The sequence below is a fragment of the Lactuca virosa genome, chromosome 3, assembly GCF_052849685.1.
Source record: "Lactuca virosa cultivar CGN04683 chromosome 3, Lactuca_virosa_CGN04683_v6, whole genome shotgun sequence".
Taxonomy (NCBI): Eukaryota; Viridiplantae; Streptophyta; class Magnoliopsida; order Asterales; family Asteraceae; genus Lactuca; species Lactuca virosa.
In genome coordinates, this window is record NC_136428.1 from 339,840,090 (window position 1) to 339,912,178 (window position 72,089).

Here is a 72,089-nt window from a genome sequence, read left to right on the forward strand (position 1 = left end):
GTTGACAGGAAATTTTCTCCTTGCAAACTTCTTTGGATTGGTGACCATCATAGCATACTCCTCGCTTGTAAGGTCACACTCAGCCATATCATACTCTTCTTCTTCTTCTGCAATACTTTTTCCTTTAGAGACAAGAGCCAGCGATCCCACACCAGAAACTACTTTCGCTTCTTTGGTTACTACACTTTCATGGGACTTAAGTATTCCCACAAGTTTCGCTAGCGAGTAAGACTTAAACTGTTCATGTGCTTTCACAGTAGAAACCACAGCCATCCATTCCGGTCTCAGCCTGTTCATGAAAGTCACTTTTTGCTCGATCAACTTCCTCTCTATTCCATGCTTGATCATCTTACTTAGGAGATGATTGAACCGATCGAAAGTCTGTATGAGCTTCTCGTCAGGTTTCTGTTCGAAAACTCCAAATTCTGACAGCAGCAAGGTTTGAATGGAGTGCTCTAGATCTTCATCGGTCGAATAGAGTTCTTTCAACCTATCCCAGATTTCTTTGGCCGTTGTACATGAACCAACCAAACGAAAGGTGTCAGATTGCAAGGCGAATCTGATCATCCTCATGGCCTTCACATTACATAGCAGCTTGTCTTTCTCATCCTGTGGCATCTTCTCTACATCCGTCACCAGCTTGTTATAATCCTTTTGGGACTTAACAGTCGTGTTTGTTCCCGAATGTACAAACGGTCCAAGAGTGATAGCTTCCCAGATGAGATAGCCATTATCTTCAGATCCAACCACGTAGTCTTCAAAGTGATGCGCCCATACTTCATAGTCTTGAGTATAGAGAATGGGTATCCTGGTTGTAGATCCAATGATGTTTGAGATGTTGATGGGGTTTGTTTGCGAATCTTCGTGAGACAAGGTGAGCTGCTAGAATCAAACATGTAAACTTGAGATTAGGGTTTTATCTGAAATAGAGTTACCGTCAATACCAAGACGACGGCTTCTATTTATACGATAAAAGCGGAAACCCTAAGTAATTCTGAATACAGAAGGAATGTGTATTGATCACACAGTCTCCTGCTCTGATACCAATTATTGAAACTAAGTTCTCTTAGGATCGTATGATTCTATGCAAGCAAACAATTATGAATGTAACTATGAACACGAGTATGGCACTGAATATGTCGTATGATTAATACTTCAACACCTCAGAAGAACTCGATAAAGAACTTCGACTGTAGAGGTGTTTAGGGTTACAATAATGAACGTAATAATCAGCAGCGTATTATGCATACATGCATGCATATTTATAGTAAAACCCTACTAGCTAATCTAGATAATCACGGATGGACAGGCCCAATCCGGATGCAAAACCTAAGGCCCAAGACTCAACACTAACCCTTACTATGAATTACGAGTTCAGGCGACGTTGTAACTACGTATTCATGCCTTAGGAACGAGCATATAAGGAAATGTGAGGTAGAAAGATGAGAGGTAAATATGATATAGGAGATGACCCTTAAGATAATTCTTTAAGGAATATTAAAGAAGATAACGGGGATGGGTAATCGGGTTGATTATTTGATGTTTAAATATAATAATTATATTATTGTGGGTTGAAAACCCTATGTACTCACCAGGTTTCCCAACCTGACCCACTCCAGCTTATTTGTATCACAGGTGTCGATACGAAGCTACTTTGCACTGAGAGATTTAAAAGAGATGTAGATCACTAGTTTAAATGAATGTAAGTTCTGTTTATGCTTATGTTTCTGTATTGACGATGACATCCCAAATGTTTTAAATGAATAAAAATACATTTCTTCGGAAATGCTTTGATAACGTATTTATCATGTTTTTCTGGGAACAAATTTCGCAACATTTTTATTAAAAGAATTACTCTGATTTTTATAAAGCATAAACAAAAATCGGTCTTTTCTGGCCGTGAAAATGGGAATGTCACAATACACATACAAACCTGTTACTTATTATAGCAACACACTTGTTTATTAATTATAGCAATGAACTTTGTCTCTCATTACAACAACGAACTTTTATTACTGAAAACTTATATACATGTTTTAGCAATGAAATTGTTTGCTCCTTGTAGCAACGAAATTGATTGCCCATTTTAGCAATGAAACTTGTTTACTCGTTTGAGTAACGAACTTTATCTTCCATGAGAATATGAATGTTGCATCTTATTTGGGCAACATACTTTATCTCTCATGATGACAAAGAACTTTGTTTTTTTTTACAAACTTATTTACTCATTTTAACAATATACTTTTATTATTGGAAACTTTTATCAAAACTTTGATTTCAATTCATGGAACCAATATTATTTTGTTTATCTGTGAGTACTCACCAACTATTTTTATAGTTGATGCTCGTTTTACATGCTTTTTCAGGAATCATCGAGTAAGTGGCACTTAGGGACACATCGCTTTTAGGAGCATTCGCATGTGTTGTATTTCAATTTACATTGTAATTTCTTTTAAAAGTTGTTCAAACCCATTGTAAATTTGTAATGATTTTTAATATTATGGTTGGTGTTGTTTTTTAACTTTTGCTATGAAACCCTTTATACTGCCACGCCTCGTGTTTCCGCTTTAGCGGGGTGTGACAGAAATGGTATCAGAGCCGAAGGTTATAGAGAATACCAGTTTTCCTTTGGAGAACCACAACTATAGCCAAAAAAAATTTCAAAATGTTTTTAAAATACTGAACATACTACTGGTATAACTAATTCGAGTACACATTATCGGACTTTAATTAAGTATAGCCTGGCCAACTATGCTTAATTAAGGAAGGTTAATGTGAGGCTGGAAACGGTTATACTAGAATTATGTTCCAAACAATTTTCAACTTAAACTTTTGAAAAACAAAATTTTTCGGTGTGCGTACGGGCATTGCATATTATAGGCATTCATCTAGATACACTTAGAAACTAAGTGCACTTTTATAACAATGCCTTTATTTAGAAATATTCTTACCCCTTATCAAGTGCTAGGTTAACCACTTAGGTTATATCACTAGCCACTCTAGGAGCAATGCACTTAGTACTGAGAATGAGCATTCCTCGGTAGCTGTTGACTTTAGATGTAAGGTTAGTAGTTAGATATACACAAGTAATAATCTTAAGTAGAAACATATTCCAATTATTCTTCAATACCTCTTCATCGTCTTCGTACTAGAGTTACAACTAGGAAAGCTTCCTGATACCCACACAGATGAAAATTGGAGCATCGCGTAAGGAGGTTTAACCCATATGTGAGGCCTTATTTCTACGCTACGATTTAGCTTTAAGTTGTTTCTACCTTGAGCTTAAACTTAACATAGGATATCCCTTTGACCTCTATAAAAGGTCGGAAATTGCATTGACACTTAAAAACGTTTTAAAAACAATTTTTCTTGTCCTTTATTTTGGGGAAAAGACATCGTTACTCGCCTTAGTATTTAGGTACGATCATCTACACTAATCTACCTATCCCTTACTTTTAATCTTCCATCGAAAAGTTATTTTGCTTCATCGGTTTTGTTTATCATCGATAAAATATTTTATAACCACTTCATACAACTTAGTAGACCATTCCAAACAATGTAAGCCATATTCTCGCTAAAATCTTTTGACAACTTGCTTTAACTTAACAATTTTCTTGTAAACTCAATTTAACCAATATTGGTTTTAACATTGCTATTTCAATTTCAATTCAAATCTATTTCAATGGATAGATGTGCTTTTAAGGGTATATAAACCATTTTAAACCATGCTTACCATTTTGACACGTTTTCGAAAAAACTTAGAAACATTTTCTTTTATAAAAGTGTTTAAATTCTATTCTATAAAACTTAGACATATGACATTGAAGTTCATATTACGTGTAAAAGCTTCATCGGATCTTTCAAACCACTTTTGTTTTGACTCTTTTGACCACTTTCTTATTTAGGCATTGTACTTTACTTAAATGTGTTTTCTTGAAACCTAACATGATATTTTTTTTACAACTTTCTACTCCAAGCGTGATTACAAGGCATCACTAATGCGTACATTTCAAAACACACCTTATTTGTATATTTTATTACAAATTATTTAAATAATCTGTAAAACTTCTAAAATATAAAGCATTGCAAAACTTAGTGTTCAATTTTAAATTTCCAGTGACGCACCTTCAACAATGTATAATTATTCTTCTAAATCTATTGAGTCTTTACCTTATATGTTTTAACTATTATTTAACTCCATTCTAAAAAGTCAAATTGTCAGATTTTCAACTACCGTTTGTAGTGCTTCTTCTTTTTCACAAATGGATTTTAACTTAATAAGATAACTCGTGATTTTTAGTAAACATTTTAAGACCCCCACATGTCTATTTAATCATCAACATACATCAAATATTGAAGTTTGAAAAATATCTCGACTTGGCTTTAAATCTACCTATACATATTATTCTTAAAATTTTAACAATAGCAATCATTGTCGTTGGTACCTTCCTTTTCTATCCCCCGCACTTGATTTATTGCTCTCCTTCTAATTTTAGATATTGCACACCCACGATAATAACATAATACATTGACTAACTTTGTTTCTGTCAATTTTGCTTCTCGTGGTATCATGTTCGTACACATACATACTAGAAGTCTACCCTTTCGTTTTTAGCGATTAATACGTGTATAGTCGCGAGACATAATTTTGATTTAGTCAACTTTGATATATTCAATTACGCCTTTTATCATATACATCTTGTTTTTATTTTGAAATATACTATAAACAAGTGATCCTTATTTACATTTGCTCTTTCGTTCTAAATTCGGAAACTTGATTTAAAATGCAAGTTTCATTATATTTTTCCTTATAATTAATACACAAGATGAAGACCCTTATGCTTATAATTTTTCTATATCCGGAAAATATATGTGAAGGATATATTTCCTTATGTTTCTTCTTTTCTTTAAATACATCAAAAGTTTTGAATTTTACGATTATCTATTCTCTAAATTATTGTTTTTGTAGAAACACTAAACTATGAATGCACTATTTTCAAAGATTGATATTTTTACACTTTTCTTAAAATAGTATTTTACTTTGCAATTTTCAGTGAGTTCCTAAACTCTCAAATTTGTCTTCATAAGTATTCTGACTCCTCGTAAACTTGAATTTGTCCTGACTTAGACAATTGGACAATTTCTCAAAAGTTTAATACAAATATTTCTATACAAATTCCTTTAATGACGACTTAAACCTTTAACCTTAATTAATCTTTATATTATTTTACTACTTTGTTGGATCGCCACACATGTATCTTCATTATCTTAGAATTATTACACATTTTGATAATAGTGAGATTAATTATCATTTCTAAGCACACATTTTGATAACAGTGAGATTTTTAATCACTTCTAAACACTTAAAATGCTATATACACAATGTGATTTAATTTATCATAAATTTTCATCGCCTCCATTTGCACCAATGACTCTCTAAATATATTTATTCTTCGAATAAGGTTTTATTATTGTAAGAGTAACCATAGTAGTAATTATAGCCTCGCAGATGCTCAATCATTTCGTAATTTATTTTGTCGACGACACTTAATTAGCCTTTACATTTGAGATGTACCAAAACTTCGTTGCCTACCCTTAGTATGTATTTTTAGGAACTCACCCTCAATCGCTTCTCTTTCATTCGTGCTACCCCTTCTTATTTCAGAATATATCTTTTCCAGATTTAGTAGCCAACCCGGAAGCAAACAAATTGTTCCTAATCTCTTCGTTATTAGGCGGAAAATTTACACGTAGTGTTGATTTAGAACGCAACTTAAGGATCAATGCAGACTTAATGTTGAATGCAGTTGGTGCTTCAGCAAAAATTATAGCGCTCTTTTAAGTCAGATAATATCTAACTAGACGATCTTTTTCTACTAGGTCGCCATGGTTGGATCATGATTTCCATGATCCTAATTTCCCACAATCTAAACTGTAGAACTCAAATTATGGAAATACTAAATTGATTATAGCTAAAGAGTTGGGCTCTTCCCTTGAGGAATTAACCCAAAATAATCAAAGAGCTCTCAAAGTCACCACCTCTCCAGCTATACAGTTGTATTCGGCTGAGTTCTAATAGAATGCGTCACGAATTGAATTTCGGGGCGAAATTCTTTCAACCGGGGGAGACTGTGACAACCGTCAAAATTCGAGTCGGTTCTAGATTTGACTAAACTTAGTTGCACGTATAGGCACGACACATACTAGACTTAGTAACTAGAAGCTAAGTTATAATCTACTAGAAACTTGGAAACAATTAGAAACAATGGATAATGTGCTTGGATTTCACATTTGTATGTGAATTCTACAACTACTTAACTGTAGTGACTATCCACACTCGGGTCATTCCTTGACTTGAACACCATTTCATGAATCATATACACCCATCAGGCACTTGACCTAGTAGTAGAAATTAGGTCAAAGTCTCATAGAAACTTAAGTCAAAGTTGAAGACTAGGACTAGTATACTTGATTCCTCAATTTCGCTTGAATTTCGGAATCACTACATAGAATGCCAGTAAACCGGTAAAAATAAATTACAAACATTATTTCTAATTTGAATAAGAGTTATGAAACTCAAAAATAATTTAAAAGGTCTCAAAATTTAATTAATTTTGATATCCAAATATTTATTAAATCTCAAGACCCTAAAAGCCATAAAAACTCATATTTATAAACTTTAACCTTAAAAATTCTATAAATATAATTATGAAACTTATAATATGATCTTATAATAATTAAAATTATGAAAATGTATTTAAGGAAAATAAAATTTAAGTCATTAACAATTACCCTAAATTTATAAGTCAAAAATCAAGGTTTCATGAGCAAAAACTTGGTTAGGGTGTATATTTTATAAAAAGTTTGATATTTTTATAAAATAATTGAATTTTTTTATAAAAATAAAAGAGAGGGAGGGCATTTTACACTCAAAACCGTCCACCCTCTTCCCAAAACACATAATCACTCCTTCTCTCTCACACTCCATCTCGTTCACTTCTCTCTCTCTCTCTCTCTACACTCTCTCTCACACTCCACCAATTACCACAGTCAAACTCTCTCTTTCTCTCTCTAATACCACGAAATTCTCCAGCCAAGAACATCTCTTAACCTTCAAATCTTCATCTTCTAGGGTTGTTCTTCATGGTAATCACGAAAATACTTCAATATCCTTCACTTTTCTTTCTAGTTTTAAAGGTTTTTCTTGCACTTGTCCTTCTTCTACACCATTCTTTGTGAACATTCATGATAATAGCCATGAATTTCGAGTTTGATGATGATGGTGGTAGGGTTTCACCCAAGAACAACATGCATGTTGTTTGATGGTGAAATCCAAGGACCAAAACCTATGTCAAACCCTAAAATACGGATTTTTATAAGTTTTAGAGGTTCATCTACCTTATGCATTCAAGTTTTTCCTTGAAAAACATCACTATGAACAAAATATATCCATGCATGGTCTTCAAACCATGATGCATGTAATGAACATCAAGTTAAAGAGCTTGATGATCAAAGTACATTGTTAATAGTGCATGTAAATGATTTTATTCATAAAAAAATCTAAAAATCCTTTTCTGTTCAAAACAAAATTTTCTCAGAATCCCAGTAAGATAATAAGAGGATCTGGAAAATACCAAGAGTTTTTATCATTTCCTTGATTTACTAAAATTGTTACAAGAAAACAAGGCCATAAATCATAAAAAAAATACTTTCTGAGGTCTATAAATCCTAGGTAAATTCGTGGATGGCCCCTATGCTAAATAATGACTTCTCATTAAGTTTCATCGATTTTTGTTACTGTTTAGTGTGGTTTTGAATTTTCTTTTAGTTTAGTCCCAATAAATCATAAAACCACTTTAGAAAATGTGAAAATGATAACAATTTTCGCAGTTGCTACCAGAGGTATAAGACTCAGAAAAATATTTTCCGAATTTTTCATAATGCATTCCCATTTTTCCCCGATTTTTGTATTTATAATGGCCTAAAAATAGAAAAAAAATAGCTCTGCTCATCCAAAATTTACCAGAACACCTTTTAGTACATTTGGATGCTACATACAAATTTTGATGATTTTTCTCTCTGTATACTATTTTTCTTTTATTTTCTAAGATTAAATACACTTAAATACACGAAATCGGATTCCAGTAGATAAAAACCACCTTTGAGATTTTTCCCAGATTATTTACACTATAAATGAACTTTACAAAAATTTTGGTAATTTACTTTAACTGTTTAATAATTATTCTCCAATTAATGATTATTTAAGATGATAAAACAAAGAAAAATAGAAAGACTAATTGAAAAATATCTTTTATATTTTTCACAGCTTCTACATGCATAATAACAGTGTTACAAAAATTTTGGCCAATTTTGGAAACTGTTTTCTATTTATTTTAATTTTTATTCGAATAAATGCTCAAAAATCATAAATTTGGGTTAAATAGTTTGGAAATCCATTTTTATATTTTTCGCAGCTTAAGTATGTTTAATAACAGCATTACAAAAAGTTTGGGGTATTTTCTTATCTGATTGCTATTTTTCATGAATTGTTATCTATTTAGAGAATTAAATATAAAAAAATGGTTATACATATCTATAATCCATGAAAATTTATCTGGAAGTCTTTTAATACTGTTGGAACCAAAATCCGAAGTTTTGTAATTTTTACTAACCGTTTAGTATTTATCCATGATTTTATGGTTATTCAAGAAACTAAAATGGTGAAAAATAGTTAGACAAATCAAAAATTCAAGAAAATTTAACTTAAGGTCTTTGACTTCAATTAAAACTGAAATGCAAAGTTTTGGAAATTTTAGAACTAAATTGATTTAGTTTTTGAATATTTAACCATTGGAACGCCTCTTAAAATGTTAAATATTAGCATTTCAATAATGGGAATTTTCCACTTAAATTGTTATATAACAATTGATTCATTGAAATTTAATTTTCATAGAAAAATGTTTGTAACTTATCAATATTAAATTTTGACACATTATTGGCATAATTCTATTGTAGTAGTACGTATACTAGTATTAGATTTCAATTAGAGACTCATTAGTGTGTAACATCGTTGTAGGAAAACGATAGTGGTACGAGTGGAGCGTAGATCAAGGCACCATTTTCATCATCTCAATGCATTGTGAGTATTCACACACTCTCGTCTTTATCGATTTTTATGTTTTGGGGTGGAAAAGCATGTCCGAAAAACCATTTATTGTTCGTTGTATTTAAATTGATTCGTATCAAACTCGATTGCTATATTTTGCTATAATTTGCTATATTCTGCTATGTATGTCTATGCAACACGGAACATGAGAACTTATCGTCTTAAGTCCCTTCCCTTATATTTTACTCCAACCATTAACTCTTTGAGCCAATGGTCATTGTGGATAGCGCTATTAGGAATTGACAACTCCTCACTCGCCCGATTGCTTGAGTGCATGATACCATATAATCTATGGAACGATAAGCATAGATCTTGATAGGGCATCAATCATAGGCTTGGTTGGGAACTCATTGTTTGCTCATACACATACAAACCTGTTACTTATTATAGCAACACACTTGTTTGTTAATTATAGCAATGAACTTTGTCTCTCATTACAACAACGAACTTTTATTACTGAAAACTTATATACATGTTTTAGCAATGAAATTGTTTGCTCCTTGTAGCAACGAAATTGATTGCTCATTTTAGCAATGAAACTTGTTTACTCGTTTGAGTAACGAACTTTATCTTCCATGAGAATATGAATGTTGCATCTTATTTGGGCAACATACTTTATCTCTCATGATGACAAAGAACTTTGTTTTTTTTACAAACTTATTTACTAATTTTAACAATATATACTTTTATTATTGGAAGCTTTTATCAAAACTTTGATTTCAATTCATGGAACCAATATTATTTTGTTTATCTGTGAGTACTCACCAACTATTTTTATAGTTGACGCTCGTTTTAGATGCTTTTTCAGGAATCATCGAGTAAGTGGCTCTTAGGGACACATCACTTTTAGGAGCATTCGTATGTGTTGTATTTCAATTTACATTGTAATTTCTTTTAAAAGTTGTTCAAACCCATTGTAAATTTGTAATGATTTTTAATACTATGGTTGGTGTTGTCTTTTAACTTTTGCTATGAAACCCTTTATACTGCCACGCCTCGTGTTTCCGCTTTAGCAGGGTGTGACAATTTAGGGTTGTATGTGCACCATAGGATGTTGTAGTATACAAAACCCAACAAAAACCACATCCCGTATCAAGGACCCAAGAATACGAATGTGATGAGTTTTAGATAGAATAGTGTAAATACCTACCAAGATTGACTTAATCTTTCCATCCTTTATGTCTTGTAAGTACTTGGGGCAGCTTCATTTCCAATGCCCTTTTTCATGGCATTAAAAGCAAGTAGCCTTTTTAGGATCAAAGGTAGGGTGATCTTCATAACCAGATTTTCCTTTAGGGCCATTGCTTGACGTCCCAACTTGGGACTTTCCCTTCCAGTTCTGCTTGGGAAGACCTTTCGTTTTCTTCCCCTTTCCTTTCCCTATTGACAGGACAGGAGCTGCAGCAGGAGTGGAGCATCACTTTTTCCCCTCAGTCCACTTTCAGCAGTTCTCAACAAGCTTTGAAGTTGACTCAATGTAGTTTCCTCTTTGTTCAGATGATAATTCATGATAAACAGATCATAACAGCTAGGCAATGAGTGCAAGACAATGTCAATTCCCAATTCCTCATCGAAGTTTACAATAAGTTTGAGAAAACGATCTACATAACGTTTCATGCGTTGCAAGTGAGCCGTGATGGACTCCCCATCCCTCATCTTGCTAGTTATGACGGACTTGACTATCTCATATCTCTCTTGACTATTTAATTCGTTTTAAATCTCAGAATCGGTAGTACTTTTCCATTTTTGAGATAGTTTCTTCTCCAGATTCATCCTCGCCTAGAACAGCTGCTAAAACAGGTTTGCTCTGTTACTTCGTATACATCTATACAATTCTGCTTTGTCATCTAAATCATTTGTGTAATCCATTCTATCTCTCTGTGTCCATATCTCTCTGCAAAATGTATTTTGATAGGTTTGTGTGCTTTAAAGATACTGGTATGTAGTAATTTAATGAACTCAATGACTGATAGGTTGAATATGTGATAAAAGCAAACGGTATTTCTAAGATACTGATATGCAGAATTAATGTATATGTATAATGGTAAGTTCATTAAAAAATTGAATTTCACTATGCTGGAATACATACCACTATGCTCTTTTTTCTAGGGGTATATAAGTCTTTTAAATGTACTCATATGTTTACAGTGCATTGGCAGAATGGAGTGAATTACAATTATAACCGCCAAATGTTGAATATCGTTTGGCATATTTATCTTTGAATTTATACGATTTCATCGAATGATGATGATCATGCACGAGTTCTTCTATTTCATCATAAATCCTGTCTAATACCCTTCTACTAGATCCATGGCTATGTTCATGGATATGGTCCATTCTTTTAGTGTAATTTTACTAAATTAATATTCATGTTGTTGTTACTGTTCCATTTGCTATTACTGTGATATTTTCTATTACTGTTTAGGTATAGAGAAAATATTTTAAACACTAATTTAGATGATAATTGTAAAGTCGCCAGAGGACCAAAGACTCGTTATGTATTCTGCTTAGATCAAGAATCGATATTCACATTAAGAGTTTCACCGCCTCCCTCGACTAACACGATTTTGTTTTCTTTTTTATGCCCTTTCTTTACATAAACCTTGTTTTTAATTTAAAATTAATTTTACAAAAATATACATTTTTATCTAAATTTACCTAACTATATATCACAAAAATGCTAATTATTTTATCTATATTTAGAGAATTATTATAAGTAAAAATTAACAATTATGATAATACATATCTGAAATAATAAAAAGATTAAGAACTTAGGAAATATTTAAATAAAAAATATTTGATATAAATATAATTATCATCAATGATAACTTATAAACTAAACTTATAATTGATGGTTTTTAAGCATAAAAACAATTCCTATGTGTACATGAACCCCTAATGCTTTGGATCTAGGTTTTCTCTAATTGAACATGCAAACTTTGAACACAAAAGGAGAAACCGTAGGATGTAACTATAATTTTCGAAATCAGCGTAAAACTAGGGTTAGGTTACATACGTTGATTGTTATATTGTAATAACAATGATTCCCTTGTAGATCTTGAAGCTTGAGAACTTGGTGTCACAAGTGTAACACCTCTAATGGCTCACAAACACACAATGCAAGAGAATGATATGAGAGAGGATGAAGGAAATTTTAGTTTCTTCTTCTTAGAAGGACTGGCCGAAAATCATAGGGTTTAGAACCCTTTATATAGTGCACCAAGGATGCTATGGATAACCTTAATCTGAATAAAATATCATTATTTCAAATATGGTAGTTATCCACCTTCTTTGATTATCCATATATGATAAGATATTCTAGAAATTCTAGAATTATCTTATATATATATCTTAATAATTCGTCAACCCTTCCCCTAAAAAGGTTCTGGACCTGTTTGCCCAACTATTAAACAATTGCACGTTAGTCCATGCACTTCCAATTAATTCCTTTAATCCCAAAATTAATTACAAATTAACTTCTGACTAAATATTAATTAATAATATGACTTCTATTTAATATCTTATTTCCATAACATATTAATAAATCATTTATTTCAATTTATTAATCAAATTAATAAATTCTTCCTCTTCCTCTATTAATCATCTTGTCAAGTTGCTAGTGTGAAGGCAAACTAAAAAGACTATGCTACTATGAATTCAAGTACATACCAAATATAGTTATGGACTTAGAAACCTAATCCAATAATTATGATAGATAATAAGAATACCCTTAAAACCTTCTGCTATTGATATTAGAGGTATATGGCTCAAAATACTCATTATTTGAATTGTTTGCATATGACTATTTAAAATGGTTGGGATTAGAGCAACAAGTAAGGAATTTGGGATTCCATTATTAGATATCAAGTAAATAGTAATCAAATTTACAAATAAAATATAACAAAGGAGATTAAGTTCCTGGTGAATCAGATTATTGAATTTGAGATAAATATGATAGAACCTTTACCTGTTTTCAATTTCTTCAATTGAAACACAGATAACTTGACAATCACTTTTCCCATATTGCCCCTAAATATCACATCCTTTTCTGACATAAAATAAATTTACCGAATTAGCCCTTATTATTCTAACCTTCTACGTTTAAAAGTTAAAACAAACAGAAATCAATTAAGACCTCAAAATACGACGCATTAAAGTTAAAAGTTAAAACAAACATAAATTAAACAAACCAAATTGATTCGTTTTTCCCATTCCTTCAATATCGCCTTCGGTCGATCGTTTTTCATCACTACATTGAAGTTGTTCTTTTTCATGATCAAGATTAAGTGATTAACCTTTGAACTCAGCATATTATATTCGTTATTTTATTCCCTTCGGTAGATCGTTTAACAATTATTTAGAATATGTCATTACTAATTTTTAGTAATTTTGGTTCAAATACGTACTTATGCAATAAAATCTTTGCTTATATGTAAAAGTATTACTTTAATAATTACTTGATATTCAAAATTTGATATTAATTGTATTTAATAAACATGTGTAATACACGGGTCTCACACCTAGCTGTCACACCCTGCTAAAGTGGAAATAAGGGGCGTGACAGTATAAAGGGTTTCATAGCAAAAGATAAAGACAACACTAACCATAATATTAAAAGCATTATAATTTACAATGGGTTTGAACAACTTTTAAAAGAAATTACAATGTAATTGAAAAACAACACATGTGAATGCTCCTACAAGTGATGTGTCCCTAAGTGTCATCTTATAGACAAGATCCTGAAAAAGCATGTAAAATGAGCGGTCAACTACCAAAATAGTTAGTGAGTACTCACAGGTTTATAACATAATATAGTTTGAAGTCATGAAAATCAGAATATTGATAACAGTTTCCATAAACAAATGTTCATTGCTAAAATAATTAAATAAGTTTTCACGAATAGAAGTTCGTTGCTAAAACAAGTAATAAAGTTTCCATAAATAGAAGTTTGTTAATAGTATGAGAAATAAAGTTTGTTGCTCAAATGAGTAAATAGGTTCACTGTTACAAAGAGCAAACAAGTTCATTGCTACAAAGAGCAAACAAGTTCATTGTTAAGACAAGTAAATAAGTTTCTAGTAATAAAAGTCCGTTGTTATAAGTAACAAAGTTTGTATCTGCATAGTAATCAAATCATGACTTCACAACCCAAGGCTAAGACCGAATGCCTTCTTGAATGTTATGTCTATCGCTAACATAGGGAGAAATATGGTAAAATACGCTCAAGTGAATCGTGCGAGTGCGGAGTTGTCTACCTCCTAATAGCGCTATCCATAATGACCATGGGCTCAAATGAGTTAATGAGTTGTGTGAACTGATTCCAGGTACTTAAATGCGATAAGGCCTCATGAATTAACAATAGCATACACATACACAAAAAAATATAGCAACCAAGTTTGATACAAGTCAAATTAAATACAACAAACAATAAACAGTTTTTGGACATGCTTTTCCACCCCAAAATAATTAAAATCGAAAATAGGGGAGTCGTGAATACTCACAATGATACGCGAAGGTATTTGTGATGCCTTGATTTAACTTCACTCACGTCTTACTATCGATTCCCTACGATAAGGTTACACACTAGTAAGTCTCTAGTCGAAAATCTAACACTAGTATACTTAATTTCTACAATAGATTTATGCCAATATTGTGCCAAAATTAGGTTTTGTATAAGTTAAATTTTTTTTTCTATAAATTCAGATTCCCATGGACCAATTTTTTAAATAACAAATTTAAGTGAAAAATCCTATGTTTGGCAATGTTAATTAAAGTGTAACTATAACATTTTGGAAAGTGTTTCAAATGGTCAAATATTCAAAACTAAGTCAAATAAGTTATAAAATTTTCCAAACTTTATATTTGACTTTTAACTGAAGGAAAAGACATTAAAATAAATTTTCTTGAATTTTTTTATTTGTCTAACTATTTTTCCTTTATTTAATTGCTCAAATCAACAAATTTATGAAAAATAGGAACCAGTTAAGAAAACTCTACAAAAAAAATTTATCACTGATATTCATCATATATAATCTGGGAAAAATATAAAACTTGGTTTTTAAACATATTAACGTGATTTTATGATTTTTGTGTATTTATTATAGCAAAAATTGAAATAAATAGGGACCAGTTTATAAAATTCTCCAAAAGCTTTTTCCACTATTATATAACATATATAAGCTGGGAAAAATATCAAAGTTGGTTTTCAAACAGTTTAAATATTTTTCTTTTTTTTTATTCATTTAAATAAGAACTAATTCTTGAAAAATTAATAAACAGTAGGTAAAACTCACTAAACTTTTTATTAACAATTAAGATATAATATACGATATTCTGATGATGTTTCATAATTTTTGGATAAGTGTATCTATTTTTCATCAGTTTAATCCCTTAAATATTCATTAAATCGGGAAAAATAAGAAATTGTCTTGGAAAAATCTAAAACAATTTTCATGGAGTCTTTATGATTTCTAGAAGATGAGAAATTATGAAATATGGCTTTTGACATTCATAAATGTATTTTACTATTTATTTCTCTTCAACAAAAATAAATTAGAAATCAACAAAAAAAAGCCTTATAAATATACACAACTTCACGAAAAGTCTTTACTCAGTGCATAGGTGATATCCGAAATTTAGCATAATTTATTGACCATCAAAAATATTTTATATGAATTATTTCTCTATTTTCTTCTAAAAATTACGATAAATAAAAAAAACGAGTTATTTTCTGAACATTTCCAGATCATCTTATTTTGTTGTTTTCATTATGGGAAAAAATTTATTTGAGCAAAACAGAAGTGTTAGATATTTATTTATGAATAAATCCTTTATAAGCATTCTTAGCAATGTACTTTGATCATCAAGCCTTTAAGTTTGATGTTCATCACATGCATTATGATTTGAAGACCATGAATGAACTTATTTTGTTCAAAATGATGTTTCTAAATGAAAAACTTGAATGCATGTGGTTTTGGATCTTTAAAACTTGTAAAACTCAATTTGATGGATTTGATTTAGGTTTTAATCATTGGATTTCACCTTCTAACAACATGCATGTTGTTTTTGGGTTAAATCCTACCACCATCATCATCAAATTCGACATGAGTGAACATGCATGTGAATAATCTCAAAGAAAAGTGTAGAAGAGGGAGAAAATGCAAGAAAACATGAAATTTTTGAAAGAAAAGTAAAGAAAATATAAGGAAATTAATTTTACCTTGAATATCAACTTCTAATGATGAAAATTTTTGAGTAAAATGAGGGATATTTTCTGGATATTTCGTGGGTTTTGGAGCTAATTCATAGAGGTAAAGTTTGGGGGTTTTAGAGAGAAGAAAAGAGAGAAAAGAGAGATCCTATCTCTTTGGATAACTCATCTCACTCGTAATCTCTTTGGTGTTATGCTCCACCAAAATACAGAGATGCTTACGAACTCATGAAGAATTTAATGCAAAAATCTCTCCCAGTTATTATGCTTCTAAATTCGTCATTTGCAGAGAAAATGAAGAGAATTTTTAGAAAGAGAAAAGTGGGAGGTTGAGCGAATGGGAAGTGAAAATGATTGACTTTGGGAGGAGAAATGAGGGGAGAGAGGGGGAATCCGAAATTTGAAGAGGAGAGAGGATATTTGATTTTATTTTCTTTTCTTTTTTAATTAATTCCTTAATTTTTTTAAAATGTCTTTCAATTTAAATAAAATGTGCATTTTATATAAATTTTGTTCATAACTCTTGGTTTTTTAGCTTATAAATGTAAGGTTAATATTAATGAATTAAATTGAATTCCTTGATTATATTTCCACATTTTAAATATATTAATTTTATATTATAGTGTTTATAAAAACTTTTATGAGATTTTAATATAAAACTTCATAAATTTAAGTTTGTAGGACTTTTAGGGTTTTAATGAATTTTGTAAATCCTTGGATATCAAAATTAATTGAATTTTGAGACATCAAACTATTTTAGTGTTTCATAACTCTTCTTCAAGTTACAAAAACTGTTTGTAATTTATTTTTATCGGTTTATTGACATTTCTATGTAGTGATTTTGAGATTCAAGTGAATTTGATGAATGAAGTATACTAGTCCTAGTTTCAACTTTGATTTAAGTTTCTATGAGACTTTGACCTAATTTCTACTTCTAGGTCAAATGCATGATGTGTCTACATGATTCATGCAAAGATGTTCAATTCAAGGAATGGCCCGAATATGGATAGTCATTACAGTTAACTGTTGTAGAATTCACATACCAATGTGAAATCTAAGTACACTATTCTTCGATTCTACTTGTCTCCAAGTTTCTACTTGGTTATAACATAGCTCCTAGTTACAAAGTCTAGTATGTGTCATGCCTATACGTGCAACTAAGTTTATTCAAATCTAGAACTGTCTCAAATTTTGGCGGTTGTCACACTAGCAGACATTGAAGTTCTCCCATTTGTTTGATTAATTTTTTTTGCGACATTTGTAAATATTTCACACATATTACCTCCTGTTTTTCTATTGTTTGTCAATTCAACTTAGGGATAATGACTTGAAAGGGTAATGAACTTTCGACTTTGTTCACATTTAGTCGTAAACTAATTTTCATTATCTATTTGTCACTGAACTATTGAAATTGTTCACATTTTAGCCTTATGACCGGTAACAGCCGGTCATAAGGGTAAAATGTGAATAGTTTCAATAGTTCAGTGGAAAATAGATAATGAAAAAAAGTTTAGTAACTAAATGTGAACAAAGTTGAAAGTTTGTTTCCCTCTCAAATTATCCTACTATTATACCCCGAAAAAAGGTATAAAAAACCGAATTATTTCATTACGCTCCTTAAGTTGTTACTAACTATTTCTAGTTATTAAGGGCTACCCAAAAAGTATTTTGTTTTTAGTTCATAAAGTTATATCAATTTAGTTTTGACCTTAGACACCTAATCTAACATTATTTGTAACATCCCATTTTTCCAGTAGTTTCAAATTCATCCCTCGGATTTTAATTAGGTCATTTTGGCCCTTGATTTAGAAGGAAGTGGAAAAAGGAGGCCGTAGTAGACTGAAGTAGGAGACACCCAGCTAGCAAGAGGGCAAACGCCAAACAATGCCTTAACGGGACCGGAAATCATACGCGAGACGACCGAGAAGATAATTCAGATCAGGGCCCGACTACAATCATCACGAGACAGACAAAAGAGCTACGCCAATAAACGACGGAAGCCCTTGGAATTCGGAGTCGGAGATAGGGTGTTACTAAAAGTCTCTCCTTGGAAAGGAGTGATTCGTTTTGGGAAGCGGGGCAAACTGAACCCTCGATACATTGGACCTTTCGAGATTCTTGCCCGAATCGGTCCAGTGGCATATAGACTGCAGCTACCCGCTGAACTCAGCAGTGTACACCCTGTATTCCACGTTTCCAATTTAAAAAAGTGCTTATCTGACGAGACTCTCGTCATTACATTAGAAGAAATCGAAATCAACGAGAATCTTCTGTTCATCGAAGAACCAGTCGAAATCATGGACAAAGAGGTGAAGCGTACTAAGCAGAGCCGCATTCCGATTGTGAAGGTTCGATGGAACGCACGACGCGGACCAGAATTCACATGGGAACGTGAAGATCAAATGAAGCAAAAGTACCCTCACCTATTCTCGCATTCCCAAATCAAGCTTTCAAAAAAATTTCGGGACGAAATTCCCTCTAACGGGGGGATGATGTCACAACTAGGAATTTTGATGCTTTGTAACTACAACAATTATATCAATTATGAACCAACAATGTGAAAGCATGTATGATGCTTATTCAATAACAACAAAACTTTCATCTAATACTTCATTCAAGCACTACAAATAGTCAACAAAGAATTGGAAACCCTTGAAATCCCGGTTTAAGTCCATTTTGGACTAGGATTTCCTTATTGGGCCTAATGGACCAATAAACTTCAAATTTAACTATTTTGAACATAGAACTCTCAAATGGGCCCTAATTGGACCCATATACATGAAACTTAATATTTTGGGCCTTATAAGCCTAAAATAAACTAAGTTAACTTTAATGAGCCTTATTGAGTCACAACAAATTTATATAGCCCTAATGAGCCATAAAAATCATACTTTGATTTAGTTGGGCCGAAAATCATCTAAGTAAATCACGAGATGGGCCTAAGGGCAACAAGCCCAATTTTCTTCCTTTCCCCTCTCCTTTCTCGGCCCAACAACCCAAATGAGGGAGAGTTGACTTTAGTGTTGCCACCTCACATTTAACCATAGGTCCTCCATGCATATAACTCATATCTCCATGCAACCATCACTTCATCTACTCTCTCTTCTCCTCTCTCTTTTTCTCTCGGCCGAAACAACACAAACACACACACACATTTTACCTAAACTCTCTCAAAGAAACTCTCTTCATTCTTCATCAAAAATTTCGAGATTTAGAGCTTGATAAGGAGTTTCTTCCACAAATTCATCATCTAAGGTAAGTTCATGCTTGGATCTATGATCTAGACTCTTTGTTTTATCAAAAACCTCTTCCTAATATATTAAAAATCATGATCACCCTCTTAGAAACATCTAAGTTCGAGATTCCCCAAGAGGACTTGCTAGGATCGAATCTTCTTCATTTCTCTCTTCAAAAACCGAACCCACAACTCAAGGTGAGCTTCATACCCCTCTCTTTTTGGTTTTTGTATGTTTTATGGGGGAGAATACAAGAAATTGTGTAGATCTATGTGTATGTGTATGCTATGTGTGATTTTATGCATGTATGTATGATTTTATGTGTTTTTGTGATGAACATGTAACCAAAAAGGGGTAAATTGTCGAGATCTATGACATGAGAAAGCAAACAAACATGATCTAAGTTATTTCACATCAAACAAGTCAAGAATAATAACTTATAAGATTGTGTTAAACATACTTCAACATAAAACCCATTTTTGGGGCTTAAATTGTCAAATATACAAAACTTGGGTTAAAAAATGCCAAGTCACGGTTTCTTAAGGGTTAAAAGAGTCAAAACAGTTTAAATAATTGTTTTTCTGAATATTAAAAATTTCAAAGGACTTGAAATGTAAATTTTTAGGTTAATGGGCTACCTTTGAATTTTTCGGCCCAATAAGCCTAAAATTGCGAAAAATGACAAGTCAAGGGGATGAAATGAAAATTTCTTTAAAACAGGGGATAAAAAGTGTAACAAAACTATTTCAGGGGTCAAAAATGCCTTTCATTTCGAAAAATGATCAAAAATTTAAAGTTTTTGGATTTTGGGCCAAAACTGTAAAAATGGCAAATAATTGGATTTTAACCGGAAATTACTATTCTGAAAGGGGCTGAACTGTTTACAAAATAAATTTTGAGTTAAAACCATCATTTCAACAAATTTAGGATACAAAAGTGTCAAGAAAATGTTTTAAAGGCTAAAAACGTCTTTTCTTTTATATAAAGGACTAAAACTGTTATTTTGCACAAAAGAAAGGTGTTGAAAAGGTCAAACCACCATTTTTCTTAAGCAAACTATTTCCTTGAGTCAAAATACAAATCCACGACTTACGAAAAATCGAAAGATGAATACACATTTAACTCCAAATATCGTTATAAACGAATCGATCGGTCTCGAATCGATACAAAAACAATAACCGTTCAATCAAACCCTCCAACAGATATGCGATACCTAAGACGAGTAATTATTTAAACTTTAGGCTTGAAAGTATCAAATCATGCTTGTTGGACCTTGCAAGTCCATTAACATGATCTTTGGGCCCAAAGGGATAACGCTTATATGTTATTGGGCCTCCTATGGCCCAATTCCATGTAAAAGGACTTTCAATGGCTTTTATGTGCTATTGGGCCCTAGCGGTCCATTAGTATTGCTAGTAAGGTCAAGTAATCAAATGCGGGTTGGGCCAACGTGTCCTTCGCATCCTCGACAGCCTAAGGTACTTACGATAAGTAGCAGGACTTCGTACTCCTCTTCTCTTCGTTCGCTAAGGCTTATGAGTAATCAAAGTAGACGGAATTTAGGACGTTATTCAACAGTAATCAAGGTGGTTTGGATTAAGTGAGTAACAACGAACGACACCTCTATGGGACGTTCACAGTTGGCTGTTATAACTTGTCTTCACCGGACATCGTTACAACGACTCACTAGGTTTATCCAACACCATCCGAGTATTCAAGGATGAGTAATCAAAAGCCATTCGTGGTGGCGGTATAACAATTTGTAATCACGTATACCTTTCGACATCGGAAAACATCGGGTTTTCCGGGGAAATCAATACTACTCGCTCGGATTTTTCTATAACTATAATACAAAACACCTTTATATATATATATATATATATATATATATATATATATATATATATATATATATATATATATGTTTTGAAATCATTCATGCATCAACTTATGGATCTTCACACTTTGATAAACTATTGTCTTTTCAGAAAATATCAAATTTTCTGGGTTTTACAAACTACACAAATCATTTTATTCACAACTTTGCTTATGAACTCACCAACATTTCATATGTTGACGTTTTCCAAAATAACATGTATTCTCAGGTAACAGGTAAGCGGAAGGGTAATACCAAGTATGTTAGAATGTTTTGTTTTGAAAACTCTGAAACAATTTGTGTCATGAATATGTAATATTTAATTCAATGTACTGGATGTAAACAATATCAGTTGTAATGTATTGATGCATGGTGATGTTTATGTTATGATTCATGTATATTCATTGTGATGGTATTCAATTTAAGTCACGCGAACCCCTGGACGTTTCCGCCGTCTGGTTTCGGTGGTGTGACAGGTTGGTATCAAAGCTCTGTTTATAGTGAACTGGCATATCTAACCACACATTGATATGCAACTATAAACCAAAGAGGGACTAAAATAACTCTGAACAAAACAAATAAAACACAACGATAAAACATCCTTACTTGTGTGATATAGGAAAAAAAAGAGAACATAATACCAAATCAAACAAAATAACACTGACATCTCGGTTAAGTCGGGACTGTGCATGGTTGTAGTAAAGGGTGAATGTAGCCTGATCAACTACATTTCCTACGAAGTGCAACTATCACATGCTCCGGGAAAACCCGATGGTCAGTAAACCTAAAAACATACCCTTGATTACCAAGAAAGGAACATTAACTCAAATTACATAGTAAGTAAAACATCTTAGAAATAATGAATAGTACATTTATATACTCTCGCAGACAGTATGGCCGGCTTCCATTACCCCGGAGATCCGTATTTCCCTAACCAGGGAAATAACGGATGGCTGGAAGAGGAACCCGAAGAAGACCCCGAGGAAGGGTCTGAAGAGGAACCTGAGGAGGAAGTCGAGGGTGGACCTGCCGAGCCAGTGGAGGTCCTGGAAGAAGAAGAAGTCGGAGAGGACTCCGAGGAAGAACCTGGCGATGATGATGATTCGGACACAGAGTCCGAAGTCATCAACCCCCTTACCCGACTAGGGTGCCCGCTGACCGGATGGGCCCGACCGGCCCTATACCCCCCTGGGGTATCAACCTTTCGAGATGGAGCAGACAGCAGGGACAGCGACCTCCATTCGGCATGTCACGCGAATTCTACGACTTGAGGGAGGGAGGACCAGCTGATCGCGCACTTCCGGTCATGGTGAGACGACAGCGGAACACTGGAGACCTGGCGCAGAGCACCGCTGATCAGATACACCAGATGCGGACTAGGGTTGAGCGTGCAGAACAGGAGACGCGAGAGGTTATTCGAGAGTTCCACATGAGGCAGGTGAGATGGGAGACTCGCCTCCGAGATGCGGAACGACAGGTAGCTCACCTTCAGGGAGCGTCCACTTCTTCAGCACCACCCCCTGGCGCATCCCACCATGACTAGGACTAGTCATATCTATCTTTAATATTAGGCTTATGTGATCTATACTATGTACCATCGACTCTATGTTTAAGTGATTACACTACTCATAGAGCCGTTACACTGCCGAACTAGCACCACTTATGTATGCTCTTCTGAGCAAAATTTTCATGTATCAAAAATGCGGATAATATTAATGAAAAACTTTATGTCTTCTATTGTGATGTTGTGATCTGCTATGTGTTATATATACTTGATTATATGCTAAATTGCGAAACCACTTAAGTTCATGCGAAACACCTAGTCTATATGACCAAAATCTCACAAAAACTATAGGCACTCAACGTCTTTCCGTTCCATGACAGAAAGATGCCTCGACGACCAACTCGTGGAAACCCTGGACCTACCCCACCCGAAGTCAACTCAGTTGCATTCCAGGCAGCTGTATCTGCTGCAGTTATTGCAGCCATGGAGCAAATCCAGCAAGGAAACAACGGTGGAGTCAATGGACAAGGGGCTGGGAGTTCGAACAATGGAACCAATCACAGACCTACCAGAACATGTTCCTACAAGGACTTCACTAACGCCAAACCCCGAACCTTCAATGGCACGGGTGGAATGATAACCCTGAAGAGATGGGTGGAAAAGGTGGAATCAGTGTTCGAAATATGTGAATGCCCCGAGGAGGTGAAAGTGAAGTTTTCCGCGTGCACATTCGTCGACCAGGCTCTCACCTGGTGGAATGGACATATAGAGGCCATGACTCTCCCCGTCGCCAACGCTATGCCATGGGCGGAGCTGAAGGAAATGCTGATGGCTGAATACTGCCCACGTGGCGAAATTCAGAAGATGGAGCAAGAGCTGTGGAATCTCACCGTCCGAAACTCTGATATAGATGCATACATATCAAGGTTTAGCGAGCTGTCATTGTTGTGCCCTGGCATGATTACGTCAGAAGGAAAGAAAATCGAACGATTCATCTGGGGATTGACCTCCCCAATTCAAGGAAATGTAATCGCTGCAAATCCTGAAACCTTCGACAGTGCCAAGAGATTGGCCAAGAGGTTGTATGACCACAACAACAAGAAGGGCGAGAAGCCAGCGGAAATTGAAGGAAAGAAAGAGAGTGACAACAAGAAAGGAAAGAACAACAAGAGAAAGGGGCGACAAGGCTCGGAATCGGCAAAGAAACAACAAACAGTGACAGTCAATGATGCAACCACCCAAGTACCCTTCACCCCACATGCTCCAGCCTCAGCTAATCCAAGCACTCCCAAGCAGTATTCTGGGAATCTCCCGAAGTGCAACAAGTGCAATTACCATCACAATGGCGAATGCAAGGAAATGCAATGCACCAGTTGCAATCGGAAGGGTCACACGGCAAGGTATTGTAGGACCTATCCACCCCAGAATCAACCACAAGGTAACAACAACAACAATAACTGCATCAACAACAACAACAACAACAACACCAACAATAGCGGCAATAACACAGGATCAAGCCCCACCTGCTATGGATGTGGAAAGACTGGACATATCCATCGAAACTGCCCCAACACCAACAACCCTTGGAATGGAGGAACAGGGAGGGTGCTAGCTATGGGTCAGTGAGAAGCGGTTCAGGATCCCGCTGTGGTTACTGGTACGTTTCTCCTAAACCACACTTATGCATGCATCCTATTTGATACCGAGGCAGAACGAAGTTTTGTGAGCAATAAATTCAAACACTTATTAAAAAAACAACCCCAGAAGCTTAATGAAACCTTCACAGTGGAAATGGCTAATGGGAAAACAGAATCCACTGGGGAAATCTACATTCGATGTACCCTGACTTTAAATCATCACGTCTTTCCAATAAACTTAATGCCTGTTTCCATTAGGAGTTTTGATGTGATTATCGGCATGGATTGGTTAAGCCCCCACCATGCTGAAATTATGTGTCACGAGAAGGCCGTTCGCCTTCATCTCCCAAATCACGAAACCCTAGTTATTTACGGAGACAAACCCAACACGAATCTTCGTCTTATTTCGTGCATTAAGGCGCAAAAGTACCTACGAAAGAAGGACTTGACGTTCCTATCTCATATAGTGGATAAGTCCAAAGAAGAGATCAATATTCGAAACATCCCTGTGGCTTGTGATTTCCCGGATGTGTTTCCGGATGATCTTCCGGGGATACCCCCAGAAAGACAAGTCGAGTTCCGAATAGATCTAGTGCCAGGAGCTACTCCCATCGCCAAATTGCCCTACAGATTGGCTCCTGCGGAGATGCAAGAGTTGTCCAGTCAACTCAGCGAGCTTTTGGACAAAGGATTCATCCGACCCAGCTTCTCACCTTGGGGAGCTACGGTTCTCTTTGTCAAAAAGAACGACGGTACCTTCAGGATGTGTATCGACTACAGAGAACTTAATAAGTTTACCATCAAAAACCGCTATCCACTTCCGCGAATCGACGATCTATTTGACCAGCTCCAAGGAGCTAGTTACTTTTCAAAGATAGATCTGCGATCTGGATATCACCAACTCAAGGTCCGGGAGGAGGATATTCCTAAAACCGCCTTCCGAACTCGTTACGGACATTATGAATTTCTCGTAATGCCCTTCGGTTTAACGAATGCTCCTGCTGCATTCATGGACTTAATGAATCGAATCTGCCGACCATTCCTTGATAACTTTGTCATCGTTTTCATCGACGACATCCTCGTCTATTCTCGAAGCGAGGAAGAACACGGACGACATCTCCGAAAAATCCTGGAAACCCTGCGAACCGAAAAGTTATACGCAAAACTCTCTAAGTGCGAGTTTTGGCTTCGAAGTGTGAACTTTTTGGGACATGTTGTTAGTCAAGAAGGAATTCATGTGGATCCTTCTAAAATCCAAGCCATCGAAGGATGGGCAATCCCAACAACACCTACCGAAATTCGCCAATTTTTAGGCCTCGCAGGCTACTACAGGAGATTCATTCAAAACTTCTCCAAAACAGCAAAGCCACTTACCTCGCTTACACAAAAGGGCGTACCCTTCGAATGGACGGATAAGCAAGAAGCTGCATTCCGGACTCTGAAGCAAGCACTCTGCAGTGCGCCAGTGCTATCGCTACCCGAAGGAACAAAAGACTTTATAGTTTACTGCGATGCGTCAAATCAGGGTTTACGTTGTGTACTCATGCAGCGTGGAAAGGTGATAGCTTACGCGTCCCGGCAACTAAAGACGCACAAGGTGAATTACACCACTCACGATCTGGAACTAGGAGCAGTGGTCTTCGCCCTGAAGATTTGGAGGCACTACCTTTATGGTACCAAGTGCACCATCTTCACCGACCACAAGAGTCTCCAGCACATTTGGAACCAAAAGGAGTTGAACATGAGGCAACGAAGATGGGTCGAACTGTTGAACGACTACGAGTGCGAAATCAAGTACCACCCAGACAAGGCTAACGTGGTAGCTGATGCCTTGAGTCGGAAGGAATACTCGAATCGTCGTTTGAAGACTCTTTCCATAACCATTCGATCCCACCTAACCTCTCAAATCAGGGCAGCCCAGTTCGATGCCATGAAGACAGAAAACAAAACAAGCGAAGCGTTGCGTGGAATGGAGAAGAACTTTGAAGTGAAGGAAGACGGAACGAATTACTTCATGAACCGCATTTAGGTCCCTAAATTTGGGGGATTCAGAGAAGTAGTCATGAACGAAGCCCACAAGACGCGATACTCCATCCATCCGGGTTCAGACAAAATGTACTTGGATGTTAAGCAACATTATTGGTGGCCTAACATGAAGGCAGAGATTGCCACTTACGTTAGCAAGTGCCTCACATGTGCTAAAGTAAAGGTGGAATACCAGAAGCCCTCCGGATTACTACAGCAACCAGTAATTCCCGAGTGGAAATGGTAAGGGATTACCATGGATTTTGTGACCAAACTACCCAAGTCGACGGATGGTTTGGATACCATCTGGGTAATAGTTGATAGATTAACGAAATCCGCCCATTTCCTACCAATAAAAGAATCATACAAGATGGAGCGCCTGACAAGAATCTACATCAAAGAAATCGTGAGACTCCACGGAGTGTCCGTATCTATCATCTCTGATAGAGATAGTAGATTTACTTCACGCTTTTGGCAATCGCTTCAAAAAGCCATGGGAACACAACTTGACATGAGCACCGCCTACCACCCACAAACGGATGGTCAAAGCGAGCGAACCATTCAAACGCTAGAAGATATGCTTCGCGCGTGTGTGATAGACTTTGGAAAATCGTGGGATACCCACTTGCCTTTGATCGAGTTCTCATATAACAACATTTATCACTCGAGTATCAAAGTTGCTCCTTTCGAAGCATTATACGGGCGTAAATGTAGATCACCGTTGTGCTGGACTGAAGTAGGAGACACCCAGCTAGCAAGAGGGCAAACGCCAAACAATGCCTTAACGGGACCGGAAATCATACGTGAGACGACCGAGAAGATAATTCAGATGAGGGCCCGACTGCAATCATCACGAGACAGACAAAAGAGCTACGCCGATAAACGACGGAAGCCCTTGGAATTCGGAGTCGGAGATAGGGTGTTACTAAAAGTCTCTCCTTGGAAAGGAGTGATTCGTTTTGGGAAGCGGGGCAAACTGAACCCTCGATACATTGGACCTTTCGAGATTCTTGCCCGAATCGGTCTAGTGGCATATAGACTGCAGCTACCCGCTGAACTCAGCAGTGTACACCCTGTGTTCCACGTTTCCAATTTGAAAAAGTGCTTATCTGACGAGACTCTCGTCATTACATTAGAAGAAATCGAAATCAACGAGAATCTTCTGTTCATCGAAGAACCAGTCGAAATCATGGACAAAGAGGTGAAGCGTACTAAGCAGAGCCGCATTCCGATTGTGAAGGTTCGATGGAACGCGCGACGCGGACCAGAATTCACATGGGAACGCGAAAATCAAATGAAGCAAAAGTACCCTCACCTATTCTCGCATTCCCAAATCTAGCTTTCAAAAGAATTTCGGGATGAAATTCCCTCTAACGGGGGGATGATGTCACAACTAGGAATTTTGATGCTTTGTAACTACAACAATTATATCAATTATGAACCAACAATGTGAAAGCATGTATGATGCTTATTCAATAACAACAAAACTTTCATCTAATACTTCATTCAAGCACTACAAATAGTCAACAAAGAATTGGAAACCCTTGAAATCCCGGTTTAAGTCCATTTTGGACTAGGATTTCCTTATTGGGCCTAATGGACCAATAAGCTTCAAATTTAACTATTTTGAACATAAAACTCTCAAATGGGCCCTAATTGGACCCATATACATGAAACTTAATATTTTGGGCCTTATAAGCCTAAAATAAACTAAGTTAACTTTAATGAGCCTTATTGAGTCACAAAAAATTTATATAGCCCTAATGAGCCATAAAAATCATACTTTGATTTAGTTGGGCCGAAAATCATCTAAGTAAATCACGAGATGGGCCTAAGGGCAACAAGCCCAATTTTCTTCCTTTCCCCTCTCCTTTCTCGGCCCAACAACCCAAATGAGGGAGAGTTGACTTTAGTGTTGCCACCTCACATTTAACCATAGGTCCTCCATGCATATAACTCATATCTCCATGCAACCATCACTTCATCTACTCTCTCTTCTCCTCTCTCTTTTTCTCTCGGCCGAAACAACACAAACACACACACACATTTTACCTAAACTCTCTCAAAGAAACTCTCTTCATTCTTCATCAAAAATTTCGAGATTTAGAGCTTGATAAGGAGTTTCTTCCACAAATTCATCATCTAAGGTAAGTTCATGCTTGGATCTATGATCTAGACTCTTTGTTTTATCAAAAACCTCTTCCTAATATATTAAAAATCATGATCACCCTCTTAGAAACATCTAAGTTCGAGATTCCCCAAGAGGACTTGCTAGGATCGAATCTTCTTCATTTCTCTCTTCAAAAACCGAACCCACAACTCAAGGTGAGCTTCATACCCCTCTCTTTTTGGTTTTTGTATGTTTTATGGGGGAGAATACAAGAAATTGTGTAGATCTATGTGTATGTGTATGCTATGTGTGATTTTATGCATGTATGTATGATTTTATGTGTTTTTGTGATGAACATGTAACCAAAAAGGGGTAAATTGTCGAGCTCTATGACATGAGAAAGCAAACAAACATGATCTAAGTTATTTCACATCAAACAAGTCAAGAATAATAACTTATAAGATTGTGTTAAACATACTTCAACATAAAACCCATTTTTGGGGCTTAAATTGTCAAATATACAAAACTTGGGTTAAAAAATGCCAAGTCACGGTTTCTTAAGGGTTAAAAGAGTCAAAACAGTTTAAATAATTGTTTTTCTGAATATTAAAAATTTCAAAGGACTTGAAATGTAAATTTTTAGGTTAATGGGCTACCTTTGAATTTTTCGGCCCAATAAGCCTAAAATTGCGAAAAATGACAAGTCAAGGGGATGAAATGAAAATTTCTTTAAAACAGGGGATAAAAAGTGTAACAAAACTATTTCAGGGGTCAAAAATGCCTTTCATTTCGAAAAATGATCAAAAATTTAAAGTTTTTGGATTTTGGGCCAAAACTGTAAAAATGGCAAATAATTGGATTTTAACCGGAAATTACTATTCTGAAAGGGGCTGAACTGTTTACAAAATAAATTTTGAGTTAAAACCATCATTTCAACAAATTTAGGATACAAAAGTGTCAAGAAAATGTTTTAAAGGCTAAAAACGTCTTTTCTTTTATATAAAGGACTAAAACTGTTATTTTGCACAAAAGAAAGGTGTTGAAAAGGTCAAACCACCATTTTTCTTAAGCAAACTATTTCCTTGAGTCAAAATACAAATCCACGACTTACGAAAAATCGAAAGATGAATACACATTTAACTCCAAATATCGTTATAAACGAATCGATCGGTCTCGAATCGATACAAAAACAATAACCGTTCAATCAAACCCTCCAACAGATATGCGATACCTAAGACGAGTAATTATTTAAACTTTAGGCTTGAAAGTATCAAATCATGCTTGTTGGACCTTGCAAGTCCATTAACATGATCTTTGGGCTCAAAGGGATAACGCTTATATGTTATTGGGCCTCCTATGGCCCAATTCCATGTAAAAGGACTTTCAATGGCTTTTATATGCTATTGGGCCCTAGCGGTCCATTAGTATTGCTAGTAAGGTCAAGTAATCAAATGCGGGTTGGGCCAATGTGTCCTTCGCATCCTCGACAGCCTAAGGTACTTACGATAAGTAGCAGGACTTCGTACTCCTCTTCTCTTCGTTCGCTAAGGCTTATGAGTAATCAAAGTAGACAGAATTTAGGACGTTATTCAACAGTAATCAAGGTGGTTTTGATTAAGTGAGTAACAACGAACGACACCTCTATGGGACATTCACAGTTGGCTGTTATAACTTGTATTCACCGGACATCGTTACAACGACTCACTAGGTTTATCCAACACCATCCGAGTATTCAAGGATGAGTGATCAAAAGCCATTCGTGGTGGCGGTATAACAATTTGTAATCACGTATACCTTTCGACATCGGAAAACATCGGGTTTTCCGGGGAAATCAATACTACTCGCTCAGAATTTCTATAACTATAATACAAAACACCTTATATATATATATATATATATATATATATATATATATATATATATATATATATGTTTTGAAATCATTCATGCATCAACTTATGGATCTTCACACTTTGATAAACTATTGTCTTTTCAGAAAATATCGGATTTTCTGGGTTTTACAAACTACACAAATCATTTTATTCACAACTTTGCTTATGAACTCACCAACATTTCATATGTTGACGTTTTCCAAAATAACTTGTATTCTCAGGTAACAGGTAAGCGGAAGGGTAATACCAAGTATGTTAAAATGTTTTGTTTTGAAAACTCTGAAACAATTTGTGTCATGAATGTGTAATATTTAATTCAATGTACTGGATGTAAACAATATCAGTTGTAATGTATTGATGCATGGTGATGTTTATGTTATGATTCATGTATATTCATTGTGATGGTATTCAATTTAAGTCACGCGAGCCCCCGGACGTTTCCGCCGTCTGGTTTCGGGGGTGTGACAGTTATATGTGCACATGTTTGTTTGGCAGTTGAGGCTTATCTTCTTTGTGCGAAAGCCAAGAGACCTGGGCATTCCAACCTGTTGGTTGTGGGTCATGAGTATTCCATCCTGAGGATGATTGGACTCATAGTATGTGGGCATTCCAACCTGTTGTTGTGGGCCTGGGGTATTCCATCCCGAGGATGATTGGACCCGTAGTATGTCGGCATTCCAACCGGATGGTTGAGGGCCTTGGGTATTCCAACCCGATGGTTGACTGGACCCATAGTATGTTGTTTGTTATTGTGTGTGTATTGTTGTGTGTATGTGTATTTTGAGGGTAACTCACTAAGCTTTCGGGCTTACAGTTTCCGTTTATTGTTTCAGTTCAGCGGATGGTCGCGGGAAGGCGAAGGTGTGACCGTACACTTCCTCGATTGATGAATATGATTTCTGGGAACTCTGATGTTTAAACTATTTTGAAATTTTTTTTTAATAACTGAGTGGTTTTAAATGATTTCAACGTTTTAAATTGGCTCGAATTTTATGGGTGTTACAAGTTGGTATCAGAGCCTTGGTTTGAGCGAATTGGAAGAACATTCGTGTGAATCCAGTCTCAAACTAAGGAAAAAGATTTTCAAAATGATTTTTAAATGGTTTTCAAATTAAGTAAAAGAGGACGTAGAGTGTACGATCAGTCGGAGCCAGTAAGTAGACCCCAAAATACCATACAGTTATCTGATATTGTGATATGTTAGAACAGCATGCTAGTACTAGGCTAGGGATCTTTAGGAATTGCATGATAGAATTGCCTGATTACATGATGCATGCTAGCGTAGGGTTTTCCATATATGAGATTGACATCATTACTGTAGTTGCTTGTGTATGTATCACGGTTGTACATAATTAAGATCTTATAGCCTGAGAATGTTTGATTTGGCCTTATGTTTTGTTCTTGTTGATTAGGGGTTAGGGTAGGATCAGATATTCGAAAGTCTATAGGGTCCACGTTATGTATGGCTAGCATACACTAGTGCTGCAGGGTTGGTGGAAGTTTCATGGATGGGTGGGTTGTGTGAGGCCGGGAGGCCAGTTACAAGATATTTAGCATTCCTCTAGGAGTGAGGATTGAGCGCTCGCTATGATTATGTATATTTTTAGGGCGTTGTGATGATACTTGAGACAAATATGGGTAGGTGTGGAAGGTAGTATGGGCCCGTACTACTGAAAGCACAGGACCCATACGCGTAGCAAGGAAGTCACAACCCCTAGGGTTGGGTTGGGAATTGGTCCCCTGTCATTATATGGATTATCCGAGATCTTTCTGGTGTCTTACCAGAATGGTGGTAACGAGACGTCTTGAGACCGGATCCAGGTTACGATCGGAAGCTGGCAGCCAGGATAAGCCATCATTTTCAGAGGACCGTGTCAGTGAGATCATCCGGGAGGAGGTGATCGGGGTTGTCCGGGGACAGTTTCCAGAGATGTTTGGGTCTATTAAGACCGCCATGGTTGAGTATTTCGACGAGCGCTATGCAGCCATTGCCGATACGGTTGCCGCGGAAGCTATAGCAGCTGTAACGACGGCAAGGGGAGGAGCTGGTCGAGCTTTCCAGTACTAGGACATATTCTGATGAGCGGAGGGCTGCAGTTACTTGAGATCAGCGAGATATTATGTACTTATTATATTTCGCGGGCTGAGCGGGAGTGGCTATCACAGGAGTGTATGCATTTGAGGCTTCGGGGGTTTTGCTCGAGGCCGGAATGTGAGTCGCGGGGACTCCGGAAAGGAGTGATTATTATGTTCATCTGGAGTTTTGCAACTAGAAGTAGAATGGTTAATTGGAGGATCGGACTGTCGTTTTATTGGGCAAGGATTGTGCCCTTTCAGTTTTCGAGCTCAAAGGAGTGAGCAGGCTTGTGACCCCAGGATCAAGTTGTATTTCAGCGCGGGGTCAGTTGGTTGTAGGGATTGGCGACATTATTTCAGCGCCGGTGAGCGCAAGTGGGTCAAGGTGGCATAAGTATTTTGTGAGGTCCGGTTTGCCTTGGATCTCTTGTATCAGGCGGTAAGGATTGATTATGCGACCTATTGTAATGTTGGGATTGTAGACTATGTCTTGGGAATAGTTTGTAGCCCGGTTTAGGGCAGAGGTTGCTTCAGCTACAGCATTTCAGCTGTGAACGTTTGAGCGAGTGAGTGAGTCAGGGTGCGAACCCTGAATGAAATTATTTCTAGAACCCGAGAGCGGGGGACTTGTTTGGAACACCTTTTTGAAAAGGGGTATTATGTGGGAGGTCTGCGGATTGGGTCCCACAGAAGGGTTATTCAGCATTGTTAGGAATCAGTGGTTTTAGCAACCGTTCGTGATTGACGGACGAAAGCACCAAGGGAAGTAGCTCATCGCCGAGGTATTAGTTGGAGCATCTATCTTTTTGTCTTCAGGACTTGAGTGTGGGGTCATTCAAGCATTAGTGACTGTCGGTTTCAATGGGATTCAGAAAGTGTTCATCTGGTTCTTAGAAGTGTGTGATCAATTGGGATTGGCTAGTAATGGAGCGCTAGTGAGAAAGAGTTGGTTGTCATCGGATCGATCGTTTGGAAGTGAGAAGGATTGGAAATCCTCCAATTTTCATGTATTGTGAAGGCTTAGTCGAATCTAAGTGGGGGAGAGTTACCGCCGGGATGCAGAAGCGAGAGAGGTTTTGAACGGGGATAAGTTACACAACCCGACAGGGAGAATGGAAGCCCCAGTGGCTGCTTGGTTTGAGGGTTGTGATGGTTGGGGGTTCGGTAAAACTCCTCAGTGTAAGAAACACTTCTTCTTGGTGCTTGATAGCAGAAGTTGGGAAACCAGGTTGGAGTTCTAGTCATGAATTGAGTTAAGTTCGAGTATTTGGTCGAGGGTGTGCTCGACTCTGAGGGTTTTTGGATTGATAGATTGAGGGTTTTGTTAGCTTCCAGGGCTCGACAGTACATTTCAGCACGGGTTTACGGGTTATTTAGCGTATGTGATAGGCACGCGAGTCAGGGATCAGACCACGGATTTACGAGAGGGTGGACGATCGACATGAGGCCTAGGGTTAGGCCGGGGTTAGAGTCCACGGAATGGATCAAAAGTTCGGAACCCCAAGTGGGTGAGAACAGTCTGCATAGGAAAGATCACTAGGAGGGGTGGTCCAGGGAGATGCTCAACAGTTTAGAGCGGTCCGGATAGACTGAGGGCCTGGTGAGGCGGTCCAGTCATGCTGAAGACTCTGTATGTGTTTGTAGATCTATGTGCGGGTATTGAGTATGTTGTTATGCTATAGAAATCAGTAGGTCTTTTCCCAAGTATTGAACATGCTTATGGAGTATGCTGGAGACTTTGTATGGTTTTTGTTAGTTATATGATCAGGTTCTGAGTATATATGTGTTATGGGGTAGCAACTTGTTCTGCAAGTGGATAGTGTAGGGTGAGGTTTCAGCACTGTGATACTTGTTGGTGTTGTGAAGGACATTGATTAGGCCTTCTTGGGCAATGGAGGAGGTGAGTACCTCCAGGAAGGAGTGCTGTACATCTGAAGTGGCAACAACGGTGTCGATAGGTTATCGGGAGCATTCTAGTCATAGGTTGTGGGCATAGAGTTTGTGTTGTTTATGTCTCTGGTAGGATCTCATTCAGATTGGATGTATTGTTGAGATTCGGGGAGAGTTGCACTCGGTTGTTACGAATCAGAGAGGATGGTGGATGAGACGCAAGGATAGATCCTTGGGTCTCAAGTTATGAGTAGACCCGAGTTATGTCCATAGAGGTATTCCAATCTAGGGTATTCCATCATGAGGATGACCGGACCCTATGATTGATTGGACCTGATATGTTTGGTATTCCAACCTGAGGGTTGATTGGGCCAAACATGTGTGGGGATACGAGGGTATTCCATCCTAGGGATGACTGGACCCGTCGTAGGCATGCCTGGTATTCCAGCCCGAGGCTGATTGGGCCAGGCATGAGTGTTCGTGTTTATTAGTGGATTGATTTTTGTATGATATTTTGGGAGGTAAAGGATGCATTATCCTGTCAGCACAAGGGTTCGCTTCAGGAAGAGGGAAAGTTGGGTTTCCAATACTTTGGATCATCAGGATTTTGTCTGGTTGGTCGGTAGTGGTAGGTATGTTGTTGTTGGTAATCGCTTGCGGGACTGTATTCTATGGATGTGGTGGACGACAAGGAGCGACATGGTAGATTATCGTCGGTATTATGTGGACATCTTATCCGGATGGTCTATTAGGTGGCATGTTGTGCTTGATCGGGATGAGGCGGTCCTGCTCTATGCAGTAGGCCAAGATACCCGGTTCGGGCCGACGGTAAGTCGTAGGCTGAGGGGTTCCGCAGAATATGATCCATGGTTCTATTTTCGAGTAGGAACCTCAGGATCCCAAGGTTGAATAGTCAGTTAGTAGTGTTGGGAAGAGAACTAGCGATGGTTAGTATGAGTGGTCTGTCAGGGAGCCAGACCGAATTCAGGTTTCCAAATTGCAGGTTTACGTAGAGTAAGGGTGTGTGTTGCATGGGTTTATGGATTCGTCTTCTCTGGAACGAAAAAGATTCCCATTGGATTTAGTCTCCTTCGGAAGTCGCCGGCTGTCATAGGTATGAGGTGCCCCTCAGGATGTCGGGTTACCGGGGATGGTAAGGAATGATTTCGAGGACGAAATCGAATTTAAGTGGGGGAGAGTTGTAACATCCCATTTTTCCAGTAGTTTCAAATTCAACCCTCATATTTTAATTAGGTCATTTTGGCCCTTGATTTAAAAGGAAGTGGCAAAAGGAGGCCCCAGTGGCAAAATGGTAAGTTTGGAAACTTAAGTAGTAGGTCGGGCGTACATGTGGTACGCTAAGCGTACTAGGCCGCACCCGAGTACGTTGGGCGTACGCATGTGTACGCTGGGCGTACGTGTGCTAGGATGGAACCCTAACTTTTAGGGTTTGTGGAGTATTTAAGCACCTTATGGACCATACCCTCCCATCTCTTTCAGCATCCACACCTCCCCCAGCCACCTTGAGAGAACCTTAGCCTCCTAGTGATCCTTCTTGAGCTTATAAGTGTGTTTTTGGTGCTTTCAAAAAGTAGCTTGTGCATCAAGGAGCTAAGGAGGGAAGATTGGCTTGTAGATATTGGTTCATCATCTGTTTTGGGAGCTCCAAAAGGTAAAAAATCTTGGAACTTTATACTTATATGAGATAGATCTAGTCATTTTAGCTTTATGGAAGCATTCTAGTCTCAAAAGTCCCAATGGTGCATGTTATGATTTGAACGAAATGAGTTGTCCTTTCAGACCTTAGAAGAGGTCCTAAGTGATAAAAATGATGTCCAATAGCTAGATTTGTCTCATGCATGACGTAGGAAGGTCTTAATAGATTAAGACCATGTGTTAAGAACTTTCTGGACGTCCAAAGTGATAAAGTTCGAGACGTACTGGGTTGATCACCATCTGGTTATGGCATGATATGTTTATTAGTTAGCATCATGGTAGTTAGGATGAGGTTATGATTATGCTTAGTGACTTGGTTAGGTCAGTTTCCTGGTAGATGGGATGTTATATGCTGTTATGATATGTTAGATCGGTATCCTGGTAGATGGGATGTTATATGTTGTTATGATCCGTTAGATCAGTATCCTGGTAGATGGGATGTTATATGTTGTTATGATCCGTTAGATCAGCATCCTGGTAGATGGGATGTTATATGTTGTTATGATCCGTTAGATCAGTATCCTGGTAGATAGGATGTTATATGTTGCTATGACCCGTTAGATCAGTATCCTGGTAAATAGAATGTTGACATGTTGTTATGATCTGTTAGATCGGTTTGTCTGTCTAGAGACTGTTATGTAATTATTTGTTATATGTGCACATGTTTGTTTGGCGGTTGAGGCTTATCTGCTTTGTGTGAAAGCCAGGAAACCTGGGCATTCCAACCTGTTGGTTGTGGGCCGTGAGTATTCCATCCTGAGGATGATTGGACTCATAATATGTGGGCATTCCAACCTGTTGGTTGTGGGCCTGGGGTATTCCATCCCGAGGATGATTGGACCCGTAGTATGTCGGCATTCCAACCGGATGGTTGAGGGCCTCGGATATTCCAACCCGATGGTTGACTGGACCCATAGTATGATGTTTGTTATTGTATGTGTATTGTTGTGTGTATGGGTATTTTGGGGGTAACTCACTAATCTTTCGGGATTACACTTTCCGTTTATTGTTTCAGGTTCAACGGATGGCCGCGGGAATGCGAAGGCGTGACCGTACACTTACTCGATTGATGAATATGATTTTTGGGAACTCTGATGTTTAAACTATTTTGAAAAACAAATTGTAATAACTGAGTGGTTTTAAATGATTTCAACGTTTTAAATTGGCTCGAATTTTATGGGTGTTACATTATTGGCTACCAATAGGGTGTTTTGATTCTATCTGAATATCGATGCTTAACTACATGTTTGAGCTGATGCAAGTTAGCTTGAAATCTTTATGAACACGAAAAACGAATCCAATATTATATGTATAAGTTTTATTATACCCCGAAAAAGGTATAAAAAACAAAATACAAAACCAATATTATTTGTATAAGTTTTATGTTATAAAACTATGCAATATTATATGTATAAAAATTATCCTAATATTATATATATGAATTTTCTGTTATAAAATTATGCAGCATATAAATTGACATACATTAAATCATATACGTTGTTTATAAAAGAATACATACGTACATTAATACATTATATATGTTGTTATACTCATTGTATTGACATACATCATATTAGTATATTTATTATTAAAAAGGATATCGAAATATTCATATTACACACAACATACATTTAGAAGTATTTTTAATATTATTATTCTTTATAATTTTTCTTATGTAACTTGTGTTAAAATATACATGCATATAGTTGAAAACATACATAAATGGTCTATATTATATTACAGTTTCAAAACTAGCCCCGTATGTAAAAAGTTATTATAGGAATTCTTCCTCGTTAGTTAGAAATTTTTTATTTTAATTTTTTTCACTTTTAACGATTGTATTTTAAAAATAAAATGGTATAGTATAAATTTATCTGTGAGTTTAAAACATCTTATTTTCATTAAAGATGAAAAAACGATAAATAACAATATGGTATTTTTACTGTAACATACACAAAATAGCTTTTCTTGACCAGTTTTGTACAGGAAACACACATGAGTCAAATATAAACTGAAACTGTCCAAGAACTAACCAACAACATCCGAGAGAGGAAAAGAAGTTGATTTTGTAATGAAACTAGACAGCAACATCAATTTTAAATTTGTCATCAATAACTATTGGATTTACATTAAGGATGTCGTCTTCATAAAGATTTCAAGCTAACTTGTATCAGCTGAAACATGAAGTTGAGCATCGATATTCAGATAGAATCAAAACACCCTATTGGTAGCCAATAATGTTAGATTAGGTGTCTAAAGTCAAAACTAAATTGATATAACTTTATGAACTAAAAACAAAATACTTTTCGGGTAGCCCTTAATAACTAAAATAGTTAGGAACAAAAATAATTCGTTTTTTTATACCTTTTTCAGGGTATAATATTAGGATAATTTGAGAGGGAAACGAACTTTCAACTTTGTTCACATTTAGTCACTAAACTTTTTTTCATTATCTATTTGCCACTGAACTATTGAAATTATTCAAATTTTACCCTTATGACCGGTAACAATCGGTCATAAGGGTAAAATGTGAACAGTTTCAATAGTTCAGTGGCAAATAGATAATGAAAAAAAGTTTAGTGACTAAATGTGAACAAAATCAAAAGTTCATTACCCTTTCAATTCATTAGCCCTTCAACTTATCATATCACTTCAATTCATTATATGTTTATGGTATACACATTTTTTGCTTCATCAAATCAATAATGGAGCACACTTCGGGCAATAAAAGTAATGTTGCACAAGATCACCCATCCATCGTACGTTACTTATTTCTACTTACTTCATTAGTATTGTTATACAAATGTTTTTGATGAATATGTTATATGTTTTATTTTATATAAAATCTATTTAATTTAAAATTGTATAATTATTTTATTATTTTGTTTGTTTTACAGTTATCATCATTGGACTCTAAGATGATTAATGAAATGCTTTCAAGAACATCATTACATACATTTTATAGTTTACGTTGTATAAGTAAATATTTTGAAAAACTAATGTAAAACAAGTATGTTCGTGATATGTACAAGCGTAGAAATAATGTGGTTTTTGGAGATATTGTTTAGCAAAAAAAACCATGGGGAACTGTAGAGCGTCAGTTTGTTCCGTCATGTGGTGGAAAGAATTTTGACATTGTTTGTATACCAAATTCGTGTACAATTTTAGCATCTTCCTTGCGCGGACTCATTGTTGTTGAATGTGATAATGGAGATGAATATCCAAAAAAAGTTTTTATTTGTTTGTAAACCAACGACTTTAGATTGCAAATCATTATCATTTCCAATCTCTAAATTTGGTAAATTTTCTATGGTAGTTACGAGTTCAAAGCCTTTGCATTTCAAGATCATTCGATTATCATACGCATTGTCATCGTCAGACTTTATCTATAATATATTTTGAGTATATTATTTTAGTTTATTTAATTATTGTTATGTTATTTTCTTTGTAGTGATATGTTTAAGGATAAGGTGGACTATGATTACTTCCACCTAGAATTGTTTGCCTCTGTTACATGGGAATGGAGGAAGCTTCATAATATCTAGTTACCATCTTCTGTTTATCCTGTATTGGGTGATGCAATTATAAGTGGAAGTGGGGCTTACTTCTTATTGTCTAACTATGGCATTTTGGCGATTCGATGTATATTCAAAAGAATATTTAGTGATATCCACACCTTCTATTATTAATGATTTCAACTCGTATGCATTAAGGCTTATCAAGTTTGAAGGAAAATTAGAATATCTTTCTATAAGTGGAGATCATTTGTGGGATATTTGGGTTTTCATTCAGAATCGGTGGGTTAAAGTAGATGTTAGTAATTACAATGCCGGTGCAAATGAATGGTGAGCTTATCGAAACAATCTCCTTTATTTCTTTAAAGGAAATATGATTGAGTTTGTCATTCCGACACATCGTTCTCATGAAGTATTTCATTTTGTTCAGAATTTGAGATTGTGACCTTGTCAAATAGAAATGTTTGATTGTATATATTTTAAATTGCATTCGAAAATCTTTTTTTATAATGAAGATATTTACTATTTTATATTAGTTTATGATTGAATACTTTGTTTTTTTTTAATTTATAGTTTTAATCGTCAACTCATGTTTTTTTTTGTTTTATGATACTAATTTTTTTTATGTTACTTTATCTTATTTTCTTATTGTGTCGGCTTTTTATAACTTTATATGTATTTTTTTATATGTTCCCCCGCATTTACCACGAGTCATAATCTAGTTAGCAGATGATTAGAGAAAGTTGGAATTCGATTGCCTAAAAGTTGTGCATCTGGAGATGTAATTAGAAACATTTTTCGATAAATTTATAAATAAGCCAAATAAGTAACATGCCCATAAATGTTTTCCATAAGAAGGTCGATATTAATTTTACTATATAACAATGTAGCCTAACATTCTTCACAACATTCTAATATTTGTAATTTTTTAAGTATATTGAAGGACCATGGATCAATGAGATGCATGTGGCTCCTTCCCACATGCTTTGTGTTATGTGATAATATACACCATTCAGTGTATCTGTTGAAATATATGAAATGTTCTTGGTTTCAAACTGGTCATTGATAATATCCTTTTAATGTATCCTTTTTTTGTTTATTATTTATTGTTCAATGTTTAGTTTGTAAATCATTTGGATTGTATTTGTAGAGCTTATTTGCAGGAGGGGCCTGAGTGAATATATGGTAATTCTTGTTGATCGCGGCTCATGTTGACTGATTCTTAATATGCACACGGATCTTTTGTGGGTCAGATCATAATGAATTAAGATGGATTTGGTATCTATTTTATGCATACTTTACCTGAAGTATATATATTGTTGTCTCTATGTAAGTGTAACTGAGTCATTTGTTCATTCTTCAGTCTATATTACTCTCATTTTTCTCGCTATTCCATTAGGATTTTCTCTTAGACTAGGGTTTTCTTCTTTATTTGTTCTTACGAATTCATCTAATGAGTGTTAGATTAGATGAGTGATTTGTAATGAGGATTTTATGTAAGAGTGTTGAGAGATTTTGTGTAGAGGTTCTTATGTATATTTGTGTAAAAAACCAACTTGTTCTTATTAAATGAGAGTTGTTGATGTTGTGAAATATTGATTTGTTTTCATTTTTATGTTTGTTAAGAGGGTATCAGAGCCATGCTTGGCTATTGTTTTGATCGTGTTAGGGTTTCAGGTCTAGATTTTAGGGTTAGGTCTTCGGTCTAGATATGGTCATGTTCTTTTGATCTGTTGTTAGATCGTTTTGTGGATCGTTATTTGTTTACTTGGTTTGTTTTTTTTTATCGAACCTTGTTCTATTGGTTCAAGATCTATTATCAGATCTTTTGCTTGGTGGTGTTCATCAACTTGGTAGTATTCTTGTCACACTTTTGAGAGTAAATGATTGTGGTAGCATTAAACATTTAGGGTTAACATTGTGTTAAACGTAATGGTCAACACTATCCACAACGGTCAACGTCAAGAGTGTGTAAACAAGGTGCTATAAACAGTGTTGGTTTTGGCATTTGAATGTCTGTCTTCTTCAGCGGTAGATCTGAATATCAGATTTATCGGAACTACTTTGTTGCTTGCTATGCAATATTTTTTTGGATCGTTGTAAGACCGGCAAACCTTCTCTTGTTTGTTCATTTTTTGTCTATTTTTTGTTGGTGATCCTGATTTATCAGCTATCTGCTGATTGCGATTGTTCACATCTCTTTTTTGTGATTGTTATTAATCATGACTGGAACACCAGCTGAATCTTCTAACAAAAATGATATAGTTTATTTTGATGATCCTATATATTTGCATCCATTTGATAATTCTGTTACCACAATTATTAGTTTTAAACTGCTTGGTACTAAGAATTTTAGAGTATGGAAAAGATCTATGACTAGAGCCTTGAAGGCTAGAAATAAAATTGGATTTGTTGAAGGTACATAAATTAAAGATATAAAGGATGTTGTTAGATTAGATCTCTTAAATGGTATAGAGTAAATGCTATTTTATGTTCTTGGATTCTTAATTCTCTATCTGAATCCATTTATATGGGCCATGTTTGTTCTGATTTTGCTCTTGATATTTGGAATGATTTGTGTGAAACTTATTATAAAGTTGATAGGTCTGTGGTGTTTAATCTACATCAACATATAAATTCTTTAACTCAAAGTGGCTTGTCTATGTATGACTATTTTAATAAACTAGATGGTCTTTGGAAATAATTTGATGCTTTTACTAAATATAATGAGTGTTTCTGTGAAGCTGCTACTCCACAAAATAATCATTCAAAGGTAACGAAATTAATGTTGTTTCTGAGCGGTCTTGATGATTCATTTAGTCAAGTGAAGAGTTACATTTTAATCATGGAACAATCACCTGATGTTAAGTCTGCTTTTTCTATTGTTTTTAGGGAAGAGTCTAGTCCGAAAAATGGTTCTGTTTCTGTTATAACAAATAAGAGTCAATCTTTTGCTTTTTCTGGTAAAATAAATGATTCTAAAAAATTCAAGAGTAAGAATCAGAGTCTTCAGTGTAAAAGTTGTGGAATGAAGGTTCATACTATTGAAAAATGCTATAAATTGATTGGTTATCCTAAGGACTATAAACTAAGAACTGAATTTAACAAATCTAATTCTATTTCTGGAAGTGCTTCTTTTTCTAATGATTATTGTAGTTCTTTGGATGGTCCTTTTGATAAGGCAGATCATCATGTTTTGACTAATGATCAGTACACTAAACTAATGGCCCTTCTTAATGAAAAAGAATTCCAGAAGTTGTTTCTGCAAATGCCAATATGGCAGGTATTATTTGAAACAATGTTTTTTCTAAAGATAAAAAATGGGTTGTTGATTCAGGATCCAGTCAACATTTGACTGCTTCTGAATCACAACTTGTTGATGTTGTTGATGTTTCTAAATTCAATCTTAAGGTTGATCATCCTAATGGGTCAACTGCTAAGATTAATAAAATTGGAAACATGAATTTTTCTAATTCTGTATCTTTAACTGATGTTTTTGTTATACCTAAATTTCATGTTAATCTTCTTTTTGTTCATAAACTTGGCAAGGAAAACAAATGTAAAGTCATTTTTTGATGAAAATCATTATACTGTTCAGGATCCACTGTCCATGGAGACTAGTAATGAATCGGGAGATCTATACTATCTTGAAATTTAGTCTTTAGGTAGGTCTAAATTTGTTAATCATAATTCTAAATGCTTTATTTCTAAATTCACATGACACATTAGACTTGGACATCTTGCCGATCAAGCTTTGAATGTTCGGAAAATTGTTCTTAATTTTGATAATGAATATGTTATGCCATGTAAAGTTTTTCATAAAGCTAAACAAACAAGAGAACCTTTTCCTTTAAGTGGACATAAGTCTAGTGTTCTTGGTGATTAAATTCATCTGTATGTGTGGGGCCCTTATAAAGTTTTTACTTCAGGAGGTTTTAGATTTTTCCTTACTATGGTAGATGATTTTACTAGAGCTACTTGGGTTTATTGTTAAAGTCTAAAGAAGAAGTTGTTTCTTGTTTTCATGTATTTATCTGTTTTTTGGAAAATTAGTTTAATGTAAGTATTAAAAATGTTAGATTAGATAGTAGGACTGAGTTTGTGAATATTAGAATGAAAAGTTTTTTTGAAAAAAAAAAGGTATTATTCATCTGACCTCTTATGTAGAACAGAATGGTGTTGTGGAGAGAAAACACAAACATCTTATTAATGTTTCTGGATCTTTATTGTTTCGATTTGGTCTACCAAAGAACTTTTAGGGCAAAGCTATTTTAACTGCTGTTTTTTTTTTTTTGATAAATAGAATTCCTTCTTCTGTTCTAAATGGAAAAACTCCCAATGAAATGATATATATAAATGTCTTCCAATTTATGATAATATAAGAGTGTTTGGATGTTTATGTTTTGCAACAATATTAAATAATCATGACAAGTTTTGTGAAAGATCTGAAAAATGTGTTTTCGTTGGTTATTCCAATGTTAAAAAGGCTATAAATTGTTCAGTCTTGATAATAATGTTTTATACCTTTCCAGGGATGTGAAGTTTTACGAGACTATGTCTCCTTTCAAAATGTCTTCTCTTTCTGATGAAACTCATGAGTTTCATAAGTCTTCTTTTTCTAATAATAATAACTCATGGGACCCTTTTTCCAATGATGAAATACTTCTTTCTAAAAATATGATTGATAATCAATTTAGTAGAGTCACAAATAGTAGCAATCTGGATGCTGAGTTCAATGTTGAACAGTCCCACAGTGCAATCGGAACTAGTCAGGATGGTAGTCATAACATGGATGCAACTGAATCTGGTCGAGATGGTATGATGATTGTAATGTGCATAATTTGCAACCTTATATGGCTACTTCAGAGACTCTCAGAAGTTCTGAGGAATATTCTATTTCTACTAGAAGGTCTAATCGTGAGTCTAGATTTCCTCAAAAAATTAGTGACTATAGTATAAAAGGAAAATACAAATATGGAATTGAAAAATCTATGACTTATTCATGTTTAAGTATTGAGAATAAATGCTTTATTACTAATCTTAATAAAACGGCTGAACCTCAATCTTACCTTGAAGCTACTTCGGATCTAAATTGGATTTGAGTAATAAATGAGGAAATGGAAGCTTTGTATATGAATCAAACTTGGATTGTTTGTAATTTTCATTCTGATAGAAAACCTATTGGTTGTAAGTGGGTTTATAGGATTAAATACAAATCTAATTGTGAGGTTGAGAGATATAAAGCTAGATTCGTAGCTAAAGGATATAATCAGAGAGAGGGGATTGACTATAAAGAAACTTTTTCACCACTTGCTAAAATGGTAACAATTAGAACTATAATTACTCTTGCTATTAATTCTGGATGGAAATTGTTTTAGCTAGATATTAATAATGCTTTTTATATGGTGAAATAGATGAAGATTTATATATGTATTTGCCTCCTGGTTTTTATAATAAAGAAGATAAACATGTTTGTAAATTGTTAAAGTCATTATATGGGCTTAGGCGGGCCCCTAGGAAATGGAATTAAAAATTATGTACTTCTCTTTCTGAGTTTGGTTTCGTTCAAAGTGTTGATGATTTTTCTTTATTTGTTAAGTGTAAAAATGATTGTTTTGTTTTTTTGCTTGTTTATGTGGATGATATCATTTTTACTGGTAATAGTGTTAATGAAATAAATTATGTAAAGGAAATATTGTTTGGAATTACTGCATGAGTTTGGAATGTCAGGTTGTAAACTAGTTAAAACTCCTCTAGGAAGCAATGTTGTTATTACGAGTGATGATATTGATAATAATGATATTCCTTTTACAGAATATTACTCTATTTTAGAAATTAATTGGAAAATTGATTTATTTGACTATTACTCGACCTGATATTTCATATGCAGTTCATGTTCTAAGTCAATTTATGCATGGTCCTAGAAAGTCACAATTGAATATTGCTCTAAGGTTGCTTAGATTTTTGAAATCTAATCCTAGGAAGGGTATTTGTGTCCTAAATTTTGAAAGTTTAAAACGGAAGGGTTTTGTGGATGCAGATTGGGCCAAGTGTTTGGCATCTCGTCGTTCAATTGGGCCAAGTGTTTGGCATCTCGTCGTTCAATAGGAAACTATTTCTCATTCTTCAACGGAATCAGAGCATCGTTCTCTTTGTATTATAGGTTGTGAGGTTATGAGGGTATTATTTTTTTTTATTTTGCTATTAAGGAATTAATTATTGTTCAAATATTTTGTGATAATGAATCTGCTATCAAACTGGTTCTCAATCCAATCTTTCATGAAAAGACTAAGCACGTTGATGTAAAAAATCATTTCATAAGAGAGCATGGTTCAAAAGTTGTTGTTGAAATTTTTAAAGTGGAATATGTTCATAATATAACAGACATTTTTACTAAGTCTTTAGGAGTATTGCAACATAATGTGTTAAGTGAATGAATGGGTCTTATAGATCCATTTCAAGGAAAGTGTTAAAGTTGTTTTGTATCACTGATTCAGTTTGGGGGTGTTGAAATATATGAAATATTCTTGGTTTTAAACTGATCATTGATAATATCCTTTTAATGTGTATGTTAGGAAGTAAAGCGGATAACTAGCAAAAACTATAAGCACACAACACACAGTATTTACGTGGTTCGGTCAAAGTGACCTACGTCCACGGGAAGGAGGGGAGTATTCTTTTATTTATGAGCTCTCAAACAGAGGTTACTAGTACAATTACACAGCGATTTGCCTATCACTCTAGAATTCAGGATACAAAATGACCTAGCATGCATCCCTATTTATACTTGAGGGATCAGACTTAAAACCCTAATAGGCCAAACCTATTGACCTACAGGCCCATGAATGGAGGCAACCAATCACATTCCGCCATGCAACATCTTCTGGAACATTTTTGAGCATCATAGAGGACTTCATAGCATACTTGGCTCATCAAGGACCAAGATGGCCCAACTTGAACCATGATGGCGCAACAAGTGTATGGATGGCGCAATAGGCTTCAAGTGTGGCACAAGAACATCAAGATTAGAGCAACACCACCACCTTGGCACAACAAGAACATGCATGGAACAACAAGGTACCTACCTCCTACGAACATCAACCAAGTCCAAGAAAAGCTTGAACTTCTCCGTAGGCAACGTCTTTGTAAACATATATGTTGGGTTGACCTTGGTATCATTCTTTAGTATTGAAAACTTGCCTCCTTCCGGAATATCCCGACTAAAATTTAGCCTGACATCAATGTACTATGTCTTCTCGTGATATACAGGGTTCTTTGCAAGACTCGAAGCACTTTGACTGTCACAATACAAGATAGGCTTCTCCAACTTCAGAACAAGACTATGAATAAGCCCTTGCAACCATATATCCTCCTTTATTCCTTCCATCATGGACATGTACTCGGATTCAGTTCAGGACAAAGAAACGATATCTTGTAACGTTGACTTCCAACTGATGGCACATCCGAATAAACTGAATATGTTGCACCTCTGTGACTTGCGCTTCAACAAGTCACCAGCATAATCAAAGTCAACATATCCCAAAAGGTCACTCTTCCTATTTGCTCCATACACCAAGCAAACATCCGTCGTTCCCTTCAAGTATCGCAAGATGTACTTTATAGCTTCTAAATGAGTCTTCCATGTTAACCATACTAACTGCATGAGCCAAATCAGGTCTGGTGCAGACCATAGCATACATGAGACTTCCAACAACACTTTAGTATGGAACCTTGCTCATGTACTTCCTTTCTTTATTAGCAGTGGGTATAGTGTTTGGACAAAGTTTAAATTGAGCTGCCAAAGGAGTTCCAACTTGCTTGGACTGGTCACAACTGAAGGATTGCAGAACTTTCGCAATGTACTTCTGTTGAGAAATACACAACCGCCCTTCTTTTCTATCCCTTAGTATCTCCATTACATGTATCTTCTTTGTAGCTCCCAAATCCTTCATTTGAAACTCATTCTTCAGGGTCACCTTCAATTCATTTATTCCAGCCATGTCCTTTGTTGGAATGAGCATATCATAAACATATAGCAACATATATATGTAGGAATCTGGTGACAATTCCTTTGAGTAAACACAATTGTCAAACTGGTTCCGAGTGTAGCCATTCGATATCATGAAGGAATCAAATCTCTTGTACCATTGTCTTGGAGACTGCTTCAAACCATATAGGGATTTCTTCAACAAACATACATGATCCTTCTTTGAATAAAGGAACCCTTCTGGTTGGGACATATAAATCTTTTCTTCTAAGTTTCCATGAAGAAATGTAGTTTTCACATCAAGTTGTTCAAGCTCCAGATCAAATACACTCACCATGGCCAAAAGAACCTGAATTTTCTTGTGCTTCATGACCGGTGAGAATACCTCGTGATAATAAATTCCTTCTTTATGAGAAAACCCTTTTCCACAAACCTTGCCTTGAACCTAGCTAGTTCAACTCCTGGTATCCCTTCCTTCTTCTTAAAGATCCATTTGCATCCTACTGGCTTTACTCCCTTTGTTAATGATCCCATGTTTCATTCTTCTCTAAAGATTGCATTTCTTCATTCATTGCCATCAACTGGTCATTTGCTTCTTTAATCGCCACAACCTCTTTATACGATTGAGGCTTCTAAGTGTCAATGTCTCCTCCAGTTGATAAAGCAAAAGCAATGGAGTCAATTTCACCTGAATTCACACATCCTACATATATATTAGGTTGTCGAATGACCTTCTTCGATCTTATCTTTGATATAGATTCAGACCCATCATCCTCCACGACATCAGCACCACTGGACGAAGATCCCGTGGGTTGCTCTAGGGTTTCATCTTGTCCAAGTTGTTCACTACCACCTTGCTCTTTGAATCTTATCACAACTCTGTCTCAAGTTTGAGTTGCAAACTCCACCTTCTGGCTAGTACCCAGATCTCTGTTTCTTGCTTGACTTGTATCACCTCCTCCCTGGTTACCCATGGCAGATTCATCAAAGGTCACATCTTTGCTCATGATACATTTAGGAGTTCTTCCTTCTTCTGTACACCACATCCGATACACTTTTACTCCTATCGCATATCCTAGAAATAAGCACTTCATTGACTTTGGCTTAAGTTTACCATCGTTCACATGAGAATATGCGGGGCATCCAAATATACATAAACCATAATAGTCAGAGGGTTTCCCGGACCATACCTCTTGAGGAGTCTTCTAGTATGTTGTAGTTGATGGTGATCGGTTCACCAGATAACAAGCAGTGTTAACTGATTCGGCCCAGAATTGCTTGAATAAGTTAGCAAATATCTGCATGCACCTTGCACGCTGCATGAAAGTTTGGTTCATCCATTCTACAACTCCATTTTGCGGTGGTGTGTGTTGTACAGTGTCGTGCCCCACTATACCTTTTGTCTTGCGGAAATTGTCAAATGGAGCATTGCAGAACTCCAACCCATTAACAGTCCTTAGATTCTTGACCTGTTTTCAGGCCCTTCTCTCAACAATGGTATTCCACTTCTTAAACTTCCCAAACACCTCATCTTTGCTCTACAGAAAGTACAACCAAACCTTTCTTGAATAGTCATCAATGAACGCCACAAAGTATGAGCCTCCTCCTTGAGACTTCACTGGTGCAGGACCCCACATATCTGAGTGAACATTATTGGATTAGGTGTCTAAGCCCATAACTATAATTAGTATGTACTTGAATTGATAGTAGCACGGTCCTTTTGGGTTTCCTTCATACTAGCAACTTGACGAGATGATTAATTGAGAAAGAGGAATAATTTATTAACTTGATTAATAAATTAAGATAAATGATTTATTAATATATTATGAAAATAAAATATTAATTAGAAGTCATATTATTAATTATATTTAATCAGAACTTAATTTGGAATTAATTTTGGGATTAAATGAGTTAATTAAAAGTACAGGGACTGTTTTGTAATTTATTGATAGTTATGGAATTGGTCTTTTGGACCATCCTATGAGGGTTGGACGAAAACCTCTAGGGAAGGCCCTATAATTTTCATCCAAGGCCTTAAGGATGATGATCCTTGGGATGCTTAGGCCTTAAGCTAAGGAATTAAGGTTTCCTCCTTAAAACATTAACTTTGGCTCTAAGCTACCTCAACTATATAAGGAGCCCCAACCCCTTGAGATTTCGGCCATCATTCCAAAGAGAAGAATCCAAAAATTATCTCCTCTCTCCTCCTATCTCCTCTCATCCTCTTACTTGGTGTGTTTGTGAGCCATTAGAGGTGTTCACTTGTGACACTTGCTCTCAAAGTTCAACATCTTCAAAGATTTGAATGTTATTACAATATAACAATCAAGGTATGTAACCTAACCCTGGTTTTTTGTTGATTTTGAAAATTGTAATTACCTCCTAGGGTTTCTAGTTTTTATGTTTAGTGCTTGTATGTCTAATAGAGAAAACATATATCCAACAATTCGGGTTGCATGCACACATAGGGATTGTTTACTATGCTCAAAACCCATCAGTGGTATCAGAGCTATTGGTTTTTGTTTTCAATTAGATTTGGTGCAATTGATTGAACTTGAAAAAAATTAGGGTTTATGGCAATTAAACCATAGGCCTTGTATTTTTCGCAAATTAGGGTTTATAACCCTTATTTTCGAAAATTTGATTAGGGTTTTTAAACCCTTTCCTTTGGCATCCTAAAATTCGAAATCTAGGGTTTCTAACCCTAGGGTTTTTAGAAATTAAGGCAATGTTGAAAGCCTTGCCTTCCACCCTAAGAAAAGGATAATTTCGAAAATATGGGGATTCGATAGGGTTGTTATATTTGATAATTATCTTATTAATTGTTAACTAGATAATTATAGGATTTTATAATTATCCCTCCTATTTTTTTTCGAAATCTAGGGGATAAGGGATTAGGTTAAATTAATTTGTTTAATTTAAAGGATAATCCTTAATTGATTTAATAAATTAATTAAAGGTTTAATTGATGAATAGTTATTAAATCAAAGTGTTTAGATTTTAAAATTTAAATAAAATTAGTTTTAATTTCAAAATTTTAATAAATTTAAAAACCCTAGTATTTTAAAAAGTTTAAAATACACCCTTATTCTATATGTAAAATTAAAAGTTTAATTACTATATATGTATAAGAAAAGTCAGTCTTACTGTTAGTAGGTCTCATTCACGAAGCTGGTATATAAGGGGGGTATAAGGAAATTGCCTATAATATAGCGATTGAATGGGTGTCCACTCTCACCCACCGCTTCCTTGACTAGTGGAGGGTCGTTAGTTGAATGAGTTTGACTAGTCGAGAGTACCAAGCTAATTTTCATGGTTATTCACACCTTGTTTGTGATCCTCGGTATCCCAGTCACTAAAATAAAGGTCATAATCGAGATTAAACATGTCATTGAATAGTTCAATGAATCTCAAATGATCTAGGAATTTCATTTAAAACCTAATTCGTTCAAATTTCATTTTTTTTCGAGGTGTAATTGGTAAATCGTCATTTACCTACCTTTAAGTAATTTATAATTAGATTACAAAATCCCTTTTCTGAGTTATGAATTATTTAGTTGGATCCTAGCCTTAATATTTAATTTGGTTGTTATATTAAGGATTTTCTTATCTAATCAAAACTTGTCCTTCTTCTTTTTCAGATGTCAACTTCCAACAATGCTTCTGGTTCCTCCAACAACTTCTCGCTCTTGAGCATATGCTCAAAAGTCGCTTTTGATGGAACCAATTATAATGATTAGATGCACAATATGAAGATGGCTTTGCACTTCAAGGACAAGGAATATGTACTCGAAAAAGAGCTGAACGAGATTGTTGAAACAAAAGCTACTCCTGAAGAACTAACAGAGTATAGGAAGCACTACAATAATGCTACCAAAGTGTCTTGCATCATGGTGGCTACTATGACTCCTGAGCAACAAAGGTTCTATGAGAATTACTGGTCGTATGAGATGAACAAGGACTTGATGGAAAAGTACCATCAACAAGCTCGTCAAGAGATATACGAGATAGTAAAGTCCCTCATAACCAACAAGATGAAGGATGGAGAGTCCGTTACAAGCCATTTGCAACGCATGCAACGTCATATGGATCGTTTTTTTAAAATCAATGTGAACCTCGATGAGGAATTGGCTATTGACATAGTCTTGCACTCATTGCCTAGCTGTTATGATTAGTTCATCATGACTTATCATTTGAGCATGGAGGAAACCACATTGATTCAACTTCAAATCTTGCTGAGGACTGCAGAAAATGGACTGAAGGGAAAGAGTGTTGCCTCTACTCCGTTTGCTGCTCCTATCTTGGCTATTGGGCAAGGGAAGGGGAAGAAGAGGAAAGCTCCCTCAAAACAGAATTGGAAGGGAAAGTACCAAGCTCGGTCCTCAAGCAACGGACCCAAAGGAAAATCCAGTTCTGATGCTCCTCCTGCCTCTGATCCTATGGATGCTACTTGGTTTTACTGCCATGACAATGGGCCTTGGAAACGAAGTTGCCCTAAATACTTGGAAGACATAAAGGATGGCAAGGTCAAACCAACCTCGGCATGTATTTACACTATCCTATCTAAAAACTCATCACATTCTAATTCATGGGTCCTTGATAAAGGATGTGGTTTTCACATTTGTTCTGATTTGCAAGGGCCAAAAAGAAGTGAGAATGTGGAGCAAGGGAAGACGAACCTGATTATGGTCAATAGGAGATCTTCACCTATTACCAAGATTGGCGTTTATTCTTTAGTGCTTAGTAGTGGGTTATGCTTAGATTGGGACAATTATTGTTATTCGTCACAAATGACAAGAAATATTTTTTCATTTCATGGTTTATACAGAAAAGGTTTTAGATATTCTTTTGATAATGAGAATGGTTCTATTTATGCTTATAAAAATGGTGTATTTTATTTTGAAGCATTACCTTGTGATGGCGTGTATGAAATTGTGATGGTTGTAGACAATTTAAGTAATAGTGTGTTGCAAATTGATTCGTCTAATGGTTTAGACAAAGCATGCTTGTGGCATTGGCGTCTTGGACATGTCAACAAGAAGCGCATTGCTCAAATCCAAAAGGATGGAGTGTTGGAATAATTTGACCTTAGGTCAGATGATACATGAAAATCTTATTTACTTGGAAAGATGACTAAATCACCTTTCACTGGTTCTTGTGAAAGAGGTGAAGGATTATTGGATCTCATACACACGGATGTGTGTGGACCATTCAGATCCGCCAGAAGGGATGGAAATCGACTTTATGTGACTTTTACTGATGATTATAGTTGATATGGTTATATCTACTTAATCAAGCACAAGTCAGAACCCTTTGAAAAGTTGAAAGAGTTGAAACATCAAGTCAAAAATCAATTGGCCAGGAAGATCAAGATGTTCAGATCTGATAGAGGTGGTGAGTATCTTAGTATCGAGTTCCATGACTATCTCAAGGAATGTGGAATTTTTTCACAATTGAATCCTCTTAGGACACCACAAGTTAATGGTGTGGCTGGGAGGCGTAATCTAACCTTATTGGACATGGTTCCTTCCATGTTGAGTTGAGCTTCACTTCCAATCTCATTCTGGGGGTATGCTTTAAAGACTGCCACCTACATTCTTAATCTTGTCCCAACAAAGAAGGTTGCCAAAACACCTCACGAGATGTGGACATGGAAGGTTCCATCGTTGGCACATATCAAGGTTTAGGGTTGTGAGGCTTTCGTTAGACGAGAGACTCATGACAAGCTTGAACCTCGAAGTGAGCGAAGTATTTTCATCGGCTACCCACAAAAGTCTTTCGGATACTTGTTCTACAGACCTTATGAAAACATGGTTTTTGTAGCACGAAGGGGAGTCTTTCGTGAGAGAGATCTCATATTCAAAGAGGACAGTGGGAGTACAATTGATCTTGAAGAAATTCAAGAGTCAAGAGATGAAGGAACCTCTAAAACTAGTACTAAATCTGAGGAAGAAATTCCTGTTGAACCGGTTGACGAGTCCTTACCTCTTAGACGTTCCACTCGAGTTAGAATGACACCTGAGTTTTATGGTTTCTATATAACTACATATGGTGATACGTTTATCGGTGATATTACACTGGTAAATTTGGATGAGCCTTCTAACTACAAGGAAGCCCTGGCGTTCCCTGAGTCTGCTAAGTGGAAAGAGATAGTGGACAGCGAGATCAAGTCCATGTATGACAACCAAGTTTGGAATTTGGCTGACAATGTACCAGGTCATAAGACAGTTGCGTGCAAATGGATCTTCAAGAAGAATATTGACATGGATGGAAAGGTACACACTTTCAAGGCTAGACTGGATACGAAGGTCTTTACTCAAACCCCAGGGGTTGACTATGATGATACCTTTTCACCAATGGCTAAGATTAAATCAATTAAATTATGTTAGCTATATCTGCGTTTCATGACTATAAAATTTGGCAGATCGATGTCAAAATCGTTTTCCTTAATGGGAAGTTCGCTGAGGATGTTTACATAAGGCAGCCAGAGGGTTTTGTGGATGCTAAGTACCCCAATAGAGTGTGTAAGCTTGAGAAATCAATCTATGGATTGAAACAAGCTTCTCGCAGATGGAATCTTTGCTTTGTCAAGAAAGTTAAAGTGTTTGGCTTCTATAGAAGTGAAGATAAATCTTGTGTGTATTTCATATCTAGTGGGAGTATAATCGCTTTTTTGGAATTATATGTTGATGACATACGACTTATAGGAAACGACATTCCAACCTTGCTGGAAGTTAAGTCCTGGCTTGGAAAGTGTTTCACTATGAAGGATCTAGGAGAGGCTGCTTATATTTTGGGAATAAGGATTTTAAGAAATAGGAGTAAGAGACTAATTGGACTTAGTTAAAGTACATATTTGGATAACATGCTGAAGCGTTTTAGCATGGATAATTCCAAGAAAGGAGAGTTACCTATCCAGAGCAACACCAATCTAAGTAAGACTCAAAGTCCTATTACTGATGCAGAGATGGCAGAAATGAGTTGAGTTCCATATGTTTCTGCCGTTGGATCAATCATGTATGCTATGACATGTACTCACCCTAACATAGCTTTTGCTTTGAGCATGGTTAATCGATATCAGGGAAATCCGGGAAAGGCTCATTGGATAGCGGTCAAGAATACTCATAAGTATCTGCGAAGGAAAAAGGACTGGGTCCTTGTGCTTGGTGGCAGTGATGACTTAAGAGTTACTGGGTATAATGATGTCAGTTTTTAGACAGATAGAGACAACTTTCGTTCTCAGTCTGGTTGGGTGTTTACCCTTAATAGAGGAGTTGTGACTTGGAAAAGTTCCAAGCAGGAGACGGTGGCTGATTCTACCTGTGAATTAGAGTACATTGCGGCGAACGAGAATCAAAGGAGGCTATATGGTTGAATAAATTCATTGGAGACCTTAGAGTAGTACCAGCCATAAAGGAGCCTATGGAGATTTTTGCCGATAATGAAGGAGCGGTTGCCTTAACCAAGGAACCGAGAGATCATGGTAGATCGAGACATATAGACAGAAAATACCACTTTATCAGACATCGAGTAGAAGAATGACACCTCGTCGTGAAGAGGGTATCATCATAAGAAAATCCTACCAATCCCCACACAAAGGGTCTGAGTAGCGTTAAGCACGTTCAGCATGCAAAGAGCATTGGTCTGAAGGATGATATTAGTTTTGGTGATTAGATATATATTTAGAAACTTGTAACAAATAAATATAATTGACGTTTGATGATTAAATAAATGGAGATTTGTTTATGAGTATTGTTTACTGTCTTTTATCAATTGTTTATCATTGTGTTTCATTTTTCCATGTTTTGCTTCCCGGATAATTAGATTATTCAAAATATACAAAGTCGATCATACTTTGGAAGTAAGTAATGAATTAAGATTGTCATGAATCAGACTGTAGATTATATAAGGACTTAGACATAGCAATGGTTTGCTGTAGTGTTCATGAGTACTTCTGAAATGGAGATTTAAGTATTGGATTAACCCACGCTCAGTGTATTACTTCATGGAATTTATCACGAGTAATTTTGAGACAAGAATATCGTATAATCTTTAAACCGAGATATATGAGTTGTTGTTTAGAGTTGGCTGTGCATTTATAATGTGTAAACGCATCAGTAATTTGATGTTATAAAATGTATTGTTTTGCATGATTTGATGAGAAAATAGTGCAAGCATATAAGTCAAAGTTTATTTGTTGACTTATGTGTCGGGCCCGGTCAGGACTGAATTGTTGTGTTCAATTAAGTTCTTTGTCATTACAAATCAGAAATCAGGAAACTAACATTTAGACGATCAGAATGATTCTGTTCCATGTCATTTTTCCACATGATATCTTGCAGAACGGAGGATTATATGATCCATTATCTTAGGACACATAACTGACTAGGTCAGAGTTCGACAGCGGCTTTGAGAACTACAATTTGCTAGTCAATTTTTGAAGTTATACTTGCAATTATAGTTATTAGACTAATACAAGTGGGAGACTGTTGGATTAGGTGTCCAAGCCCATAACTATAATTGGTATGTACTTGAATTTATAATAGCATAGTCCTTTTGGGCTGCCTTCATACTAGCAACTTGACAAGATGATTAATTGAGAAAGAGGAAGAATTTATTAATTTGATTAATAAATTGAGAGAAATGATTTATTAATATATTATGGAAATAATATATTAATTAGAAGTCATAATATTAATTAATATTTAATCAGAAATTAATTTGGAATTAGTTTTAGGATTAAAGGAATTAATTAAAAGTACGTGGGCTATTTTGCAATTTATTGATAGTTGTGGAATTGGGCTCTTGGACCATCCTAGGAGGGATGGACGAAAACCTCTAGGGAAGGCCCAAAAATTTTCGTCCAAGGCCTTAAGGATGAGGATCCTTGGGCTGCTTAGGCCTTAAGCTAAGGAATTAGGGTTTCCTCCTTAAAACCCTGGCTTTGGCTCTAAGCTACCTCAACTATATAAGGGGCCCCAACCCCTTGAGATTTTGGCCGTCATTACTAAGAGAAGAATCCAAAAATTATCTCCTCTTTCCTCTCATCCTCTTACTTGGTGTGTTTGTGAGCCATTAGAGGTGTTACACTTGTGACACTTGCTCTCAAAGTTCAAGATCTTCAAAGATTTCAATGTTATTACAATATAACAATCAAGGTATGTAACCTAACCCTAGTTTTTTGTTGATTTTGAAAATTGTAATTACCTCCTAGGGTTTCTAGTTTTTATGTTTAGTGGTTGTATGTCTAATAGAGAAAACATAGATCCAACAATTCGGGTTGCATGCACACATAGGGATTGTTTACTATGCTCAAAACCCATCAGTGGTATCAGAGTTATTGTTTTTTTTTTCAATTAGATTTGGTACAATTGATTGAACTTGACAAAATTAGGGTTTATGGAAATTAAACCCCGGGCCTTGTATTTTTCGCAAATTAGGATTTATAACCCTTATTTTCGAAAAAAATTTAAGGGTTTTTAAACCCTTTCCTTTGGCCTCCTAAAATTTGAAATCTAGGGTTTCCTAACCCTAAGGTTTTTCAAAATTAAGGCAATATTGAAAGCCTTGCCTTCCACCCCAAGAAAAGGATAATTTCGAAAATATGGGGATTCGATAGGGTTGTTATATTTGATAATTATCTTATTAATTGTTAACTAGGTAATTATAGGATTTTATAATTATCCCTCCTATTTTTTTTCGAAATCTAGGGGATAAGGGATTAGGTTAAATTAATTTATTTAATTTAATGGATATTCCTTAATTGATTTAATAAATTAATTAAAGGTTTAATTGATGAATAGTTATTAAATCAAAGTTTTTAGATTTTAAAATTTAAATAAAATTACCTTTAATTTTCGAAATTTTAATAAATTTAAAACCCTAGTATTTTTGAAAAATTAAAATACACCCTTATACTATGTGTAAAATTAAAAGTTTAATTACTATATATGTATAAGAAAAGTCAGTCTTACCGTTAGTAGGCCTCATTTACGAAGCTGGTCTATAAGGGGGTATGAGGAAATTGTCTATAAAATGGCAATTAAATGGATGTCCATTCTCACTCACCGCTTCCTTGACTAGTAGAGGGTCGTTAGCCGAAAGGGTTTAATTGGACACTTAATTCTCATTAATAAGTATAATGAAATTAATAAAGTAACTAAATGTTTTTATTAAATTCCTAATCTTAGTTACTTTAGGAAAATGTGAATTTGATTCTAATCCATGAAATTGCATATTGCACTTTATAAAAGTCGTTAGTTGAGCGTGGATGGTTAACCGGCACACTAATATGGACTAATAAAGGGTGGCAATGGGTATCTCGTAAATTATCATTGATTAATGGAGCGTGTGTGGCTAACCGACACATTAATTAGGTGATAAATGACATCGAGAGTACCAAACTAATTTGCATGGTTATTCACACCTTGTTTGTGATCCTCGGTATCCCAGTCACAAATGGAAAGGGCATAATCGAGATTAAACATGTCATTGACTAGTTCAATGAATCTCAAAAGATCCAGGAATTTCATTTAAAACCTAATTTGTTCAAATTTCATTTTTTTTTCATGGTGAAATTGGTAAATCGTCATTTACCTACCTTTAAATAACTTATAATTGGATTACGGCATCCCTTTTCCGATTTATAAATTATTTAGTTGGATCTTAGCCTTAATATTTCATTTGGGTGTTATATTAAGGACTTTCTTAACTAATCAAAACTTGTCCTTCTTCTTTTTCAGATGTCAACTTCCAAAAATGCTTTTGGTTCCTCCAACAACTTCTCACTCTTGAGCATCTCCTCAAAAATCAATTTTGATGGCACCAATTATAATGATTGGATGCGCAATATAATGATGGATTTGCGCTTCGAGGACAAGGAATATGTACTCGAAAAAGAGTTAAACGAGATTGATGAGACAAAAGCTACTCCTGAAGAACTAGCTGAGTATAGGAAGCACTGTAATGATGCTACCAAAGTGTCTTGCATCATGGTTGCTACTATGACTCCTGAGCTACAAAGGTTCCATGAGGATTACTGGTCGTATGAGATGAACAAGGACTTGATGGAAAAGTACCATCTACGAGCTCGTCAAGAGATATACGAGTTAGTAATCTCCCTCATAACCAGCCAGATGAAGGATGGAGAGTCTGTCATGAGCCACTTGCAATGCATGCAACGTTATGTGGACCGTTTGTTGAAATTCAATGTGAACTTTGATGAGGAATTGGCTATTGGCATAGTATTGCACTCATTGCCTAGCTGTTATGATAAGTTCATCATGAATTATCATTTGAACAAATAGGAAACCACATTGAGTCAACTTCAAAGCTTGTTGAGGACTGCAGAAAGTGGAGTGAAGGGAAAGAGTGTTGCCTCCACACCTGCTGCTTCTCCTATCTTGGCTATTGGGAAAGGGAAAGGGAAGAAAAGGAAAGATCCCTCAAAATAGAATTGGAAAGGAAAGTCCCAAGTTGGGTCCTCAAGCAATGGACCCAAAGGAAAAGCCAGTTCTGATGCTCCTCCTGCCTCTGATCCTAATGAGGCTACTTGTGTTTACTGCCATCACAAAGGGCATTGGAAATGAAGCTGCCCTAAATACTTTCAAGACATAAAGGATCGCAAGGTCAAGCCAACCTCGGCAAGTATTTACACTATCCTATCTAAAAACTCATCACTTCTAATTCTTGGGTCCTTGATACAGGATGTGGTTTACACATCTGTTCTGATTTGTAGGGGCTAAAAAAAGTGAGGATATGGAGCATGGGAAGATGAACATGATTATGGGAAATAGGAGATCGTGACCTGTTACCAAGATTGGCGTTTATTCTTTAGTGCTTAGTAGTGGGTCATGTTTAGATTTGAACAATTATTGTTATTCGTCAGAAATGAGAAGAAGTATTATTTCATTTCATGGTTTATACAGACAAGGTTTTAGATATTCTTTTGATAATGAGAATGGTGCTATTTATGCTTAAAAATGGTGTATTTTATTTTGAAGCATTACCTTGTGATGGCGTGTATGAAACTTTGATGGTTGTAGACAATTTAGGTAATAGTGTGTTGCAATTTGATTCATTTAATGGTTTATACAAAGCATGCTTGTGGCATTGTCATCTTCGACATGTCAACAAGAAGCGCATTGCCTAACTCTAAAAGGATGGAGTGTTGGAATCATTTGACCTTAGGTCAAATGATACATCCGAATTTTGTTTACTTGGAAAGATGACTAAATCACCTTTCACTGGTTCTTGTGAAAGAAGTAGGATTATTGGATCTCATATACACAGATGTGTGTGGACCCTTTAGATCCACCACAAGGGATGGAAATCGATTTTATGTGACTATTACTGATGATTATAGCAGATATGGTTATATCTACTTAATCAAGCACAAGTCAGAAACCTTTGAAAAGTTCAAATAGTTCAAACATGAAGTGGGAAATCAATTAGGCAGGAAGATCAAGATGCTCAGATATGATAAAGGTGGTGAGTATCTTAGTATCGAGTTCCACGACTATCTCAAGGAATGTGGAATTGTTTCACAATTGACTCCTCCTAGGACACCACAACTTAATGGTGTGGCTGAGAGGCGTAATCGAACCTTGTTGGACATGGTTCGTTCCATGAGTCGAGCTTCACTTCCAATCTCATTCTGGGGGTATGCCTTAGGAAACCACAAGTCGGAAACCTTTAAAAAGTTCAAAGAGTTCAAACATGAAGTCGAAAATCAATTGGGCGGGAAGATCAAGATGCTCAGATCTGATAGAGGTGGTGAGTATCTTAGTATCGAGTTCCACGAATATCTCAAGGAATGTGAAATTGTTTCACAGTTGACTCCTCCTAGGACACCACAACTTAATGGTGTGGATGAGAGGCGTAATCGAACCTTGTTGGACATGGTTCGTTCCATGATGAGTCGAGCTTCACTTCCAATTTTATTCCATAATTACTTGAACATGGTTCGATCCACGATGAGAACCTTGTTGTACGATCCGTTCCTTTGGCACTTGATCCGTTCCTTTGTCAGAAGATCCATTCCTTCAGATGATACGTTCCCTTGTCACATGCTCCATGAAACCCAAGTGCTCCATTTAGTTCCAAGTGCTCTAAATGCTCCATGAACATGATCCAAATGCTCAAGTCACATTTAACCGTATCATTTTTTGTTTACCAATAATTGTTCAAGGTTTAGTTTGTAAATTATTTATTTTGTATTTGTAGAGCTTATTTTGCAGGAGGGACCTGAGTGAATATATGGTAATTCTTGTGGAATGCGACTCGTGTTGGCTGATTCTTAATATACACGTGGATCTTTTGTTGCTCGGATCATACTGAATGAAGATGGATTTGGTATCTATTTTATCTACACTTTAACCAAAGTATATATATGGTTGTGTCTATGTATTTTGAGTGTACTTGAGTCATTTTTTTATTCTTCAGTCTGTATTACTGCCGTCTTACTCTCTAGTCGATTAGGGTTTTCTCTTAGACAAGGGTTTTCTTCTTCATCTGTTCTTACAAATTCTTCTATTGAGTTTTAGGTTAGATGAGTGATTTGTAGTGAGGATTTTATCTAAGAGTGTTGAGAGATTTTGTAGAGAGGTTCTTCTGTAAGTTTGTGTTAAAAACAATTGGTTCTATTTAATGAGAGTTGTTGATGTTGTGCAATCTTGATTTGTTGTCATTTTTATGTTTTCTAAGATGGCCTCAGAGCCATGTTTGTCTATTAGGTAATAATTTGTTTTAATCTCTCTTTGTGTGGTATACATTGCACAAATTGGTAGACAGAGTAATGTACATTTCTAATTTTTTCAATTTTCTTACTTTATTTGTACATGTTATTATGTAAGCATATTGGTATTATGAAGAGGTAAGTACTTACTTTAAGTTTATAAATTAAAAGTACTTACAAAAATCAAATTATGTTGGTTAAAATAAAAAGGTAATTTTTTTTAGGTTTTCACATTTGGTTGTAGTAAAATTCTCTAATAAAAATAGAAGTAGAAATGAAAGTAGATGGTATAATAAGAACAATTGACAGTAAGATGGTAGCTTTATGCTTGTGAATTCATTGTTATTTGTGATTAATTATAGAAATCGGTCCTTAGATGTACGCTATGATGGTCATTATGAGCATTATTTATTGAAAAAATAGAATAAAGGAGTGTACATCTATAGCTTATAAGAAGTTCAGGGTAGTTTCATCTTTTGACCATTACAAAATGGGTGATATTTGAACCAAATTTGATAAAAGTTAAGATTCGCTAATATTGAAACTTGAAAGTAATTAAGCAGTTTTAGCTCAATCACTAGAGCATATTGTTTACATTGTTTCTTAGCTCTATGGTTCGAGTTTGTTCAAAATTCAATCTCACTAAAGCTAAATGTATTATAGGTTGGTATATAATTCAGGTAGATGAGGTTGTCAATGAAGCGTTAAAAGAATCTCAAGGTTTGTAATTTCTCTATCTGACTTTTATTCAAGTGATCCCGTTACCCACGCTAAATTGTGAAGAATAGGATCCAAAATCAGAGGTTCCTAAAATTTTGGAATCGAAACTAGACCAGTTACATCGATTCTTGAAATTTTGTAATTGTTTACAGAACTAGTATTGGATCAAGCGGTCCGGTTCTAGTTTTTTTTTCCTAATATTTTACTACAAAATAAATACATCCATGACTTTTTGACATTTATCTATAATGAATTTAGATAAAAAAAAAATAATTGTTGAGCACCTACTCATATTATTTCAACCATTTCATCTATGAAATTATTTTATAATGTGAACAAGAATGAAATCAAAATACATCTTTGATTGTATTAGGAAAATAAAACTCAAAACCTAATTACAGTTGTTCTCTATACCATAACTCGGTAATACAATTGATTATATATAATTCTAACACCGACTTGTGAAATAGAATATGGAAACTAGGAACTGACTTGTTAAAATAGTTTCCTAAAACTCAGTTGCCTAAATTGGATTCCTTGATCCTCAAACTTAGGATTCAAACAATCACCCCGAATCTCTAAGTCCTTCTAGAGACGTCTTCAATCCTGATCAAGCTCCATATTTCCTTGAACTTGGTTCGAGCTAATGGTTTGGTAAGAATGTCTACCTTTTGTTCCTCACCAGGAATGTACTCCACCTCCACTTGTTCGTTTTCAACACAATTACGAATTAAGTGAAACCTCGTGTGAATGTGTTTACTCCTTCCATGAAAAATGGGATTCTTCGTTAGTTTAATAGCCGACTTGTTATGAACTCTAAGAACCACTTTCTCTTGCGCTTTGTTCGTGATTTCTCCAAGCAAATCTTGAATCCATATTGCTTGACATGCGGTCGCCATGGCCGCCATGAACTCCGCCTCGCAAGATGACAAAGCAACAATATCTTGCTTTTGCGAACACCATGTAATTAGAGATGACCCGTAGTAGAAAATGTGACCGGTTGTGCTTTTTCCGTCATCCAGGTCAACATTGAGACTACTATCACTATAACCACTGAGTCGACTTTGTCTCATCCTCTCATACTTGATTCCGTATCCCGTTGTTCCTCGTAAGTACCTTAGAATGTGTTTGATTGCAACACTATGTTATTCTCTTGGACTTTGCATGTATCGGCTAACAACTCCAACTGCATATGTCATATCAGGTCTTGTTTCCAAGAGATATCTAAGGCATCCTACCACCTTTCGATATTGTGTTGGGTCGATTTCGGGTTCATCTTAATCCTTTGACAATTTATTTCCCGGTTCCATTGGAATGTGGGTCGGATTGCAATCATGTAAACCGAATTCTTTAAGAATGCATTGAGCATATGCTTCTTGATTTATAGTAATCCCCGATTCCTCTTGATTAACTTCATCCAAAGCTAATAAGTCAATCTTCCAAGATCCGACATCTCAAAGTTCTTGGACATCTCTAATTTGAACCTCTTGATCATGCTCAATTCGTACCTGTGACAAATAAATCATCAACATAAATTGCCAAAATTAACAAGTTATATCCTTCATTTTTCTAGTACATCGATGGTTCTTTCATGCACTTTTGAAATTTCAAACTCTTCCAAATCCTGTCAGGCTTTGTGTTCCATGCTCGAGGTGCTTGTCTTAGACCATATAGTGCTTTTGTAAGGCGATATACTTTATGCTCGTTGCCTTTCTTTATATAGCCTTCCGATTCCGATAAGTAAACGATTTCCTTTAATCCTCTATGTAAGAATGTCGTTTTAACATCTAAGTGGTGAATCTTCCATCCATGAGTAGAAACTAAGGCTATAACAAATCAGATGGTTTCGATCCAAGCTACCGGGGAAAACACTTCTTGAAAATCAATATCGGGTTGTTGCATGTAACCTTTAGCAACCAACCATGCCTTGTATTTATTAATGATGCAGTTTGCATTTTTCTTCAATTTGAACACCTACTTGAGTCCAATTTTCTTCACCCCCATAGGCTTGTTCACGAGTGTCCAAGTACTATTTTTGTGTATCGAATTGATTTCTGCATTCATGGATTTAACCCACTCTGGTTCTTTCTTCGCTTCTTCAACCAATACTGATTGGTTGTTAGAAGAAGTTCTTCGAGATTATCAAGATCAAGCTCATAATCTTGAAATCGTCTTGGAGGTACTCTTGTTCTCGGGGGCCTTTGGTTTGTAGCTCCTTGTTGAACATTATTATTGACCGGACTTGGTTGTTCATTATCTTGTACTTCCGCTCCGTCTCCAATCTCATGATCCGATTCAATCGGTTCCATTGGGTCATTGTGTAACATACACGTTTTGAAATCGTGTTTTAAGTAAATAATATTATGAAATATTATGTGATATTGAGTATTGAGTTGTAATAGATAGTTTTTACTAGATATAAGGTAAAACTATGTTTAGAATCACTCAGAAAATATTGGAAGTCTTATGAGATTCCAATTAAAAGTTAAAATATCGAAATTTAACGAAAATATAAAATTTGAAATAAGTAAAATTTTATTATTGAAAGTTGTAGATAATCTCGTTAGAAACATTTAGTCGAAAACCTCATCGAAATCCGAGTTATAACGAAGAAGTTATGACCAACCGAAGATCCGCGACAAAACCGGCACGGTGCCGAATGACGTAAAAAGTGAGTTTTTGATAAACTACTTTTTAGCCTTAGTGATCTAAATGAAAGTCGTAGTATTCGTTAAACCGAAAATTTTTATAAAAAGAACGCCAAAATCTGACTTCGTATGAGGAAGTTATGATTTTTCTAACTTTCAGCTTAGCAGTAGACAGCTAAAAACTCAAATTTTAGATCGAGTGATTTTTAGCCAACACAACCTAAACGAGAATCGAAGGTCTCGTCAATAGTAGTACAACGATAAAAAGTCTGACGAAAACGGACGTCGGATGAAGAAGTTATGAATTTTTAACGGATTTTCCTATCCCGGTCTGTTAAAAATAATAATATTAAAAATAAATTCAAAATTAGCCGACGAAGTCTAAACGAAAGTCTTAGAGGATAATTTTCCCTACGCGTGCATATCAAGAACGTCAAAAACGGATCCCGTATGTGAAAGTTATGGATTTTAGAAGGATTGGGTGCAATTTTCGAGAAAATTCGCATGGAATGGAGCTGGTCACGTGATCCTCGCATGCTTACCTCGTGCCCGACTCGCGTGTCGCATGCTGATTCGACCGAGGGTGTGGTCCAATGATCTTCCGATGTGCATCGCTGATGACTGCCCCGTGTCCGAAGTGCTGGACCAATCCGAAGCCGGCACGCAGCCTTCTCGCATCCGAGCCTAGCCCAAGCTGCCACCTGTTCCGAGCCTCGCAGCCACCTGCCCTCTCCCCCTCGCTTCGGATCCGAGGCTCGCAACTATATAAGGGGTGCGAGACCTCCCGGGTAAATGTTAGAAAATTGGCAAATTTCACCCCTAAACTTATATTTCTTCTACTTCCACTTCCCCCGAAGCCCCGGTATTAATTCCAACGCCCGAAACACGCCCCGAAATTCCCGAGAAGCCCGAAAAATTTATCTTTTCGGTTTCGAAGCCCAACCTTAGCAGTGCCCGATTTTCAAGAAAACTCCCGGTTTTCAATGAAGAAACCTAATTATAGTAACGAAGTGCTGCCCAAATTACTATTTTAACCCCCGGTTATTTCACGGTGAGTTTAATATATAGGAACAATTGTATGTTATGTGTTATATGTGTTATGTGCTTTTCCATGTTATTATCTCGTGTTATTATATCTGCTATTTTTATAGCAAGGCTATACCTCTGACCACGAAGTGTATGACATAGGCATCACTTGGGTATTGGTATGTACTGTTGACCATGAAGTGTATGACACAGGCATCACTTTGGCTTCGGCAGTATGCTAAGATAAGGCTGAAAGCCTGAATATTCTAGCAAAATGATATTCCTGAGTATTTTCTGTGCCACTTGTGCTGAAACTTTATTGATTGTATATCAAGTATGGAAATTGTTATGTCTCATTGATTGATATGGAAAGCTTTTTGCATTATGCATTTGTTGTTCCTTGTTCCTCTTTGCTTCTGCTATATTGAAGTATATATATGACATAACGTTATATTGTATCTATTATTGAACTCACTAAGCGTCACCGCTTACCCCTCTCAATGTTTAACTAATTTGCAGGAGATAAGCATCCAGTATAGTTATATACCGATAGAAGATTTTTGAATAGTTTGAAACTATTGTATTGATAGAAGATTTTCGAATAGTTTGAAACTATTGTATTTTGCACTCCCATATGTATAAAACTATAGAATCCTGGGAAGTTATGTAATATATAACACTTTGAAATAGTTGGTTTGTATCCAGTAGTTTGTAATCACTTTATCAATATAAAATATTGTGTTTATGAATATGCACGTAGCATGTTTCGGAGTAACAATTGTCAAATATGAAAGTGTGGGTCTTTCAATCATGGTATCAGAGCAGTGGTTTAAGTGAACTAAATTCCACGGATTGGTATTTAGACTTAAACTATTGGAAGTTCAATATATGAACTGAATCATTGTAAGTATAGGGATACAAACCATAGGAAATATTTAAGTAAAAGTATTAGGTAAGGATAAACCCTAATATATTCTAAAATACAATGTTACTCCATATTGCAAAGCAATGGCTGAACAGGTTAGTAGCCATACCCCTGAGGTTAGTGGAGGTCCTCAACCTGAGGAAGTGAATACTCCAGTATCTCCTCGTAAGGTGCGACTCTTGGGTAAACTTACCGGTGTTATTCGACAGACTCTCGAAGAACACAAAAAGAATGGTGATAAAGGAAAAGAGAAAGCCACTGGAGAATCTTCAAAAGGGGGGGGGGGGGGGTGAAGCGACCCTCGTTCAAAGATTTCAAGAGTAGTGGTGCTACAGAGTTTTCTGGTGTTCTTAATCCCATTGTTGTTCTTACTTGGATCCAGAACACAGAGAAAGTGTTTCGTATCTCTCATGTTGATAATGAAGACAAAGCTAACTATGCTTCTGCAATGCTCATCGAAGAAGCATTGGTCTGGTGGGAAGCAACATATGAAGCTCTCAACGAGTATGACCAGGAGAATATATCCTGGGAGAGGTTCAAAACTCGTTTGTTAGGGAAGTATTGTCCTCTAGATATGAGGAGGAGATTGGAGAAGGAATTCCTCGAGCTTAAACAAGGAGGAATGACTGTGACTGAGTATGAAACTCAGTTCAATCAAAAAGCACGGTTTGCTGTAAAGTAGATTCCAACTGAAGATGAGAAAATTCAGTTATTCTTAGAGGGACTACGACATGAAATCCATGATTTTGTAGCCAATCGGGATGTTCTGTCATTTGATAAAGTTGTTGAGTATGCTCGAAGGCGTGAGCATGACTTAGAGATATGTGGTGCCACTCTTAGTGCTCCGAAACATCCACGTACTGAAAGGACTGCTCCTGCTTCCCATATTCCACCAACTCAATCTGTTCGATCTGAACCTAGCAAGCAAGTACAATATCAGAGTGCTTTTCGTGGCCGCGGCAGGTCACAATCTTTTTCTCTTCAGTCGCCAGCTTGTCGAAATTGTGGAAAGAATCATCCGGGTGAATGCAGAATAGAGGAAGGATATGTGGTCTGTTATGGATGTGGAGAAATAGGCCATAAGAGGCCCGTATGTCCAATGAAAGGTGTTACATGCTTTGCATGTGGTGTTACTGGCCACAGGGAGCGTTTCTGCCCTACTCTTACTAGTCAAAGGGCGGGGAGTCAAGCTTCTGTTCAACAACCGGCGAGAAGTCAAGCCCATGTTCAACAATCAAAGGGTACTCCAACTAAAAAGGAGGAGCTGCCAAAAGCTAAGGGCCGTGCATTCCAGATTACCTCAGAGGAGTCACGCGAGGACCCGAATGTTGTGACGGGTACATTTCTTGTCAACTCTAGACCTGCTCACATCTTATTTGATTCTGGAGCCTCAGATTCTTTTGTGTCTTATGAATTTGCGCATTCCTTTCAAATTGCTTGCTATATACTCGCGCAACCATTTCACGTAGATACTGCGGGAAGTATATCATTACTTGTTGATAAAGTCTATAGGGATTGTATTATAGAAATGGAAGGCTATAACTTTCTTGCTAACCTGATCCCTATCTCCTTGCCTAACTTTGATATTATTCTCGGCATAGATTGGTTGTCAAAGAACCACGCAGAACTCTTGTGCTATGAAAAGATAGTACGTATTCCCATTGAAGGGGAGAATCCTATCTATGTCTATGGTGAACAAGGAACCTTAAAAATAATATCTTTCCTCAAAGCTCGTAAATTCATATCGAAAGGGTGTTCTATCTATCTGGCCTACACAGTCGATGTCTCAAAAGAGGAGAAGAAAACGGTGAATGATGTTCCCATTGCTAAAGAATATCCATATATTTTTCCCAAAGAATTGCCTGGACTTCCTCCGGACAGGCAAGTAGAATTCTGAATTGACCTTGTGCCTGGTGCTGCTCCGATTGCAAAGACTCCTTATCGTCTCGCGCCAGCAGAGATGAAAGAAATGATGATCCAACTGCAGGAACTACTTGACAAAGGTTTCATTCGACCGAGTACCTCTCCCTGGGGTGCTCCGGTACTGTTTGTCAAGAAGAAAGATAGATCGATGCGGATGTGCATTGATTATCGTGAGCTGAATAAAGTGACTATCAAGAACAAGTACCCACTACCTCGCATCGATGATTTGTTCGATCAACTTCAGGGTGTTAGCTATTTCTCAAAGATTGATCTAAGATCTGGCTATCATCAGTTGAAAGTTCACGAGCAGGATGTACCGAAGACTGGTTTTCGTACTCGATATGGGCATTATGAATTCCTTGTCATGCCGTTTGGTTTAACAAATGCTCCTGCTGTATTCATGGATATGATGAATCGGGTGTGCCGCCCAATGCTCGATAAATCTGTCATCATATTCATTGACGATATTCTAATCTATTCCAAGTTTGAAGCTGATCATGCCATTCATATTCGTGCGGTATTAGAACTTCTTCGAAAGGAGAAACTATATGCTAAATTCTCAAAATGTGAATTTTGGCTTCGTCAAGTTCAATTTCTCGGCCATGTGATTTCTAGTGACGGTGTATCCGTAGATCCTACCAAAATCGAAGCCATTCAAAATTGGGAAGTGCCCCGTAATGCTTCCGAAATTCGTAGTTTCTTGGGTCTCGTAGGATATTACCGGAGATTCATTAAAGACTTTTCTCGTATAGCCGTACCTCTCACGAGTCTTACACGAAAGGAAGTGAAGTTCGAATGGGGTGAAGCCCAAGAAAAAGCTTTCTCGACTTTAAAAGATCTTTTGACTCATGCTCCAATCTTATCACTTCCAGAAGGTGATATTGATTTCTCCGTATATAGCGATGCTTCAAGATTGGGACTCGGTTGTATGTTGATGCAACGTGGTAAAGTGATAGCCTATGCCTCAAGACAACTGAAAGATTATGAGAAGAATTATCCCACCCATGATCTCGAACTCGCTGCGGTGGTATTTGCCCTAAAACTTTGGAGACATTACCTTTTTGGTACAAAATGTCAATTGTATACCGACCATAAGAGTCTCAAGTACATATTCAGTCAGCAAACTTTGAATATGAGGCAACAACGATCCATGGAACTAATCAAAGACTATGACTGTGAAATCTTGTATTATCCTGGAAAGGCTAATGTAGTTGCCGATGCACTTAGCAGAAAGGTTTATCGTAATAGTATGTGTTATGCTATTACTCACACTACAGTAAAGTTCACTATTCTAGATGAACTAGAGAAATGGCAAGTAGAGGCCCTAAATCCAGAAAATGCGAAGAAAGAAGGGATGGTACATTATATTGATGTTTTGCTTGATGATCCAAGAGGATTGAAGGTATTCAAGAATCGGCTATGGATTCCAAAGATTGGTGGATTAAGAAAGAAGATTTTAGATGAAGCCCATAAGTCTAAATTGTCAATACATCCTGGTACAAGTAAAATGTACTATGATGTAAGAGCTGATTATTGGTGGCCTGGATTAAAGAGAGACATTAGAAGATATGTACAGGAATGCTTAGTTTGCTTACAAGTCAAAGCGGAACACCAAAAGCCTTAAGGAACCCCAGAAAGTCTTAGTGTTCCTGTATGGAAATGGGAAGAACTGTCCATGGATTTTATTACCAAATTGCCAAAGACTGCTAGACAGCATGATAGCATTTGGGTAATCGTCGACCGCCTGACTAAAAGCGCTCATTTTCTTGCCATGCGTGAAACGGATCCAATGGAGAAATACGCACAAGTATACTTGGATGAAATTGGTGCAAGACATGGTGTGCCATTAAAGATCATTTCTGATCGTGATACCCGCTTCACTTCTCACCTTTGGGCGAGTGTACAACGTGAATTAGGATCTCGAGTTGCCCTCAGCACAGCTTATCATCCCCAGACAGATGGTCAGACGGAGAGAACAATCCAAACAGTAGAAGATATGCCTCATGCAAGTGTCTTGGAGTTCGGTGGTAACTGGGATAAATACTTACCTCTTGTCGAATTCTTGTATAATAACAGTTACCACGCTTTAATCAAAATGCCACCATATGAGGCATTATCTGGTCGCAAGTGTCGTACTCCATTATGTTGGCGTGAAATAGGACAGAAAATCCTTGGAGGCCCTGAAATGATTCAAGACACCACCGACAAGATTCAAATTGTACAAGAAAGAATGAAAGTCGCCCAAGATCGACAAAAGTCCTATACAGAAAAGAGGAGGCAACCAATAGAATTCCAGGTGGGTGATTTCGTAATGTTGAAGGTATCCCCATGGAAAGGTCTTATGCGATTTGGAAAGAAAGGAAAACTAAGTCCTAGATTTGTTGGTCCTTTCAAAATCCTCCAGAGGATTGGTAAACAAGCATACCGCTTGGAATTGCCTGAAGATTTGGCAGGTATTCATGATGTCTTTCATGTGAATTATCTGCGCAAATGCTTAAGCATGTATGATGAAGCAGTTCCATTATCCGAGGTGAAACTGGATAATAAGTTAACTTATGTAGAAGAGCCTGAAGAAATCATAAACGAAAGAACGACTAAGCTACGTAATAAAGAAGTAGAGTTGGTGCTTGTCAAGTGGAAACACCATCGAGGCCCGAACTATACTTGGGAGAATAAGAATGAGATAAGAGCGAAATATCCACATTTATTTTAATCGATGTAATTTCGGGGACAAAATTCTCAAAAGGAGGAGGTAGTTGTAACATACACGTTTTGAAATCGTGTTTTAAGTAAATAATATTATGAAATATTATGTGATATTAAGTATTGAGTTGTAACAGATAGTTTTTACTAGATATAAGGTAAAACTATGTTTAGAATCACTCAGAAAATATTGGAAGTCTTATGAGATTCCAATTAAAAGTTAAAATATCGAAATTTAACGAAAATATAAAATTTGAAATAAGTAAAAATTTATTATTGAAAGTTGTAGATAATCTCGTTAGAAACATTTAGGCGAAAACCTCATCGAAATTCGAGTTATAACGAAGACGTTATGACCAATCGAAGATCCGCGACAAAACCGGCACGGTGCCGAATGACGTAAAAAGTGAGTTTTTGATAAACTACTTTTTAGCCTTAGTGATCTAAATGAAAGTCGTAGTATTCGTTAAACCGAGAATTTTGATAACAAGAACGCCAAAATCTGACTTCGTATGAGGAAGTTATAATTTTTCTAAGTTTCAGCTTTGCAGTAGACAGCTAAAAACTCG